General features: G+C 36.7%; 5 protein-coding genes and 1 long non-coding RNA gene across 6 annotated transcripts; 4 read left to right on the forward strand and 2 right to left on the reverse strand.

Moving 5' to 3' along the window:
- Nucleotides 1-646: 646 nt before the first annotated feature.
- On the forward strand, nucleotides 647-5,783 carry LOC137733769 (uncharacterized). The gene is made up of 5 exons (XM_068472950.2): nucleotides 647-1,394; nucleotides 1,971-4,266; nucleotides 4,523-4,583; nucleotides 4,670-4,893; nucleotides 5,364-5,783. Exons 1-5 carry the CDS (start codon nucleotides 1,277-1,279, stop codon nucleotides 5,416-5,418), a joined length of 2,754 nt encoding a protein of 917 aa, XP_068329051.2. The 5' UTR covers nucleotides 647-1,276; the 3' UTR covers nucleotides 5,419-5,783.
- A 6,934-nt stretch (nucleotides 5,784-12,717) lies between these two features.
- Nucleotides 12,718-16,301, forward strand: LOC137734618 (protein trichome birefringence-like 25). Its single transcript, XM_068473861.2, has 3 exons — nucleotides 12,718-13,184; nucleotides 13,613-13,890; nucleotides 15,316-16,301. Exons 1-3 carry the CDS (start codon nucleotides 12,872-12,874, stop codon nucleotides 16,099-16,101), a joined length of 1,377 nt encoding a protein of 458 aa, XP_068329962.2. The 5' UTR covers nucleotides 12,718-12,871; the 3' UTR covers nucleotides 16,102-16,301.
- Nucleotides 16,302-44,967: 28,666 nt separating this feature from the next.
- Nucleotides 44,968-46,848, forward strand: LOC137733809 (hydroquinone glucosyltransferase-like). The gene has a single exon (XM_068472999.2). The coding sequence runs from the start codon at nucleotides 45,271-45,273 to the stop codon at nucleotides 46,690-46,692; it is 1,422 nt and encodes a 473-aa protein (XP_068329100.2). The 5' UTR covers nucleotides 44,968-45,270; the 3' UTR covers nucleotides 46,693-46,848.
- A 12,137-nt stretch (nucleotides 46,849-58,985) lies between these two features.
- Nucleotides 58,986-70,864, forward strand: LOC137735465 (NADPH HC-toxin reductase 1). Its single transcript, XM_068474892.2, has 5 exons — nucleotides 58,986-59,186; nucleotides 59,278-59,447; nucleotides 67,165-67,377; nucleotides 67,613-67,983; nucleotides 68,204-70,864. Exons 1-5 carry the CDS (start codon nucleotides 59,075-59,077, stop codon nucleotides 68,361-68,363), a joined length of 1,026 nt encoding a protein of 341 aa, XP_068330993.2. The 5' UTR covers nucleotides 58,986-59,074; the 3' UTR covers nucleotides 68,364-70,864.
- LOC148695861 (uncharacterized) lies at nucleotides 63,204-64,732 on the reverse strand. Its single transcript, XR_015963999.1, has 2 exons — nucleotides 64,260-64,732; nucleotides 63,204-64,075 (listed from the first exon to the last, which is right to left on the reverse strand). It is a non-coding gene; the product is annotated as an uncharacterized LOC148695861 (long non-coding RNA).
- Nucleotides 68,419-70,652, reverse strand: LOC137735464 (putative WRKY transcription factor 46). The gene is made up of 3 exons (XM_068474891.2): nucleotides 70,327-70,652; nucleotides 70,083-70,211; nucleotides 68,419-69,299 (listed from the first exon to the last, which is right to left on the reverse strand). The coding sequence occupies exons 1-3, from the start codon at nucleotides 70,650-70,652 to the stop codon at nucleotides 68,684-68,686; spliced, it is 1,071 nt and encodes a 356-aa protein (XP_068330992.2). The 3' UTR covers nucleotides 68,419-68,683.
- Nucleotides 70,865-72,089: the final 1,225 nt, after the last annotated feature.

Below are 72,089 nucleotides of genomic sequence, written 5' to 3' on the forward strand. Positions count from 1 at the left end.
CTGTAGTAAAGATCCATTTACTATCTATTAATTTATTAGAATTGAATATGTGATACCCACATTATTCAATGGTGCACCTTTTTGTTAAAGGGAACTGATTTTCATACCATTTTAACCTTTCACTTATTTTTATTTATTTTTTACCATCAAATTAAATAAATCAACTATGAATAAAGAATATAATTAAATGAGAGTGTGCTTATTTATTTTTTGTTAAATCCAAGATCTCAATTAACATTTTTTTCTCTCTTCAAAAGACCAATTATAAGGTAGGCTACTTGGATCATTAGTCCGGTAGTGTTAGGATAGTTGTAAGATAGCATTTGTAGTCAAAAAATTAGGATTCAAACTCCTGTGGTGAAATCTTTTAAAATTTAGGTCAAAAATTAAAAATTTCATTAATTTCAGTTAATTATTAGCACATGAACCATACATATGAGGTTAAAACATAACTTTATGTTAGTTGTTAGTACGTGAAATTTACATTTGAGGCTAACTCCACCACTCGGACTTAATTCATAAGGGAGATTATTAATCCAATTAAGTCTTATAAGGTAATTATAATGTTTTTTTTTTTTTTCTTTTTTGGTTTCACGGAAGTAAAGTTAGGGTGCATAAAGTTAAAAACCGGGAAGCGTCAAATGTTGAACGGGCACCAGACAAACGGCGGTTCCAACGAAGTTAACTCCACCCTCCTGAAACGGCGTCGTTCCGGAGGCGACCTCATTGGAAGTCGCGTTTTGCTTAAACGTTGGAAAGCGGTCCTGACGTCTCCAACTCCGCGTCCTGCGTCCGAAAGCAATTTTGGAGAAAAAAACACAAAAAAAAACGCGAAGCATAAATGCAGAGATTTTCTCAGAACACAAACAGTCACTGGAATCGAATTTCTCAAACCACTTCCATAAATTCTGAGCGTTTGTATTTTCCTTTCCAGCTCATAGTTTTCCGGGAAATTATCTGGCCCCACCACCAAAAACCTCACTCCCGTCCACTTCTCCAGCTCCACCATTCCTTCTCCCCTGTTTGGTTCCTGAGAAAATCTGCAAAAGAAAAAAGAAAACCCACAAAAGAAAAAGAGGCTTCCTGTCTTTCTCCTTAAACGAAAACCCATTTCACCATTGCAGCAGAACAACCCAAAGCTTTCTCATTTCTCTGAGCTGCTTTTTCTCTCTGGTTTTGTCGGCTGCCAAACATTGACTGGAAACAGTGTTTGACTTGTCGTTTGTTGTTTGTTTTTTTGTTTCTGGGTTTGTTTGGTGAGGTGGGTTATGAGCAAATGGGGGACTCGGGTGCAACAGTGAGGCTGGTTCGGTGCCCAAAGTGTGAGAATCTTCTTCCGGAGCTTGATGATTACTCTGTTTACCAGTGTGGTGGTTGTGGTGCTGTTCTTCGAGGTTTGCTTCTTCTTCTTTGATTCCTTTTTTATTTTTTATTTGTGGAGCTTATTGGTTAATGAAATTATTTGGTGGGGTTGGTGAGAAAACTGGGAAAAAGATAGAAACTTTACGTTTTGTGTCACATGATTCGTGTTGGGTTTCTGACCAAACGGCTACCTTGTTCTTTGTTTTATATGATGGTTGTGTTTTATTTTATTTTATAAAAGTTTGCGTTTTGGTTTATGTTATCGGAAATTTAGGAAAGGGAATGAGACCAGGGTTTACAATTTTTGGAATTTGGTGTGGAATTGGACCCCAAAAAAAAAAAAAAAAAAAAATTCCACACCGAGGTTAATAATATTCAGTCTGTCAATCATTTGGATTTGTGGATTGAGATTATTAAACCCGACAAACCAGATATGGAACTCAGTAGCCGCATTACTAGAATCAAAATTCATAATCTAGGATCCCAATCTGAATAGCATTATGTTTCCCGAGTTTTTTCTGCATTCAAGATACAGGAAATCTTTTTAGTTTTGAGGTTATTTTCCTCTCACTAATATTGGGGATCGGATTGTTTATATCGTTTTATAGCAAACAAGAAAAGGCAAGAGGGGGATACTTTGTTCGAGAAGTCGGAGGAAGAAAGGGTTGGAGGAGTTTGTGCCAAATCAGATGATTCAGACAATAAAGGAATAGTTGTGTTAAGTGATGCTTCTGATATTGATGTTAAGTCAAGTGATGGTTCTTTGAGGTGTGATCAAAGGAATTTAGAGAAGGAAAATGTTAAAAATCCTGAGATTGTTAGGAAGCAAGTGAAAGATGCAACTGAGAACTGGGTTGTCAAGGATGGCGTTGATATGAGCATGAAAAGAGATGAATTGGAGAATGCTGTGGGAAGAGAACATGGGGATTTGAATGCCCAATTTGGTCCCACAAATGCAAGCCGAAGATCGGAATGGATGGAAGATTGGCGAGCTCGGAAGAATGGTGAAAAAGAGGGGGTTCGAAGACATCAAAGAACTGATGTTGGAGGTATGAGGTCCTCAACTTCAAATTATCCAGACGAGGGTCCTTCAAATTATTCCTTGGGTTCTTCTCATAGGGGTGGGGAACCATTGAGAAAAACTATTGACCCAGATGAGGCAAACAGAGTTCTGTACCTTGAACAAGATCGAGCCGAGCTTCTGAAGAAGCTGGATGAGCTGCGGGATCAACTTAGCCGGTCTGGTGATTTAGTTGATAAGCCGAAAGAGAAAGCTCCTCTCAATGGGGGTGTGGTTCCTCCAGATCCTTATGGTAGTTCTAACACTTCGTATGCAGGTGCTTCTTCTGGGGCAAATAGGGCTTCGATGGAGTACTTTGGACCTGGTAAACCTGTTGCAGCACGGGCTCATTTCAATCACTTTCCGGAGCCATTTCCCTACACCAATGGCCATGAAATACCTATGCCTAGCTTTTCTTCTTCCATGCATAATTCAAGCCATTTACCCAGATATGGCGATCCTTTTGGATCCCACATGCACAGTGGAGCTCCTCATCCCTTTCCCAGGCAATACCAGCAACCGTCGCTTCCATACTTTTCTGGACAGTATGCTGAAAACAATCCTGATCCGTATGAGCTTTACCCACATAATGCGTCGTTTCACCGTCCTACTTGCCCTTGCTTCTATTGCTATGACAACCACCGGCGAGGCTCAGTGCCAGTTCCACCTGCTGCTTTCCACAATAAAAGGTTCCCTGATTTCCCTAGCAATCCCACGCTCCATCCTGAAAACCCTGGGATGGTTGGCCCATATGATCACAACAAACCTCGGACTTCGATTCCTCCACCCATTCATGTCTCACAAACCCGTACCAGATGGCCAAGTGACCTTAACCCCCAAATGGGAAGCTTTGTTCATTTCCGTCCAGATAGGGTGGTACTAACCAGTGGTGGTCGGCGATGTCTTCCATTTTCTGGTGGTGCTCCATTGGTGACATGTAGTAACTGCTTTGAAATTCTACAGCTGCCCAAAAAAGTACTGCTTGCGGAAAAGAATAAACAGAAAGTGCGATGTGGCGCATGCTCTACTGTGATCGATTTTGTGGTTTCAAATAAGAAACTACTTCTTTCTCATGCAGAAGCAAAGAACAATCCGTCGGAAGTTAATAACTTGAATGAGGAGGTCAAAGACAGTATTTTACATTCCCATGGTCCTGTTACCCGGATCTATGCTCATTTCTCCTCTGATGATTATGATAATTCTGGTTATGATTTTCAGTCAATAGATAGAGAACCTGCTTTACCGTCCACAGGCCCAAGTTCAACGGGTAGCAAGCCTCACGAGATGCAAAGCTTTCATTCTTCATCTCCCAGTACCTCTGAGGATGACGGCATCCCAGAAGCTCCAGTTGCTCCAAAAAAATTCATAGATTCTATTCAGCAGCCAATCAAAGGCTCTTTTTCTCCTCCTTCTCCTGGTTCACCTCTACAGGAACACTTTGAATTCTCCTCGAACAATAACGTGATAAACCGACTTGGGAAGGGCAACTGCAGTAGTCGCTCAGATCAAGAGAAGGTAAAGCCAAATAAGGTGACCTCGCGACAAAACTCTTTAAAGGAGACAACACTAGCAACTGAGATGGATGTATCATTTAATGAGTACTCCAATACTGGGGCTTCCCAAGATTCCTGGGATGCAAACAAAGAGGAGGATCAGCCAAGAACCAACAAAGGGAGTGAATCATTTATTACAAACTTTATTAAGAAGAGCTTCAGGGATTTTTCCAAATCAAATCAGACAAACAATGGGAGAAGTAATGTTTCAGTTAATGGGCATTTAATACCAGATCGTGAGCTCAAGAAGGCTGAAAAGATGGCTGGAACAGTCCATCCTGGACAATATTGGTAAGTGTACTCACTAAACACACAGTGGGTTTCTATGCTTGATTACCTTGAATTGTGCTTACAATTTGTTATTGCTCATATATCCGTGCTTTGTTAGAGTTATATATAAATAGCTGGCCTACATTATAATAGCTTTTGGAAGAAGTGATAAAACCAATAAGACTAATCATCACAAATGGCTTTATGTTGCAACTGTAATCTCTCTCGCCTCCTCCATTGTACTCATGTCTTTGCATTCGTCAATTTGGAAGTGTAGGTATGATTTCCGAGCTGGATTCTGGGGTGTCATGGGTGGCCCTGGTCTTGGCATCATTCCTGTAAGTCAATTAATTCAACGCTAATATCAAATCTATAAGAATATAATTATTTGCTAATGTTAATGGAGAATTCTTTTCTTGTGCAGCCATTTATTGAAGAATTCAACTATCCCATGCCTCAGAACTGTGCAGCTGGAGATACCGGTATTTTTGTGAATGGAAGGGAGCTTCACCGTAATGATTTGGATTTGCTGTCCAGTAGAGGACTTCCCACAACCAGAGATAGATCTTACATCATCGAGATCTCAGGGAGAGTCCTGGATGAAGACACCGGTGAAGAGCTTGATAGCCTTGGCAAGCTTGCCCCAACGTAAGCACTAATTATCCAATGGTTGTCTCTTTTAGTTCTTTCTACTTGTTGGATCTTTAATTCTTATGTCATGGAACTTGAAATGAAAAACATGTTGAATATGTATATATTAGACATAGATAATCTAGGAGATACCTTTAGCAGAAAATGTTTTGAACATCTGTTCATGTGTTTATCTCCTACGCTGCATGTTTTACATACTATAGGATACCCTTGGCATGATCTACATATAAGCATGGTTTGTTGTGCGGGAGTTTACATCTCTTTACAGTTTAACTAATGCTATTGTATGTTTTTTAGCTATACCATTATTTCCTGTCACCTTTGGCAACCAATGTAGCGATATTTTGACTTTGTACTTCGGTTTTGTCATTGTAGATTTCATTCGTACAGTATTACCTGTCTGATATAAACACGGTATGAGGGTCTTTGGGATGTTCTAATGTTTCTTACTTTGGCCCTTTGAACAGGGTTGAGAAGGTAAAACGTGGATTTGGCATGAAGCTTCCAAGAGCAGCTGCATAATCAACATATAGAAATTAATAACTTCATCTCTCGCATGGAGATTCTCAAGTCATCCGCCCCGAGTTGGAAAGTAAAATTATTAGGGGAAAAACGAAAAGAAACCCGGTCTAGGAAAAATTCTTTGAAATGTTCTGCATCCGCACAATATTGCAGATAACTGAAAATGAATGATAAGCTGTTAGGATGGTCAGCAGGGTGGTTGTATCCAAAATCTAGAACAACTATTTTCTGGTTTGATTTGTTAGTGTATGTAGATCATGCTAGTTTTCTTTGATCCGCGACTTTCCATGTGTTAATTTGTGTATATGGTTTGGTTTTCTGCTGTCCTGTTATATATTATTAGATTACGGTTTATCTTGATCAAATATAACTTTTGCAGTTAGCATTTCTAAACTACATATTAGAGCTTTTAAGTCTCAGTATTTTGTGTGACGTGTTTTGTTTCCTTTTTTAATTGGGGCTCGTCTCAAAGATTCTAAGCAAGGAGCTTGCAGCTTAAATGGATAAGAGCGTTTACCCATGCACTCTAGATTCTGAGCTCGAGTCGCCGTTCTCCTAGTTTTGTAAAGGAAAATAAAGCCTATGATTCAAGCAACTACCATCCTAAATCATTTGTTAGCTTCTCAACCTGGGAAATGAAGGGCTGGAGGCAATCTTTGGGAATCCAGGAGAAAGCTGAAACAGGCTAATCCAATCATTGGTCTGTCCTGTGCAAATGTACAAAGACATGCAATTTCTACGGCAGCCTCGGGACACTCTGCAAATCCCATATGCAGTTTTGGTTGGCCATTAAGTGGGCTTTACCCCCATAGCAGCCATTCGGAACTCATATATCGGAATGAGAAATAATTTTGCACTTTATTTTTTTCTTTTAACATGTTCATCACTGTTTAGCTGTTAGATTGAGTAAATCAAGACACAATGAGAAGTGGTAGAAAGAGAAAATGAAAGTGAGTAAATCGTTTCACTATAGAAAAATGTTAAAATCAGTCGTCAGTTGCGTTCACGTGCATGAACATTGTGAATCAATCTGTGCCACCTAATATGAGCACGCTTTGGCATAATAATGAGATAAATATTGGTAGTCTTCATCAGACGAAATGAAACTTTCTTATATTGGTGACAATTATCTATCGAATGAATCGTCCAATGTTTAAATACACGACGACCATTTATGGCACTAGTGATATCACTAGGGCAATTATCTATCGAATGAAATTGTTTGAACACATGACGATCATCAATGACACCGGTGGTATTACAAAGACAATTATCTATCAAATAAATTGTATAGTGTACGAATACATGACGATCATCTATGGTACTGGTGATATCACTAGAGAATTATCTATCGAATGAAATCGTTTAAACACATGAAGATCATCTATGGCACCAGTGATATTACTACACAATTATCTATCGAATGAATTGTATAGTGATTGAATATATGGCACCGGTGATATCACTAAGACAATTATCTATTGAATTTAGGGTTTGAATACATGATGGTCATTTATGACACCGGTAATACCACTAAGAAAATCTTCTATCAAATGAATCGTATAGTGTCTCTCCTTCGGGCTTGGAAAAGGAGGATACTGGAAAAGGAGGATACTGGAAGGAAGGTTGAATGCAATGCACTCGTAGTTGGTAATAAAGCCAGTTCATGGAAATTGACCGATGTGATTGATAAGAAAGGCTCTTAAAAGCTTTCGCTTTCCCTATTACTAACGTTTACCGCCAATCCCCATTTCACCCCCCTCCCCCCACCCCCACCCCCACCCCCACGCCCACCCCCCAACGGTCCCACACCACCCCCAACAACTTATATAAAACCCTCTAAAATATCAGTGATAAATTAGATAAGTTCATGAATTGTAATGTACTAAAAAAGAAAACCACACAAATTGTCTTTCTGAAAATAGAAGCAGTGAAATACACAAATCTTGTTTCTAATTATTTTAAATACATGCTTCCCGTTCTACACAAAAAGGTTGTATTTGTATGGAAAAAAGTAGAAGAATGTTTGGATTTGAAAATACATACTTTCCATACTATAGACCTGACATTCGTGTCGTGTTTCTCATATTCATGTCATACCCAATAGCTTAAAGGGTCGTGTCGTGTAACATCCGTTAAAGTAAATAGGTAATATGACCTGACCTGAGATCGACCTGTTAATATTATCAGGTAATATGACCCGATCCGTTACCCGTTAAGAAAAATATATTTTAAATCAATAAATTGTGCAAATGAAAAACATAATGTGACCCAAAAGATGTAAAACATAATACTAAATTAGTATATACATACTAAATTTCTGAGTTGACCTGTTCACGAAAGTTATAAAACTTGTCATTACGAGTGATTGTATATATTTTTTTACATGTTTCACACTTCTACAATTATTAATTTTATTAATTTTGCACTCAAATAAAAATACTATTCATGATATTTGAAGGGTTTTGAAAATCTAAACAACCATATAACCATCATCTAAGCGTAGAAGATGTAATTACGATTGTTTATATATGCTTTCACATTTTTCAGACTTACATATTAATGATTATAAATTTTATTTATTTTGAACTCCCTTAAAATACTATTCATGAGGGGTTGTATGGTTTTAAAAATTCAAACGATAATGTACCTATCTTCAAAGCGTAGAGGATGCAATTATGAGCATTTGCTTATATTTTCACATTTTTTTACACTTGTAAATTAATTATTATAATTTTTTAATGTGTTTGGTATTTTTAAATTACTTAATATTTTTATTTTTAATGTGCTTTATAATTCTTTAATCTCACTCTTAGCCTATAATATACTATAAAGTAGAAGTATGAAAAATTTTCAGGTTTACCATACTGCACAAAAAGATTGTAAAGTTATTGTGTTGATCTAAAATCCTTTATTTTCGTGTCGTGTTAATAGATTATGTAAGAAATTGCCAGGTTTACCATAATGCACAAAAAGGTTGTATTTGTATTTGTATGGAAAAAAGTAGAAGAATGTATGGATTTAAACAACTCATTGCGTAACATTACTTTATAATATAAAAATGTTCAGTGTGATAGTCGTAGGCAGCCAAATAATATAATTCATTCATGCATATATTACTTTTAAAAAAATGATTAAAAAGAAAAATAGGTGGATTAATTTACAAGTAATCATCCAGCAAAGAAAATAAAAGGAGCCGGACGGAATGATTGCATGGTAGCTAATCACCAAATGGGGTATAATCAATGTCGGCAACATGGAAAGAAAAGAAAAAAAAAAAAAAAAAAATTCCAATATGATTCAGAAAAGTGCTCCACTCTTGATGTAAACAATAATAAGGATTCTTAAAATATGTTCGTTAATCGTATATCGTACAGTTAAAAATTATTTAAAATATTTTTATTTAAAATTAAATATGAAAAGTATCTGAAGAAAATTGTCTGCAAGATGCATGATAAAAGAACATAATTTAAGAATCTCTGAGATTCTCACAAAAAGAATCCAAAAAAAATCGTTGTTCGCAAAACAATTCAGGGTTTAAAGCTGCTGCACAAGTTTCAGCTAGCTATAATGGAATGATTTTTAGGTGGTACTATTCACACACCAATTTTTAGCTATTGAATCAATGAATTGAAAAAAATAAATAGACAAAAATTAATTAAGATATGCGGAGATAAAACAAGATGTATAAATAGCAGTGCTCTAATTTAATAATCTACCCACTACTGTTTTACTGATCAAAATTCAGATCAAGATGTGAGGTGGGCAGTGCATGTCATGTCATGAGCATTGCGATTTGCAAACAAAAAATAAGACAAAAAACATATTTAACTCAATATTTTTTTTTAAATAAATGATTATATCTACATTAAAAGAATAGAGGAATGAGTTAAGTCTTACAATAAGTTTACCATAATAATATGGTTTAACTTCGTCTTTAACGAAAATCAAATTTAAAACCTCTCACTTACAGGTAAAAAAAAAAATATTCTTATGACATACATTCTTTGCTCATGTTACTACCAACCTTCTTTTTATTCTTCTTTTTCTATTGGCTAAGCACATTTAAATTGATTCCTGCCACCTCTAGATAAAGGAAAAGAAATTAAAACCACATAAAAAAAGAAGAAGTTATTTTTATTAATCACCGTTAGTCTACAGCATAATTGGTCCTATTTGTCAAGACATTTTTTGTCAAGCAAATTACTCCCCAGAGTCCAAACCTCACATTAACAGATATAAATACAAAAAGGAATGATTTGTCCTGATAAATAATTATTTCCCTCTCTGTGAATTTAAATAGTTAATCAATTTGATTCCTAAGTATATGGTAAGTGAAGCAAAAATACATCGTAGTGTTGAAGGAAAAATATGTATGTGAATTGCGTGCCCTTTGTTGTGGCCTTATGCCTTTATTTATACTATTTAGATAGAATTTACTTGCCTTACAGGTAGTACAAGTCATAAAGAGATTATATATCCTGAATTCAATTGAAATTCTACTTCTAAATTTACACAATCACACTCCAAAATAATAAATGTAACTAACACACCTCGACCGAAATAAAGGCGCGTTGGCCGTCACGCCTTGATTTCGATCAGGGTGTGTCAGTTTGGTATTAGAGCATAAGTAGCCTAAGTGTAGTCCAGTAGGACGAATATTAATTATACAACATCAAAGGTAATCCTACAATGATGATAATCTATCAGAGCTGCCGTCTGAAACTCGAATTTTCGTCGGTTTTTGGAAAAACTTTAAAACTTCATATCTTTCTCATTTCTCTAACCAAAATCCATGAAATTTGTACAAAATGAAGCTTATAACAAGTAGAACAAAACCTTACCACTTTTAGGACTTAAATCCAACGGGATCTCCCCGGAAAAACCCACGATAATCCGGCCACCATTGCGCCTTGATTTCGGTCGGAATGTGTCAGTAACACATATGATGATTTATATAATTGCATTGTTTTGTCAACTCAAAAAATATTGTTATGCAAAGTGTTGAAAACTTAAAAGTGTCGGAATATATTACATTATTGAATTAAACCCTTGCATAATAAGTTTAAATAATTTGTTTTCTACTTAATTTTGAATTGAATTCCCACATTCTAACATGGTAACAAAACATACAATTTATATGTTGAGTTTTAACTCTCACATGTGTTTTCAGATCACTATTATATGTTAAGAATGAATCGTACGTCGGAAAATTAAACTACAAGACTCACAATTTCTGCTTGATGCTCACATCTTAACACTATAAAATTTAAAAAAAAAATGATTAAAAAGTTGAATGCATCTGAACCAAACATAGCCTTTTATTGTATTTCAAAAAAGCTCAGAATTTTGTCTCAAAAAAAAAAAAACCTCAGAATAGAACGCTCATTTCTACTCAGGCACGCGGCGCCAGTAGCAGTCTACAAACAACACGTCTCTCTCTATTAAGAAGACACATGATCATCTTCACAGAGAGATGTTAAATCTTAGGATAAAATTACATTTTACCTCCTTAGATTTGGAATTGATTTCAATTTCTTACAATATTTTTAAAACATTTCAATTTCATATATTGACTTATAATTTTATTTTAATTTCATACATCTGTTAAAAAATCCGTGATAAAGTAGTGTAGACGTGGCTATCACAATTTGCCATGTCTCAAAATTTTTATTATTTATTATTTTTATGCATTAAAAATATTATAATAATTTATCTTATTTAAAAAAATAATAATAATAAAAGCCATCGTCTTCTCCGAGCCATCCCCCTTTCCCTCCAACCCAAACACCCCACCCCCACCTTCCCGGAGACCGCCGCCACGTCCAAATATCTCACCCGAACCCAGAAACCATCCCTCCACCCCCCCCGGCGGCGCGACCTACTCCCTCATCTCCGCCCCACCCCATCCCACCCCACCCCACCCCTACCTCACCTCCCCCACTCCCCATTTCTCATTTTTCCAATCTTCGCAAATCTCCCAATTTGTAGAGAGAGAAAGAGAGAGGAGAGAGAGAGAGAGAGAAATGCCAAGCGTTCCTCTTGAAGCACCGTTTGCAGAACAGGATCCAAACCCAACCCAACGAGTTCAACAGATTTGGCGTCACCTCCCATACCCGAAGAAACAATTGCTGCCCCCAACCCGATATTCGACGACGGCATTGCCACCAAGGACATCCACATCGACCCCAATACTTCTCTCTCGATCCGAATCTTCCTCCTCAACTTGACCTTGTACTCCTTGGAGGCCTTGGCGGCCGCGGTGGGCACAATGGCGACTGAGCATTGGACGGAGAAGGGGAAAGGGGATGTGGGGTGGGGTGGGATGAGATGGGAGGGTTTGGGTTGCGGGGAAGGGGTTGGTTGCAGGTGGGTTTTTCAGTTAGTTATTTATTTATTTTTAATAGGATAAATTATTATAATATTTTAAATGTATAAAAAATATAATTTTTTTGCTACGTGGTACAAATGTGGCAGCTACATCAACACCACATCAAATCTTAACGGTTTACTTAACGGATTTTCTAACAGATATATGAAATTGAAATAAAATGATAAGTCAATGTATGAAATTGAAATGTTTTAAAGATGTAAGAAATTGAAATCGATCCCAAATCTAAGGGGATAAAATGTAATTAACCCTAATTCTTAAACATAAAGATTAAATTTGACAACGAGAAAATACTAGAGGTATAGAAGTTGAATTAGTACCTAAGGTATCGTTTGATATGCAGACGGGACGAAACGGAATGGGACGGGACGGGACAGGATGGAACGGAACGGAGCGGGAGCAAAGATGCCCTCGGATGGAAACAAGGAGGAAGAAGAAGGAGACGGAGATGTTATAATTTTGTGTTCCACAGATGTGGAACGAGTCGTTCCAGGGGGTGAGGTGGAACGAAAATTCACCCAAAACTCGTTCCGTGGAACAGCTTGTTCCACCCGTTTTAGGCGCACCAAACGTGGGACAGAACTCCTTGTCCCACTCTGTTTCGTCCCGTCTCACGTACCAAACGGTACCTAAATGTACATTCGTATTTTAGTTGAAAAACATTATTGCTGTTTTTTTTGTTTAATGTTAGTACTAATTTATATATTTTAGCATTTCATTTTGAGGAGTTTTAACGAAAAACCCACTTATTTTAACGAAAAACTATATTTTTACAATAAAAAATCAATCCTGATACTATTCACTTTACTCTTTATTTTGTTCTTATCATTAAAACTCAAAGTTTTCAAACCATTTTCATTAGTTTTCATTTTAATTTAAGATACTCTAATGCACCTAAATCACAATTATCAAAACAAAACAACATATTTTCTACCTGAAACTAAATCAAAACTAAAACCTCGTTTGGGTTGTTTTGTTGCAAAATCAAAAACCAGCTCATTTCATCACTTCTGTTTTTCTTTTAAATATTCTTAAAATTCTTCTCTCTCTCTGACCCTTGAGATGGTGAAGGAACTGAGGGTTGAATCGAACCCAATATTGTCATTCCACAAAAACAACCATGTGTTTGTGAAGCTTGCAGTCTCTTTTCTCTTAGTTGGTCTCGCTTTTCGACTCTTGTTTTCCGATTCTGTGCTTCCTATCGGATTAAATTTACCAGTAGAGCCACCTCCTCTTGCATTTGCAGACCAACAACAAACAGGCTCCTCCTCCTCCTCCTCCTCCGCTGTTTCCGATTCTTCTTTATTTCCTGGTCAAATTCAAAACTCTACAATTGTTGATTTTCCTGGAAACACCTCCCAAACACATGACAATGGTAAGTAATTCTATTTTATTTCTGTCTCTGTTTTGGTGTTTTTAGGATCAACTTTCTCCACTTGCTTTTGTAGTTTTAACTCACATTGTTAATTTAATCAATGTGGAGTTGTTTTTCATTAATTTAGTTTTCTAGGATAATCAGTTCTTAGATATATTTATTTGGTAAATTTCTAGCTGTGAAATCCCAAATCATTAGAAAGAACTGCATTTATAATTCTAATTTCTTTTGCAAATTTTGGCACTGAAAAGTTTGCAGTATGTAGAATTTTTTTTTCATCGGGTCGTAGAGTCCAAAGGTTATGAACGACCAATCCGGCACAACAACTCAAAAGATAAAGAAGTATCGTTAAATTTTTAGCTTCTGCTCTTCTTTTAATGCAAGTACGCAACTGATTTACTTACTTTTACTAAATAACGTACTTGCAGTAAAGTGTGACCTTTTTACTGGAGATTGGGTACCAGATCCGTCAGGTCCAAGATACACTAATGAAAGCTGCCATGTGGTGGAACCTCATCAGAATTGTATGAAGAACGGTCGCCCCGATTCCGACTACTTTTACTGGAGGTGGAACCCAAGAGACTGTGAGCTACCCAAGTTCAATCCGCAGAGTTTTCTTGGTATAATGAGGAACAAATCATGGGCCTTCATTGGTGATTCGATTTCGCGTAACCATGTGCAGTCATTGCTTTGCATTCTCTCTCAGGTACACATCGAAAGCAATTTACTACTAACTTTTCAGGACTTTGAACCACCGTTGAAATCTAGCTTATGTTTACTGAATCTGTATGTTTTAGAACCACTAAACTCTGTTAATTTTGCATTTCCAGTTAACCACAATAGTTTCTGTGAGTCTATGACAATTTGGTCTACGTCACACTGAGTTTTCACTTTGTTGGAGGACGTCCTGAGCTCAAATCTCATGGACGACAATTGTTGCATTAAAACGACGTTTTAAAAAATAAAAACCGGCGAAAACAAAGTATAATTTACTTTCAAAAGTTGAAACCTTAGCAACCTTTTCTCTTTGGAAATTGTATGGAAGTCTAGATCTAGTTTAGATCAAATTATGTTGTGGGACAAGCGGTTGATGTGTATTAGGCCTGGTTTGGTACTAAGGTGATTCTGAAAAAAGCTGGTATAAAAAAAAGCTGAGAGTTGTTTTTGTGTTTGGTAAACATTCAGCTTTAGTTTTTTTTCACAATTTTGGGTGAAAAAAAGCCAAAAACAAGAAACTGCAAAATCCAGCTTTGAAAAACTGGTTTTTTTCACATCTGTTTTACATAAAAGTTTACTAAACACTATAATACTGCCTTTTTTTTTTCAAAAAAGTTTACCAAACACTCTGCTGCTTTATTTCACAGCTGCTTATTCTCATAGCACAGCAGAAATAGTTTTTTTTCAAAGCACAGTAATACCAAACTAGCCCTTAATCATGGGGGGCATTGGTCCTACTTTCTTTGATTCCTCCATATAATTCTCTTATCTTGGCTAAAAAGCATTCAAACTTTTTCTTGGCTTCACTGGCACGTCTTTGTCATAATTTTCGGTCTGTGGTTAGCAATCCTACTTCAAGCCATAAATTTTTATACAAAATTGTGGATTACAGCTGAAATTCTATGGTGACCACTGCTTTTTAATTGGTTGTAGAATCTTTTTCATAGCTGGTTTGCCTACTATCTATCTGGGATCATAATTGTTTCAATTCCAACGTCGTTTTGGGAACGTTAATAATTACTGATGTATGATTACCTCCTACAAGTTTTTACATGCAATTATCAGCGTGGAAAAGTTCTTCCCTACCCCGGTTTCCCTATCTCACTCATCCTCTCGCTTCTCACGTGAGCTCGTAAAAAAGAAATTGGAAGAGGGGATAGGGAAACCGGGTCAAGGAAGTCTCTCTCGTATGTACCGACCCCATAGTGGTCGATATGGCCTGTATATGTATAAATTTGGACCCTATAATTCCGGTGTAGATACAGGACCTACCATGACCTGACATTCTTATAGATTATACTTACTGTCTGCACTAGTTATCTGTTGTGTAGCGTTGTGCATATTCTTTGCTGGCTCTCCATTTTCTGGTGCCAAATGATAATATTGGTCACAATTCAGTGTCTATGTCCCGCAGGTGGAGCAAGCTGTTGAGGTATACCATGACAAAGAATACAGGTCTAAAAGATGGCTTTTCCCTTCTTACAATTTCACTGTTTCCGTAATTTGGACTCCGTTTCTCGTCAAAGCGGCCATTTTTGAAGACATGAACGGAGTTTCTACTTCCGAAATTCAGCTTTATCTTGACGAACTCGACAAGACATGGACCGATCAGTATAACAGCTTGGATTACGTGGTGATTGCCGGAGGAAAATGGTTCCTTAAAACCGCAATTTACCATGAGAACAACACGGTCAGAGGCTGCCATTACTGCCCTGGAAAGAACTTAACGGAGTTTAGGTTTGACTACGCCTATCGCAGTGCCCTCCGTCTGGTTTTCAATTTCATCACTCGTTCGGATCATAAAGCGCTTGTATTATTTAGAACCACCACGCCCGACCATTTTGAGAAAGGAGAGTGGTTCAGTGGGGGGTATTGCAATAGATCAGCGCCATTCAGAGAGGGTGAGGTTGATATAAAAGATGTAGATGCTGCAATGCAAAACATCGAGCTGGAAGAATTTGAGAAGGCTGCGGCCGAAGGATCGGAGAAGGGGGTGAACTTTAAACTCCTGGACACAACCCACCTTTCGCTATTGAGACCCGATGGGCACCCAGGTCCGTACAGGCAGTTCCAGCCATTTGCAAAGGATATGAATGCCAAAGTCCAGAATGATTGCCTACATTGGTGCTTGCCTGGGCCAATAGACTCTTGGAATGATTTGGTTATGGAATTGTTGGTCAATGGCGAAAAATATCGATGATCAAACTCTTGGCTTATCAAGCTCACAAGCATTTGCAATCCTGTGAACAAATCTGTGCCTAAAACATTCGTGACGCTGACCCGAAATACATCAGAGCTTATAAATGAAACTACAAATCTCACAAAAAAAATCCCATTTCTGTAAACTTATGTATCTACCATTACCATTGCTGAAAAGAAGAGTGCCAAAATTCCACACAAGTTCATCGTTAAGAAGCAATTTATGACTTACAGGTCTCCCTGCTTCACAACTACTAGCATCATATAAAGCAATACTGTTGCACCTTACCCCTCTGAAGTTCTCCGAGTTCTTGGCCAGCATCACGCGGCCGTAGGACAGTGCAGATTTGCAGTTCGCCAAAGCGTTTCTACTTTATACAAGAACCAAACCTAGAATCTGCCATTCAATCATACAAACACCACCCGAGCTAAAACCTCACGGGTATTTGCAGGGCCTAAATGTCTATATGCGTCATATACGTAATACTGAAATAAAATGAAACTACTAAACAATAATCGAGATGATCGTGACAACAGAAGCAATGGAATTAGATTAATTCTTCTCAGCTTGAAAAGCAAGAAATGTCAAGACAACAGAGAGAACATATCCCACGAAATTTAACCACACAACCTTAAATCAGAACTCACATTTGAATTCTGGATTATTAAACCGACAAGGCATGTCTGAAGGTGCAGCATCACCACAATTTTGCAGAACAACAAATAAAGACAGAAAGCTAAAAGCTTGAATTACATTGAAAATGCAGCTGTTTCACCTTCCTCCTCTTATTTGCTTGAAGTGGATGCATCCGCCTTCCTTGCCTCCGGCTTCAGAAATCGATCCTGCGTAATTCAGCAAAATGTAAATTACAATGCTCGTGTCTGCAAACAAGTTAAGCAAATATACAACATAACCCACCAATTATTTAAATGTTTTCATGATACACACACACACACACACACACACACACACACACACACGTATATGATGATGATTTTTGATCAGACAGCAACTGGGCACATTGAACCACAGCAAGCTCCAATTGGGAAAGCTAAAATCCTGATTTAAGTCTCATTTGGCAGGAATTTAGGCATATTAAACACACCCAGATGCTCAAATCGATGTAAATTAGCAGAAACCTAAAATTCCTAAAACTTGACTTAAGAAAATGAAGCACTGAAACCCTAGATTGTTTTCCCACTCGAAGAAGCAGGATCTAGATACATAAATCATAACCCAAAAGGCTCATTTGATGAATCGATAGTTTAACACAATTCGTGGATTTGAAAGAAAGAAATATTCCAGTTGATGAATCCGAAATTCTATAAAATAAAAATATGAAGAGATAAATGAATAAAAATGGAAATTACGTTATCATTGAAGACGAAGTTGGCGACGACAACAGTGCCTACTATGCCCCCCAAGATCGTGATGGGTCCCGTTAACAGACTCCATTTCCTGTATATCATCTTCTTCTTCCTCTTCTTCTCTTCTCTTGCTGTGTCTGGTTCGTTTAGGTTTTTGATTAATTTGGAATTGTAACGCAAAGAGAACCCAGTTTATTTGGGCTCGGCTTGGACTACCCAAAGTCTAAAAGGGACCATATTCTTGGGCTTTATGTACACAAAAGCTTGATTTTGGAATGGATTGAATCAGAAAGAGTTTCTAATTGCAATTAAAAAATGTTTCGAATGTTGTAGTCTTATTAGATTAGGAACGTGATCATGTATTTTATAATATCTTGGTATATTTTTATGAGATTTTATCATATCCTTTAGATTAGATATTATCATATTAGAATTGTAATCTTATGGGGTAAGGAATTTATCTTCCTTACTACTATAAATAAAGACATAATGAGTGACATAACACAACTCCTCAGAATCACACATCTCTTTCCTCTACTTCTTGTCATGCCACACCCCTCTCTCTGTATTGTTCAGTTAAATTAGGCCTACAACACCAAATAAAAATTTTGGATCATTTTTTGAAAATTTAATATTTATCGTAATTCAAAAATTTAACATACATTCTCATTTTGATCCTAATTTTTTTCGGATGTCTGTCCATTTATTGTACCACTTTATGTGTAAGTGTTTGAGAGAGAGAATTTGCAAGTGGAACATATGCAAAAGGGTAATGCTATGTAGATCAAGTTTGTAGACCAAATTTGCAAACCAAATAATGTATCACTAATAAGGAATAAACACTTTAATCAACACTAAGTAATATTCAATCATCAACTTCCATATCATATGGTTTACAAAATTTGGTCTATAAATTTGGTTTCCTAGCATTACCCTATGAAAAATTCTAAAATATTTTTCGACACATGATCAATTTTCGAGGGAGGAGCGGCGTCCTCGATGGGTGCAAGTGAGGGAGATTTCTGACTTTTGCTATGTTTATAAAGAAAAAAAAAAAACTATGTTAGACCAACTTCAACAAAACCCAAATACTTAGGTTCACTAAAAGATAGAATTTGGGTCTATAACTCAATCCTTAAGGTCTAAGTTTCAAGACCTAAAATGTATTAATTTTTGGTGGAATGGTTTTAACCCTAATTTTTTGTGGTAAAGATTTTTTTTTTTTTGTAACTTTGAGTTATGTAATCTTAATTTAATTTTATGAATGTCTTAACCTATAAAAAAAAAAAAAAAAAAAAAAAGGAAATTTGAACAAAATTTTCAAAACCGAACTAATCATAATATAAATGAATGAGTATTTACAAAGTTTGTAATAATTTTGTAAATTGAATATGTTTTAAAATATTTATTTTATTATCTTGACAGTTCAATTTAAATTTCAGTTGTTGGATTTGAAAAAAAAAAAAAAAAAAAAAAAAAATCTAATCTAGGTTGTTAGATCAAGATTCAAAAGATCGGAAAAAAGGCATTTTATGTGGACCATTGTCGAACGGCTGTTTTTGAACGCAATTTGACCGTTGGACAGCCGAGGTTTCCTGCCATGGGAGGCCTAGCCGTATGCCGCAATCCTCACCCTTCCGGCTATTGTGTTTATTTTTTTTTTTTTCAAATGTGGGGCCTCCAAAAATTTGGATCAGCCAAGTAGAAACCCAAATTTAAATTTAGTTTGGGTCCAAAGTCGAATTTTTTGTGTTTATGTCTCCCCATTGGATGCATTTTTCGGATTTAAACCAAATATTTGGATTTGCGTCTGCCCTTTGGAGTTGGTCTTACATGGGCAAATTGTTATTTAACATGTCAAAAACAAATTAAACAATGTAGGGTCTCAAAAGCTAAGTAAGTAATCTAAATAAGTTCAACTATCAACCGTCAGATTATATGGTCTAACAACATGGTCTTACTAGCATTTCCTGTTATTTAACTTGAGAACATGTAAATATAGAAAAATGAAGAATATAAAAGATGATTTTGAGATACAACTTGAGTTGCTTTTTTAAAGTGTTATTGTCTCACTCGAATGAGTTTGCTAAAAGGTTCTTGGCAAATCATTTTTATAATACAACTAAGTATGAAATATTCGATAAGTAAAACCAAATTCTTCCCATAAAAGTAACTAGAAGGAAATTGTATGACTGTGAGGAGAGAAGAAAAAACAAGGAAAAGGAAAATTGTGTTGAAAACATATTTCCTGAATAAATTCTTCTTTGCCAACGTTGAGTATATATAGAGAGAGTTGCACCTTTTCAAATTAATTAGAAGTATATGACTATTCAACTGATATTGGTTTGAAATAGTCATGTATGTTGAAATATATTGTGCACTAGTATTTTCAACTGATATTGGTTTCGCCAGAGGTGAGGTGGATCAAACCTCCCTCGGGTTGTCTGAAGATCAATGTCAATGGCGCATTGTGTGAAGATAGTATACTGGGGGGCGTAGGTATTATTGTCCGGGATGAATTGGGTTCGTTTGTGGCTGCTCGTGCCAAACAGTTTTGTTTTGTGTTCTCTCCCCTTCAATCGGAAGCATTGGCTGCTAGGGAACCAAATTGTCACACCCTGGTCCGGACCTCCACCAAATTCCGGACTCAACTCCACAGTAGCACAATATTGCTCGATTTGGGCCTCGACTACGCCCTCACGGTTTTGTTTTTGGAAACTCACACGAGAACTTCCCATTGGGTCACCCATCATGGGAGTGCTCTTGCGTGCTACTCACTTAACTTTGGAGTTCCCATGGAATCCGAATCCAATGAGCTACCAAAATGCTTCGTGCTAGGTAGAGATGAGAATATACATATAAGGCTTACAAGATCCACTCCCCTGGACGATGTGGGATGTTACAATTGATGCTAGGATGCCAAGTGGCATCACTTGGCTAGCCCTGCTATCTCAATTGTTGTTGAAGACCTTTAGCCTGCAACCAGTGATATAAGCTAAGATATGTGCAGATGTAAAGGGTGAATGAATATTTGATTGTATTAGTATTCTGGTTAGTATATCTTGCATTTGAGTAAAAGTGAGGTTCTAACAGTTGATCATGTCTTCTAGCCAAAATGGAAAAGTTGCAATTTCCATTTTTCTTAAAAAGTAAAATTTCAAAAAAGTAAAATTTCATCACGAAGATGATTGTTGCCCTTGCACCACGACATGCGTTCGAATTCTATCGGTTCTCTAATCTAACATCTAATTTAACAAATCTATTGTTTGACAAAAAAAAAAAAAAAAAAAATCTTAGAATATAGTGTTTGTCAATTTCTTTGAACTCAGACTAAATTTGTCAAACATTTATGAATTGGCTAATATTTTCCAAGGGTGATTTATAAAGTGCAACTTGACAAATATGCGGTTCGAATCGTTAAAGTTTGAAGTGGAGTTGGCCGGACAACTAGTCCTCATTTTTACCAAAACATGGAGATATCTTAAACAAAGGGGGAAAGGAGTAGATCCGTAGTACTATATTTTTTACACAAAATTTGACACAAATTTACACCATTAGATTATCAAACTATCAATAGTTGAAATTTAGCCTAATATGACAATTTATTTATAAATAAAAACATACATTCAAAATAAAATTATGAAACATTTTTTAATTATGACTTTGTTTCTCTCTCCTAATCCCATTAACTTTCCTTTTGTTTTGCTTTCCCATGAGAATCCAGCAATTTTGGTCAATTGAAATTTGATTGCCTGACCAATTAGTCATATTAGGTGGCCTCTTTGAAAATATGTTCTTGTTTGTGTTTTTTAGCTTCCTGTTTTGTTTGTTTGTGTCTTTTTTTTAATATCTCCAAAATTTCTTCAATCCAGCACTTCTATCTAGGAATCCAATTTCTTCACCAAGGAAAATCGTATGGAATTTGTATTCCTTTGAGGTGTTTCTGGGGTAGTGAATTCAACATTTGATAGGAATGCCAGTTAATAGATATTAGTTGACTACCTCGGTTACGAACTTTTCCGTACTAAGGTGAATTTTATACATCAACCTTGTTTTTAAGAAGGCATCAAGATTGGTGCTTTGATGCTTAATCGTGTGATTAAAATGGCATCACTCAAATAACCTTACTAGACTCATCTAGATATTATAGTGTTTGTTCTTTATGGTTCTGGACTTATCTAGCAACCTTACTGGAACCGAAACACACCACAACTATTTGAACCTAATAACCTTAGTGGAAAAGATCTTCCAAACTCATCTACTGCAAAAGAAATCCCATAGTTGTTCCTTTCTTCCACTTACCAAGATATAGAACAACTTTGAAAATCCAATATGAAAGAGTGCAGTGTGGAGGGAGCATTCTCTGCCTTGGCTAGCAATGGTGAACAAAAACTGGAGAGAGCCATTGAGAGTTTTCTTACTTGATTAACCTTTGAAATTTGCGCCATACGAGGCTTGCAAGGAACCCTTAGGTTTTCATGGCAATAGATTCTCACCGATATTTACAATACTCAAGCCGACATTCAGGATCGATCTTGAGATTTTGGAGGCCTTATGTGAGACTCCAAGGGAGGCCCTCAAAATGTATAGAATTTTGGTTGTGAAATTGGGTACTAGGCGAAATATCATGGAAAAAAAAAAAAAAAAAACTTTGCACAGTAGACTAGTCAAATGAGCTAGTCAACTAGTTACAAGTTAGTCAGTGATAAAAAGTGCAGCTGCAAAAACAAAGCCTAACTGACCAATATGTTCAACTAATCAAAGTCTGCCCAGATTAGTTTCACAACAATGATTCCTAAACTTGAACACATTTACATATAAGTTTATTACGCAAACAGCAATTACAAAGCAATTACGAATTAAATTATGCTGGATTGACTAGTCAAGCTTACCAGTCAACTAAGTACAGATTCGTCAGTTAATCAAACACAAGTCTACGAATCAAACTTAGTTCACTACAAGTTATCCTAGTTAACAACAATTCAGTTTATTGCTCATAATATGCAGTGTAAACTTAGTTTCTAACTCATATCAAATAATAATTCCTAGGATGCGTGAAGCATATGCAAGTAAATAAAATATGTGGGCAAGTTTAAGAGGCAAAGAAAACAAGAAGTTTTGGGTTGGAAAACCCCACCTCTGGGTTAAAAAATCGAAGACTCTCTACTGAGTCCAATCCACTAGTGTAAACAAAATTCTTACAAAGTACCACGCAAAGCTCAATTCATAGATCCCTATCTATGAAGCAACTTTACCTTTGTGCAACTTTTCCTTACACGAGATGAACTCCTTCGGTCTTCACGTAGTGGCAGCTCCTCGTGAGCTCTTCACTTGGCACCGAAATCAAATCAACTTATGCAAATGATGTTATGATGAAGTTGATGCAAATCTGGATTCAATGTCTAGTTAGTTTCACCAATTAAACACTTGAAAGATGAAACTGACACGAATCCAAAAAGAGATCAATTTAAAGATTTGAAACTTGACCACAAAATCAAAACAAAACCATGAAGAAAATGCTACCCTAGTATGCAATGATTGGGTGTTTGATGCATGGACATGGTTTTATGGCTAGGGTTAATGAAGAACACAAGAGGCAGGTCAAAGATAAAATAAACTCTTTTATGAAAATGTAAAACTCCTAGCCAAATGAAATGAGCATATACAACAAATTTAAGCAAGCAATTTCAAAGATAGATTTATAAATAATCGATGAAGAACTTTACCCATAGAATATGCTTGATGCTCATAAGAGATCTGAGATGGAGATGAAAAATAAAGCTTTAAAAAATTTCCAATCTTAAACCCCAAAAATCATAAGAACCCTAGGTTTAGCTTTTATAGAGGGTTTAATGTTCATATAGAAAGGGGACCAGGAAAGCCACATGTCAAGTGCAAAATCAATCTAGAAAGATCTAGGGTTGAAAATTCATTTTCGGGAAAAAGCTGTCAGATGACCCATGTGTTGTCTTAAAGTGTTTGCCCAACTCGTATGAAAGTAGCGAGAAGTTTTGACTAGACAGAATCAACTGGAAATAATGACATGAAATGCATATGGATGAACAAACCTTTGATGCAAGAAGTTAAGCTCTTGAAATGATATTTCCAACAACAAGATCCCAAAGTAGCATTTTAAACCGTAAATCTAACTAAAGCAAGTGTGGTACAATTTGCAACATTTGACAAGGGAAGCCAAATAATAAAACTAGACTTCACAATCTCCCTCTTTGACTTTCCTTGACAAAATAACCCAAACTCTATAACTAAATTCACCCAACCTCACTCAAGAGAACACAAAAGGATGAATCTTGCAACAAAGAACAAGTGAAAAGTTATCATGGTTAAAACAATTGCAAGGAAGTAAATTGTTTAGCATTGTACATGATTGCAACACAACACAAATTTTCAAATTTTAATTTTCTCCACCATTTTGTCATGGCAAAGGCAAAGGATTTAAAATGAATGATATGCCAGTCTCATTAAACAAAAGAAATGGATAGGTCAATTAAGCTCAACAAAGAAATAACCAACCACAAACGAAGTATATAAGAGCTAACAACAAAGACATAACAACAATGAAGTTTAAGCACAAGGTACAATTCTCGGTACCAAAATAATAAAAACATAAGAGCATGTCAATGTAATCAGTTCAAATCACCCATTTGTTCAGGAAAATCAACAACAACGAAATCAAGAGTAGCACAACAAAGTACATCAAAAGGAGAGGTTCAAAATAAATAAAACACAACTTTTCAAAAAGTAACGTAATAAACATTGAACTCCCCAAAGATTAGTGCTCCGCTACGATGCTCTCTCAACTTCTCACTCCCCCATAAATAATACTCCAACGACTTTAAGTTTAAGCACAAGGTTAAATATAATCAAATTATTAATGATGGGACGAAACCAAGAAATAATCCCTCACATGTGAAATTATAGAAGATCCTCTATAAGATCAACCAATTTCATCAAATTGATTATGACTGTATCTATTATACCAGGAATATCAATGAACCCTATTATCCATCAAAGTTTTATTTATTCAATGACCAGAATTAAACAATGGTATATAGCTCGAAGACATAGAACAAAATGTTCGGGAGCTCCTCTGTTCAGTAGTTTTCCTTCTTCTTGTTGTTAGATATCTCGTTCGTACACACCTTCTCTTTTTCTTGAGCCTATAGTGAGTTACATACATAGTTCAATTTTTGATGATTCCATCATACATGATTGAGTTGCGAAACTTCTGGATAGATATCTTACGTCTGAACTAAATTCTTTATGGTTAAAGAATCTCTTTCTAGTTGCTCGGGAACAATTAGGAGATTCTCTAGAAAAAATATGGGCTTCTGGCAGCAACATGCTATGGGGTGGTGGTCCCGTTTATGGGGTCAAATCAATACGTTGTAAGAAATAATAATTTCTTATGAGGGAAATAAATAATAATTAGCTTTTATTTTTTTTTGTTTTTTTATTTTTACACCGTATAATTAATTAGCTATTAGATTAAATCTTAATCATTGATAGTGAAATAATCTAATGATTTAAAATATGATGCCACGAATCTCATATATATTCTCTAAAATTTGTATAAAAAATATTTGTCGAAAGTGGGCTTGTGGAAAAACAGAGGAGCATAGTAGACTTTCGATGGTTGGAAAAATTGGGATGAGTTGTAGACCCAAACAGTGTTCACATTTTCCACACACCAATATCAATATCTTCCCCCACACATTTTTTTTTTTTTTTTTTTTTGCGCTAAACTAAGGAATAATTTATACGAAACTCATTGAAACTACAGGGAGGGGATTTTGAAACAAATTTTCACGCTGAATGAGTTAACTAAGCCTTCTTATATGAATACTTGGATTTTGAAGTAAGAACAGCTGAGGGGGAGCTAAGAAAAACATAAACGAACTTTGTATAAGAAATTTAGAACGGTAGATAGTCATTTCGCATGGGAGTTTATTTATTTCAATAATTTTTTTTTTTTCTGGGATTAGTTAGATTGGCACTTGAAAGTTGTAAAGCCATCAGAATGCCAATTTCCCAAGATAAATCACCTCTCTGTTTAAAAGCAAGTTACTGGACCAAGTCATGTATACAAAATGAAATATGTTGTAGAACAATGGATGTCCACTCAAAGAATTAAATAATGGGCCCTTCCATTGTCTACTGAAGCTTGCTGCACACTAATCCTATTTTCTATATAAATACAACACCTCACAGAACACAAAAGATATAGACATAAGACAGAAGGCTCACGGAAGAGGAAGAGAGAAAAGAGAGGAAGAGGAGAGAAGATAATAGAGAGAATTATTTTTGTACTCCTATTATTCTAAATTAATGAAAACACCACTACTGCCCTGAGGATGTACTTCAGTCACATTAACCGTAGAGGAAACTCGTAAATTGTGTCTTGTTTTATTTATTCCATTGCACACACCGTTGATTTTACAACAAGTTATTAGCACGAGAAGCTCTTATGTCAGTAGAAAGCACAACGCCATAAATCCGATGAAGCATTTCCTACCTCTCACATCTGCTAGCCAAAATCTCACGGAATAAAAGGTATGTCTATTTTCTGTCTCTCCCACCACACCAGAAGCGTCCCACCGAATTCTGGTGAGAATTGAAATTTACGACGACTTGTAGTTATCACAAGATGACAAAACTCGTACTTGACAACTGATTTCCAGAGATCCAGAAGAATCTCATCAAACTTGGAAATTCATATCGTGTTGTTTTCGATAGATCTTGAGAACTCCCATGAATACTTGGTTATTGTAGGACTGACTCCACATAGGCCTCCCTCTCTTGTACCTCCGTCAACCCCACTGTCATCTATGTCTCTGTAGGGAGGTTCTTACTTCGCGATGCCATATTCTCTGGGCCATGCAAGAACAACACCAATCTCTGGTAGCCTTTTTGGATTGAATTGGTTTTGTGTGACCTCCACAACAACCCAGCTAGCCCTGGGTTTGAGACTGGTAAAGACAGACAAAGAAGAAAAAGGAAGGAGGGATTATAGAATGGTGTTTCAGGCACCATGTGAAAAAGGATTGGAAAGGTGGAATTTTGGTGTATGATGTTGACACAAAAGGAGAAAAGGACAAAGGTTTTTGATGATGCATCCACACCATATAGAAAAAAAAACATGAATAAATAAATAAATAAATAATGGAAAAGGCATAATGATGCATTTGCACCATTTGAATGAAAAATAATAAGTAAAAAATGGAAAAAGGTGGAATCTTGCTGTGTCAACAGAACATGTGAAAAAGGAAAAAAAAAAAGAGAAAAAAAAAGAGAAAAAGTAAAGGTTTTTGGATGATGTTGCACCATCTGAAAAGAAAGAACAAAAAGTAAAGGTTTTTGGATGATGTTACAAAAATGTAAAGCCTTGTCACAAGCTTTATTTACATAAATGCAATTTATTTATTATGGTTGGAATTACCGTCTATTGCTTTAATTTATCTTTTGTTATGATGAGTATATATAGGACCTGAAGTTCTTTGATCATATCAAAACCTGTAGTTTCTTGATCCTCATCATATAAAAATGATTGGACCCAAAGTTCCATCATACAAAAAGATCGGGCATGAAGTCCCTTGATCCTCAAGATCAGGACATAATGTTCCTTGATGAGTATCGTAAGTTTGAAATGTCGTAGTTTCTCAACTTAATTGTAATAAATGCCATAAGAGTCTCAATCTATATACTATTAAATAAGGACTAGAAGTTCCTTATGTCCATACTCAAAATGGTTCAGCAGAAGCATTTATTAAGCGTATGAAATTGATTACACACGTTCTGCTCATGAAAATGAAATTGCCAGTTTTCTACATGGGCACATGTTATTTTACATGATGCATTATTAATTCGGTTTAGACATGTTACCAACCATCAATACTTCTCAGTACAACTCGTGTTTGGAAACCAGCCAAACATTATACATTTATGAGTTTTTGGTTGTATTATCTATGTGCCTATTGCACTGCCACAATGAACTGAAATGAGGCATCATCGCCGATTGGGCATTGATGTTGAACACCATCTATCATTCAATATTTAGAACCCTTGATTGGGGATATGTTTACCGCGTGGTTTGCAGATTGTCATTTTGATAAGACAATTTTCCTGCCATTAGAGGGAGAAAATAACATCGTTCCAGAAGAACGATGAGAAAATATCATTCCAGAAGAATGATGAGAAAATACCGTTCTAGAAGAACGAAGATAATTTGTCTTATTTTGATTCACGAAGCAATCAACATGAAAATGAAGTAAGAATAATTGAATGATGCAATGATGTATCAATCAAATGCCAGATGCATTTAATGATGCAACGAAAGTGATGAAATCACATATATTTGTTGCAAATGTGCCTACAAGAATTGATGTCCTCATTTGGACAATATAGTGAGGCATCAAATGATTTATCCGTTGCACGCCTGAAGTGTGGCAGACCTTCAGACTCAAAAGGTTTTGGTCATCTAAAAGAAGAAGAATATGACACTACTGAACTATTGCATTCCTGAAGCATAACTGTTGCATGCCAGAAGCATGACAGTTGCCGCATGGATATATTTCCCAAAAAAGATAATCCGCAGACATGAGAATGTTGATTCTCATGCATGAAGCATGATAGACGTATAGGTTCCAATGACTCAACTCCCAGAAGTGGAGATTAAAATCCAAGCTCTATAACACTCAAGAAGAGGTTATGATCCGCATTCTCTAAATTATGACTATCCTGGAAGAGATCGTGTAATGCCCTTAAAGAGGCAATAGATATCTAAAAGAAATAAAAAGCTTTTATGCATGCGTATGCACAAGAGAATATAGAATCTTGAATTGATGATAACCAATGATAATTTTGATTTTTATAAGTAGCTACTAAATTCATCAATGAGCTGTGTTGATATTGAGTCCCGTTCTTTTCCGTTAACAAAAATTATTGGCTAAAAATGGAGAAAGGCAATTCCATTACAATTTTGTAAGAACGTGAAAAAATGGACCTATATATTTGAATATAATACAAATAGTCAAAAGATGTTGAACCAAAGAGGTTACATATGGGCATTTGTAATATAGTGAAATACACTCACATGATATGATACAAGGTTGCAAAACGAGTTCATATGAATGAAGAATTATATACAAAGGGTTGTGAGTCGCCCACATCATATCTCCATAAGTAAATCCCTCACGTATACATGGGAACAAATTGCTCTATATAAATTCCAAAGGAAAATCCCTGAAGGATTTAAAGTGCTGGAAGTAAGCCCTCAAATGGTAAATCATAAAATATGTACTTAATACCAATGAATGGTATAAATTGCCTTAGTGAGTACTATCATTATGATATTATTGCAACATACTAAAATCTCTTGTAAGAATCGATGACATTAAATTGAAACTCCTGAAGAGTCTAGAAAAATTATAAAGTGTTAAGAGAAAAATTGTCTCGAACTGCAGATCGAACAATTTACCAACATGAATCTTATCCATGATGTTTATGATATTAAAGAATCATATGGATTGAAGATTATGAGTTGAATACTCAAATGATGTAGACACTAAGAATGATCATTTATCTTCGTGAGAGTAAAGATAAATTGATATTTAGTCTAGAAGTACCACATCTTAGTGAAGTATATGCTTTATTGTATTTAGCACAATACACTGAATGAAATAAAGCTTATCTATTAATATCTCTGAGAAATTACAGATATGTGCATACACATAAGTTAAAACAAACAAACAGGATGGAGCCTTCACAAAGGTTGCTCATGTGAAGCCTTAATACTAGGCAGTACTCCAGAAGGAGGAGGCACTGGAGATTGATCATGCGGCGCCCCAGTACTTGGCAAACCACTAGAAGGGGAAGACATCAGTTGCCTTCGGAATCTAGGAAAGAACCTCTAGTAATCACTGATAAGCTCATATTTATATATAATTTATATCAAATTCACTTGTCTTTTCTTAGTTAGCTCCTTATATTTTTGAGTTATTTACTTTGTTTTTGTGTTTTGTAGGATTTGTCAAGCAAAGAAAAGAAAAATAGCACAAGTGGGATTTTAAGTAACAAATTCATCAAAACTGCCTGTGCAGGTCAGCTGACTTTGGAAGCAAGTTGCAGACAACTCAGAATGAATTAGAGAATGAGCCTTATATGCTTGGAAACTACAGATGTCTATTTTCTGGAACATTTCGCGGATTGTTAATATCATTTTTCTAGAAGAAGTTATGGTCGTTTTAACACTGAAAGGTTCCAAAGAGGCCGAGCAGTTTGTAACTGATAAGAAAGCATTGAAAGTAATAAATCCAATAAATCTAGTAGCCAAAATTGATGCAGCCAAAAACAAGCCAGCTGACACCTATTCAAATATAGGAGGAAATGCAATTAAAGATGAGGATTAATAGGGAGTAATTGGCATAAAGGCTACCCAAGGAGTTACAATTGTTTGACCATTTCCTCTCACTTATTGTCATCACTAAATGGCTATTAGTGGGTGAGTTAAGGAGAAGAAAATGATGCAGCAAGAATTGGTTTAAAAGTAGTGTTGGGGAAGGAAGGAATGAAGAAGCCTCAGTTGATTTCTTTCGGTTCTATTTTCTCAAACTCATGTCTATCTTTTGTTTTAACTTAAGGATTGTGTAACTAAATTTTTAGTAGCTAGGGGCTGTTTGAAGCCCCGAATATGATTGCAAGTTTGTTATGACATTTCGTTTGAATTACTTTTATGAATGGATGAAAATTGGTTCACTATTTGTCTCATTGATGAATTCTTTATGTGTTTTCTACGGATGCATACTTAGTAAGCATATCTAGAATTCTAATGCTATGAATATGTGTGTGCCTACCCTTGTCGAATAAGGACCCACATATGTTCTAGAGTAGTACTTGTTAATTGCGATTAACATGTGAATCAATTTCTAGGATAAGTAAGACAACGCCAGTACTTACGATGCCTTGTGATGACTCAAACTCTTTTCGTTCTTAATGATTTCTACTTGTTAAATCTATGAACATGCCATTCTAGATTGCATGCTAGAGACTAAGTTAAGTTGAAAACACCTTTCTCTTAACATACTACATAAGAAAGAGTAATAGGTTGAGTTCTAACATTGAGCCAACTTGAGCATCTTCATCCGGAAATAAAAGGAATTTGAATGAAACATAACATGTTTGCATGATTATTTGGTGGTGGATAACAGTTCCCCTAACTCTTTTTCTTAATTTGCGAACTACTTAAAATCTGTTTTTGTCCTGTTTTTGTTCGATTTAATTTAAATAGCAAATCAACTCCAAAAATCCCAAATATTTGTGTGAGTGAAGCTCTGTGTGTCTAGTGTTTGCATATAAAATTTCATAGACTTTAGATAAGTGTAAGTCAGTCTAATAATTAATTTTTGGTGGCTGGCCAGTAGGGACAGCAGCCCAGTTTTTGTGACATTTTAAGTAGTTAGATAAAACAATCTTATGCGGGAAAGACCCTTATTTTCATATGCTACAATTGACAAATCGTAGTGTTAATAAGAAAAATCAATAGGACATTTGTGTGCTACTTTGTGGTGTGCTTTTAATCCTATCAAATTTTTGGCACCGTGTTGCTTGGGATTGTTATTTCTAATTACTTATTTTTCTATTGTTTTCTTTTCTTGTCTAATTAGTGTTTTTGTTTTTTATTTTATTTTAGGTACTCTTTGTAGTATATGCATACTCAAAGGTCCAAGAGCATTGACCTAACTTCCTACGAATACCGGAAACGTGTTAGTGAATGGGCATAGACTGAAGCCATATTACTAGTCTTTTGCGGAGTATGATGTCGAGGAACATTTGGTTATGTCCACCCTTGGAGTTTATTGCAGAATTGAAGATTGGGGGTCATCGTTTGCTTTTACTGCAAATTAGGGAAGTTTTCAGTCCAAATGCTTTATTTTGTTTCTTATTATTTTATTTTATTTTTATTTTATGTATTATTGTATTTTTTGACATTGGGGACAATGTCCAGCTTAAGTTTGGGGGTAAGGATTGAAAAAATGACCAAATTGAAAATTTTCATCCCTTTGACTAAGAATTGATTTCATTTGTTTCCATGTTGTTGTTTTTTGTTTTCTTAATTAGTTTTGTTAACTCTAAAAAAAAACCCAAAACAAAAGAGAAAATTCTGAAAATTTGAAAATCCAAAAATATAGTCTTATATTCTTTATTGTTTTGAATTAGATTTTTGTCAGCCTCCCGACCCAATGATATAATTGGATTGAATTTGAACCACAGTGATCAAGAACTTAGTAAGCATGTGTTGTGTGAAATTCCTTATTCTCTTGTTAGCCTTGTACATGTTTAATCATCTTTGAAAAACCAAATGCACATAGCCTTGTTGATATGAAACTAAAGCATGACTTAAAGCTTCGTATGTGAACATAGTGACCATATACATCCTATGTGAGTTTTTGAGCCTATTGAAAGTGTGTGCATTTTTCACACACTCATATTCTTTCATGTGTGATGAACTTATGTGAATTACATCTCTAGAACTTGCGTAACGATCTTTCGAAATGTTTGTCATTGATTGCATGAACTTGAAAAGGATAAAGGCATTAGGTTTATCACCATGGCCCAAATAATCATGTTTCCTAAAGAAAAATGATATCATTAGATTGCCAATTTTTGATGTATATGTTGAGCCCTTTATTTCTTATCACCAGATATGTCTACCCTTATACCTTAAACATTTTCCCTTACCATTTCCAAGCTAGCTAGTGAGCAATGTGAGATTGTCTTATGAGAAATGTTTGTGAAGTACTTTGAAGGAGTTTGGCAAAAGAATAAGCGTGGGGGTATTTCATGTTTGTATTTAGTTATGTGAAAATTGGTTCACACAAAAAAAAAAAAAAAAAAAAAAAAAAAAAATGAGGAACAAGAAAAAGAAAAACTGTATACAAAGCAAATAAAAAGTTTAGGGGTGTGGTTGGAGGTATTAGTAGAGTGGTTGGAGAGCTTGAGTTCTTAAAATCTCAATAAGAGAATTGCTTGCAATGTAGCTTGGAACTTGTGTTTACCTATCCTTTCATTTCTATAACCCTTTCCCTAAGCCTCATTACAACCAATAAAAGTCCTCTTGATTTAAGTTTTGCAATTATGATTGTGGAGATGAGATCTTTATGCAAGCTTATGGTAGATCTTTCACATTTGATTCTTTGAGCGAAACACGTTAACTAAACATATGTATGATTGAGTGTATGTCCCATGAGAAGGTCACTATTTTGCATGTGGTGTTTGCAAAAAAAAAAAAAAAAATAAATTGAAATTGCATTAGCATGGCTATTACACATACTGCACTTCAAGGATGATTAAAAGGTCGCAGTTAACATTTGAATAAGGAAGATGAGCTTAGATTAGCTTGTTTGGTGCTAGCTAAGGTTCTTATTGATTTGTTTTCTTGAATGAAATTCTATTAGGGTCACATAGGGGGAAGCTAATGTTTGTCAATCACTTTGAATTCGACTTTCAGATTCCTACAGCTGGTCGAGCTTTCTTTTCATGCTCGTTGAGTAATTATTTGCAAGCACGTATAACATTCTATTCTCGTGCTTGAGCCTTCTGATCTCTTGTTTAAGATTTGCCACCTCAGCCATCAATGATTCAACTTGGCGAGTTTGAGTAAGTAGGCGTTGACCCATATCGAAAACAGAGTCAGCACACTGAACACTGAAAGCCAAGGATTCTTGAATGGCCGGCTCATTAGACCATTTTGAAAGGATTCTGTTATCGTTTGGAGTGAGAAGATTCCTAGCTACCACTGTAGTGGTTATGTTATTCTTCATCATAGAGTACTCAACCGTAAGAGGACCATTAGAAGATAAGAAGGACGAGCGTCATATATTATCCTGACGCTCCTCATTCGTATCACTCCTGAGACTTAAATCTAAGAAAATGTTAGATGGGTAAGTCATTTTCAGAAGTGATGAAGGAAAAAGGAGGTCAAATAAAATCTCAGAAGTACAAGAAGGGGAAAATTTTCTACAGGCAGTACCTTTCTGATCATACTCTCGAACACAATTGATGTTTCTATAAAAGAAGAGGTAACATGGCCACTTGTTCAAAAATCGAAGAGACACTGCTCCTCCAAATTTCAAATGCCAGATGTTCCTGAATAAAGTTCGTTGGCATTTTTCAGACGCAATCTCAGCTTTCCGAATATCACGTGCAACTTTGTTAAAGATAGCTAACAAAATTGAAAACGCGTGAATCTTATTGTTCTAATTGCACCATAATTGCTGACAAGAGTAAAGGCACATCACCACTACTCATTATTGTGAAATCCCTATATATGTCTACCTTCGTTCTCCATGGCAAGGCATATCTACAATGCCTAACTCTCCTTCCTCACCAAGAATGCATCTGCAACCAAACTTCTCAATATATTCAGTTTTCTTCCTCTCTGAGAATAACTTTTCAACCAAGTCCCTAAAAATGCCAAACTCATTTCCTTAGCTAGAAACCCCTTTCAATCGAAAAGCTTTACACCAACATCAAAATCTTATACTCCTTCCTTTAAGAGAAAAAGTATCTCATATCATGCAATCTCCCTGTCTTTTCTTTTGCCCTTACTTTTACTTGCAAGACAAGGTGAAAGAAAGCAATTAGTCAGAACCTGAAATGAAACTTCCAGTCAGGAACCGACTACCTAGAAACTTTCCTGATTGCTTACCAAGCATTGCTATTGAGTAGCCATATTCTTTTACGGTATTTTATCACCAAGAAGTGATGGACCATCCAAATGCAAAGGTTGCACACCACTTCTACTGTGCAAGAGAAGATGTCACACCTGCATGGGGGAAAACTAGGGAAAATACCACTTCTACAAGGGGAACAGATAAGGCAAGTGAAAATGATACATTGAAGCATGTGGAGACAAGCACAACAAAACACATGTCGATTCATCCCTGATGGAACCAAAGATCACTTATCACGTGGAGCTGCTCGTGGTCCCATTTCATTCAAGAACAAGTCCCAAGACCCTTGAAGAAATCACAAGTCCGATTCAAGATCAAGTGTCCACCACCCTTGAGAAAAGAGAGAAAAGAGAGAAAATAGAGGAAGAGGAGAGGAGGTAATAGAGAGTTATTTTTCTACTCCTATTATTCTAAATTAATGAAAGCACCATTGCTGCCCCGAGGACGTACTCCAGTCACATTGACTGTAGAGGAACCTTGTAAATTGTGTCTTGTTTTATTTATTCATTTTACAACAAAATATATGTTATGTATAATTCATTAGATTAATTTCGCCAATCAGTTCCAAAGAATGTTGACATATATTAAGAAATACGTGTCCATACCATCATCACAAAAACAAACTCCACATTAATTCCAAAGTAATTCAAGTTTGATTCCAAAGTAAAGACGCACTCCATTCAAAATTGGCATCTTAATCATGTGCTTGATAAAAAAAAGGACACACATCATCCGGGTCCTACTTTTCTCATAAATATCTAAGCTTATTTAAGAGAAATGCTACAGTGGTTGGGATTTTTTTTTAAAGTATCCAACCATTTATATTTTGATACTTGATGTATCGAGTCGTATTTTCTGCCATTTCATAATTTAACATCAATTCATGTATCAACATTAAAAAATATTATGCAAAAAATATGAAGTGACATAAAATTTGTGAAGAGTCTCATTTTCAAAAAAAATCTCCTTAGCATTTCTTTTGAACAAGTATGTAGAGAAGGAAGGAGAGTGTTGTAACTACATATGATCCAAATTAAAAATTATGTGCGAAATCCATATTTGGCTCTTTAATAATAGAGTGCTATAAAAATTTAGTGATAAAACACTACTAGAATTTTTAGGTTTAGGCACAAGTTCATTAATTTGGCTCTTTGATGTAAGTTGGCACATATAACTGCTGTCAACGGCGCGCCTTAAGTACCCGTTTCCATTGATTAGAGAGAATGGAAGAATTGTAAATTTCTTAGGGGAAGAGTGGTAACATAAAAGGAATATGATTTATTTTCCATAAAAACACCATAAACTGGGTTATGTTGACAGAAAAGAAAAGAAGATATTGATTTGGCAGGACAAACATGACCAGTAATTAGCATGCCTGCATGTGGTCCTTAAATGATGTCTCAATCATCAGTTTCCCTAAGAGCACATTTTCGACCATCTTGGTTGGGTCCTTTGATAATTGATATATGATAATTCCATTGTATTTATGTGTATGTTTCTTTTAAATGTAACGGGTGGATTGTCTTAGTAGATAAAATATTTCTCTTCATCTCACTATATCTCTAATTTAACTATTTTAGAAATAAATAAAAATAATTTACTTTGTACATAAACAGTTGTCAATCATTGATCATTTACATATAGATAAATTGTAGGGCGAGAGATTGACACACCCGTGGAGCCAAAAATAATCAAGGAGAATCAAGAGGCGACACATGAATTTTTGGGTTAAAAAGACAAAATTACCGTCGAGGCACATTGGAATTCCTACACGCGAGTAGTGGACAATCATCCTTCAATCAAGTCAAAAGTGCCCAAATAGGTATTTATTTATAACCTATTTCATCCATTGCTCATCATATCTTCTCCACAAGGTAACCCCTATGTCATTCTTTTTTTATTATATTAATTAACTAATTAATTGATTAATTATTCAATTAATTTGATAATTAAACACAAATCATGAACTTCACCCACAAAACCATCCAAGTGGCCTGTCCATCTCCTCCCAACGTGGCCGGCCACACCCCTATAAATACCACCTTATTTTGTCCAAAACTCAATTCCAATTCTCTTGCTAAACTCTCTAAATTCTCCAAACAATTTTCCCTCAAAATTCTAACTTTGGCATCGGAGGTTTTTTGGCCAAAGGCCCCCCCCCCCCCCCCCAAATTCATCGTGGGTGCGTGAGGCTTTTGGTCTTGACCTAAGGTGTTATTTATTTTGTATGTGCAATTTTGTCCAAGAATAAGGAGGAAGAAATTTGTAGCCTCAAATTGGTGCTTTCATTGAGAGTTTGATTCACAGGCTCGAAGAAGATTCTCGCATTCAACGTTTCTCGTTTCTCGTTCGTTCGTAAATTTTTCATACTTTCTTATACCTAGATTTTTTTTAATTCTTTGAATAGAGGTGAGGAAAAAAATTCAATGACGGGAAATTTGGAAACGATGACGAATGAAACTTCCTACATTCCAAAGATTTGGATCAAATGGAGGACGAGATATAGCCCCACCACGACGATCTATGACGCTCAAAGCGATGTCAAGTTGATCAACTTTGCCACCATGGAGCACCACCACCATGGTAGCCATGTGGACCATTGTGGTAGTGGGGAGTAGGCCAGCCCCATGGCAGCAAGTCCACGATGAGCAGCAAGCAGTGAGGTAGTCAAAAGCTTAGGCCCAGGCCATTTTGCAGCAGCAAGCCCAGGAGCTAGAAGCAGCCCAAGTTGCCGCCCCAACAACGTTGGCCTAACCCTCATCCACTTGGCGCATGACCTAATTTGCAGTCTATGCTGCAAGGTAGCCGAGCCAGGCTCATCGTGAGCTGGCCCGAGCCACTACCTCTGTAGTGCAAGCCCAAGTAGCTGCGGTAAAAGAAGCAGCCCAACACGAGCCCATAACACTTTTTAGCTGAGCCCAGGCCTAAATGTACACGCGCCGCAGCCCACTCCTGTGGTGTCTTAAGCAGCCCAAGTTGGTCCAAGACCGGTTCAACCAACTCAGCTCCAAATTTCTGGGCCAACGATTGAACCGAAGGTATTTTCACCCTATTTTTCCGCAGATTTGACATTTCCCAACTCAAATGTCGCACCCAGAGTCAACTACATTTCCGCTACTCAATAAGATGCATTCCGTCCAAACTCTTCCAACCTATATAGAGAACAACACTTGTCCCGACAAGTTATAGAGTTAACGAGCGTCTTCACACAGCAGACGACTTTGGTGAATTAGCTCTTGCATCGCAACGTGCCCCTGACGAGGTGTCTCGAAGTATAACAAGGGCAGATGAAGAACCACTCTAGCAGTGTCTTGTCTCGCGCGGAGGAGCATACTCTCTCGGTTAAGCCTACGGACGAGCATACATACACGGTTGGGGTCATATTCTGATAATCAACATGAGCAATCATCTAGGTGAAGTGTTCATTCGAGGCAATGCCCGCAAGGAGCATCCTCCGCCTCACATCGGAGTAGGCAGCACAGTGGACGGAAAGAAACAGTCACTCAATTCGGCTCAAGTTCAACCAGCAGCTTATGAATTACCTGCTCGCTTGCTAGGAAAATACCACATACACCGCAACCGCGACATAGACGAGCTGAACACATAGAAGAGTGGCCTAGACCAGCAGGTCATGACTGGGGGCAGCCGAGAACTCCGCTACCCAACAAAGATAAATTCAGGAATAAGTTGAGAAGCTCTTGTCCGAACAGTTGTGCGATTTCTAGGGTAATGAAGCTACTAACGAGACGTTCTGACGAGACATGACCAACATAAGCGAGTCATCTTTCAATAACAAGATCAAGCAGACGGGACTATCCCATATAGATTGTCGAATACAAAGATTATTTCTGTTCGGACAAAGGTAACAACTCAACCTAATGGCGTGCCGGGGGTAAACGAGTACTAGAATGACATACCAGCCCAACTACCAAGAATTGGGGGCAGACTTTGTTCTCAACATTCTAGACGATTTAATACTGAAGCATTACATCACCAATAGCCGAGAATTACGAAACTAGTGGTCCAATTCCCCATACTGTACATAACCTGGCCCAAGCTAGCCCCAGCTCTGCTTTCACAGCCTTGCCTACTTGCTCCACGGCTCTCGGTAACCATTGATCTATCATCTTGTACCATGGCTCATAACCATGCCAATCTTGTACCATGGCTCCCAATCGTGCCGATCTTACCCTGTGGCTCACGCCAACCAAGTCTCAAAGGGGCACACGATGAAACACCTAATGATGACACTATAATTCTGGGAGCAGCTCACTGCGCTTACACCTTTGAGTGGGTTCCACAAGTAGTTTGAAGTCTCAAGCAAATCGCCAAACAAGACCTCGCAGGCTGATGATTATTTCAATTATCCAGTAGTCTAACTTTCCTCAACTGTTCTCATGACAACGACTTCCAAGCTCTCCATTGTGAGAGGGTAAACTAATTGCTCTCCAGTGCGAGAGGTTAAACTAATTGCTCTCCAGTGCGAGAACGTAAACTAATTGCTCTCCAATGCAAGAGGGTAAACTAATAGCTCTCTAGTGCGAGAGGGTAAACTAATTTCCATCGAGTACGAGAAGGTAAACTAATAGCTCTCTAGTGCGAGAGGCTAAATTAATAACTCTTCAAGGTGAGAGGGTAAACTAATAGCTCTTCAGTGCGAGAGGGTAAACTAATTGCTTTCCAGTGCGATAGGGTAAACTAATTCCCTGACACCTATATGGGTAAGCTCTCCAATGCAAGAAGGCCATATAGCTCAAAAGATCGAATGATTGAAGACCAACTAAGTAGCGAATGGTCAGGGGTCAACAACCATTTTGCACTCAATAGTTCGCTCATCCGACACTTCATCTTCAATAGCTTCGATCTTGGTAGCTCTATCCTTGACTGCTCTATTTGCGGTAGCTGAGAAATCAAACTCAAGCAGTTTCCTCATTTTTGGCAAGCAGCCCAAATGAGGAAGCTTAAACCATGGCCCATGCCAAGCTAATCCTTGGCTTTAGTCAAGCCAAGCAGCACAAGCAATGACCCTTGCCACACCACTTCCTTGGCCCATGACAAGCCAACTCTTGGCCTTTGCCAACCAACGTGCCGCACCACCTCAATAGTTGCCCCATGGCAGCACCACCCAAGAAGAAGACGAGGAGAATTAAGTTTTTCTTACATCGGTGCGGCATGGAGAAGACAAGGAAATCAATGGAAGACGGTTCTTTGCACGGGCAAGCAAAGAAGAATGCTAGGGATGAATAATTGCCCTCCAGAGTTGATTTAATCCCCTACTTAAGGTAGGCTTAAATAGGCTTTGGAGGTGCTTTATTTCCCTTTCCTAGAAGAATCTAATTCCAAGTCCACCTGAGAATTTGCATTAAATCTGGAGATCTTTACACCTGTTGCCCTTACCTGCGAGTAGCCCAACAGGTATGAGGGCATTTGTGGAGCAAAAAATAATCAAGAAGAATCAAGATGCGACACGTGGATTTTTGGGTAAAAAGAACAAAATTACCCTCGAGGCACACCAAAATTCCTACTGTGAGCAGTGGACAATCATCCGTCAATCAAGTCAAAAGTGCCCAAATAGGTATTTATTTATAACCTATTTTATCTATTCCTCATCATATCTTCTCCAGAAGGTAACCCCTAAATCATTCTTTTTTTATTATATTAATAAGCTAATTAATTGATTAATTATTCAATTAATTTGCCAATTAAACACATATCATGAACTTCACCCACAAAACCATCCAAGTGGCTGGTCCATCTCCTCCCAATGTGGTCGGCCACACCCTATAAATATCACCTTGTCTTCTCCAAAACTTAATTCCAATTCTCATGCTAAACTCTCTAAATTCTCCAAATAGTTTTCCCTCAAAATTCTAACTCACCCCCCCCCACCCCACCAAATTCATCGTGGACGCATAGGCTCTTGGCCTTGACCTAAGGTGTTATTTTTTTTTTTTTTTGTAGGTGCAATTTTGTCCAAGAACAAGGAGGAAGAAATTTGTATCTACAAATTGGTGCTTTCATCGAGAGTTTGATTCACATGCTCGAAGAAGATTCTTGCATTCAAAGTTTCTCGTTTCTCGTTCGTTCGTAAATTTTTCATGCTTTCTTATTCCTAGATTTTTTTTAACTCTTTGAATAGTGGGGATGAAAAAAATACAATGACGGGAAATTCGAAAACCACGATGAACGAAACTTCCTACATTCCAAAGATCCGGATCAAATGGAGGACGAGATGTAGCCCCACCACGACGATCCACGATGCTCAAAGCGATGACAAGATGATCAACTTTCCAACGACACTCAAAGCAAGGTTCTTGCCTTGACCTAAGGTGTTATTTGTTTTGTAGGTGCAATTTTGTCCAAGAACAAAGAGTAAGAAATTTGCATCCACAACACCTTCGTGGGAAATGGAGTATTACTGGTACTTGTGCTCTTCGAGTTAAATTGTTCTTATTTTGCTTAACAATATGTATACAAAGTAGTACGTATAGACTGACTTCATTTTCACAATATTATAGTCTGTATTGTGAAGACTTATTACAAATACCGTCTGACTCATCAGACCAGTAAAATTATGTTCGTCAAATAGGTTAGACAAGGTCAGTATGTATGTCATAAGCATATACCCGAATAATGTTGGGGAGATTAAATTTTGTAAACATTAAATGCCATGAAAACTGAATATTGAATTATTATTTTAGTGTTGATTACCATGTATAGTTCTTATTTATGACACATTATTTAGTTTGTAAATTTAGTCTACAAGTTTAGTTTCTTAGCAGTACCATGTAAAGTTTGATTTGATAACGTAAGCCTTATGTTTGAGTTGACATCACTCATACATGTGTTCATTGCATGGCTGGCCATTCCCAACAAAAATTCTCTCTGGAAGGTGCCGTCCCCCCCCCCTCCTCTCTCTCTCTCTCTCTCTCTCTCTCTCTCTCTCTCTCTCTCTCTCATATTACATCCTCATATAATATTCCCACAACCACAACCACAACCAAACAACACAAACCCTACATTAAGTACCTTTCTAATCCCATTTAACTATTAATCTCTCTCTTTCTCTCTCCCTCTCCCTCTCTCTCTTCCCAAAACACCCATCTATAAAAAGCGGCAGCTCACCTGACTCTTTCTCATTACATTCCCAGCTAACTCCTTTCCTCTCTCTTCACCAAATTAAAAACACTTACCCAAAAAGCACATGCTAACCACCTTGGAAAAATCACAAACACCTCACATAGCAATTCTCCCGAGTCCAGGCATGGGCCACCTCATCCCACTCGCCGAGTTTGCCAAACGACTCGTCCACCGCCACAACTTCACCGTAACATTCGTAGTCCCCTGCGACGGCCCTCCAACAAAAGCCCAAAAGTCCGTCCTAGCCGCCTTGCCAACATCTGAACTGAATTCCATCATACATGATTGAGTTGCGAAAACTTCTGGATAGATATCTTACATTTGAACTGAATTCTTTCTCGTTAAAGAATCTCTTTCTAGTTCCCCGAGAACAATTAAGAGATTCTCTAGAAGAAATACGGGCTACTGGTAGCAACATGCTATGAGGGTGGTGTCCCGCTTAGAGGGTCAAATCAATATGTTATAAGAAATAATAATTTCTTATGAGGGAAATGAATAATAATTAACTAGCTTTCTTTTTTTTTTTTCCGTATAATTAATTAGTTATTAGTTCAAATCTTAATCATTGATAGTGAAATAATCTAATGATTTAAAATTTGTGTTAAAAAATATGATCCCACCAATCTCATACACACACACACACATATATTCTCTAAATATTCTGTTGAACATATAATACTGAAAATCCAAGAAAGTTGTGTACCTGCAAACACACACACACACACACATATTCTCTAAATATTCTGTTGAACATATAATACTGAATATCTAAGAAAGTTGTGTACCTGCAAACACACACACACACACACACACATTCTCTAAATATTCTGTTGAACATATAATACTGAAAATCTAAGAAAGTTGTGTACCTGCAAACACACACACACACACATTCTCTAAATATTCTGTTGAACATATAATACTGAAAATCTAAGAAAATCGTGTACCTGCAAACTTTTAAGATTACAGAGCCAATTTAAAATTTAATTGACACATAGATAATGACCCCACGTATAACAAAAGATTCTAACACGACAATCTTAATTATTAATGATTTATTGGCGAGTAATCAACCTCATTATCTCCGACTCAATAATGGATCCAAGGGCCGCTGGCTGGTGCGAAAGAGTCAAACATCAAATTTAGAACTTCTTCCAGCGTCATGTTTTCATCATCGTAATTGAGTGCATGCATGGATTATATATGGATATGAATACGTACCAATACACACACACACACACACACATTGGAAAATAATTGTTTACCAGCTAGTCCAGTATTTCTCAACTAACAGTATCCTTTATCGACTTCAAATTTCAATTCTTTTTAAAAAAATTGACCATTTCATTTTTCGTTTTTCTTCCCCACCCTTTTAGGCTTTTAGGTAAAATAGAAGTTTACCTAACACACGTTTTTCACATTTTATGCTTCATAGCATGGAAAGGGTATAGAGGCTTGATTGTCAAAAATTGGCCTGTGGAAAAACAGAGGACATTGGATGGTTGGAAAAATTGGGATGAGTTGTAGACCCAAACATCCACTATTTGGAGTGTTCACGTTTTCCACACGCCAATATCAACATCTTCCTTCTTTTTTTTTTTTTTTTTTTTTTTCTATTTTATTTATTTTACTAAACGAAGGAATAATTTATACAAAATTCATTGAAACTATACGGAGGGGATTTTGAAACAAATTTTCATGCTGAATGAGTTAACAAAGCCTTCTTACACAAAGGCTTGGATTTTGAAGTAAGAACAGCTGAGGGGGACGTAAGAAAAACATAAATGAACTTTGTACAAGAAATTTAGAACGGTAGACAATCATTTCGCGTGGGAGTTTATTTATTTCTATAATTTTTTTTTTCCTGGGATTAGTTAGATTGGCACTTGAAAGTTGTAAAGTCATCATAATGCCAATTTCCCAAGATAAATCACCTCTCTGTTTAAAAGCAAGTTACTGGACCAAGTCATGTATACAATATGAAATATATGTTATATATAATTCATTAGATTAATTTTGCCAATTAGTTCCAAAGAATGTTGACATATATTAAGAAATGCGTTTCCATACCATCATCACAAAAACAAACTCCATATTAATTCCAAAGTAATTCAAGTTTGATTCCAAAGTGAAGACGCACTCCATTCAAAATTGACATCTTAATCATGTGCTTGATAAAAAAAAAGACCCATCAACCGGGTCCAACTTTTTCTCATAAATATCTAAGCTTATTTAAGAGAAATGCTACACAAGTGGTTGAGATTTTTTTTTAAAACTATCCAACCACTTGTATTATGATACTTGGTATACCGGATTGTATTCTCTACCATCTCATAATTTAACATCAATTCATGTATCAACATTAAAAAATATTGTACAAAAAATATGAGATGACAAAAAATCCGTGAAGAGTCTAACTTTTAAAAAAGTCTCCTTAGCATTTCTCTTAAATAAATATTTAGAGGAGAAAAGAGAATGTTGTAACTACTTATGATCCAAATTAAAAATTGTGTGCGTAAATCGATATTTGGCTCTTTAATAATAGAGTGCTATAACAATTTAGTGATAAAACACCACTAGAATAATTAGGTTTAGGCACAAGTTCATTAATTTGGCTCTTTGATGTAAGTTGACACATATAACTGCTTTGTGTCAACGGCGCGCCTTAAGTACCCGTTTCCATTGATTAGAGAGAATGGAAGAATTGTAAATTTCTTAGGGGAAGAGTGGTAACGTAACATGATGGGTACAAGATGATTTTTTTTTTTTTTTTCCCATAAAAATACCATAAACTGGGTTATGTTGACAGAAAAGAAAAGAAGATACTGATTTGGCAGGACAAACATGACCAGTAATTAGGATGCATGCATGTGGTCCTTAAATGATGGCTCAATTATCAGTTTCCCTAAGAGCACATTTTCGACCATCTTGGTTGGGTCCTTTGATAATTAATATATGATAATTCCATTGTATTTATGTGGATGTTTCTTTTAAATGTAATGAGTGGATTGTCTTAGTAGATAAAATATTTCTCTCCATCTTACTATATCTCTAATTTAACTATTTCAGAAATAAATAAAAATAATTTACTTTGTAGATAAACGGTTGTCAGTCATTGATCATTTACATGTAGATAAATTGTGGGGTGAGTGATTGACACACCTTTGTGGGAAATGGAGTATTAGTGGTACTTGTGTTCTTCGAGAACATAAATTGTCCATATTTTGCTTAACAATATGTATACAAAGTAGTATGTATAGACTGACTTCATGTTCAAAATAATATAGTCCGTATTGTGAAGATTTATGACTGATATTGTCTGATTTATCAGACCGATAAAATTATGTTCGTCAAATAGGTTAGACAAGGTCAGTATGTATGTCATAAGCATATACACGAATAATATTAGGATGATTAAATTTTGTAAATATTAAATGCTATGAAAACTAAAGATTGAATTATTATTTAAATATTGATTACCATGTATGGTTCTTATTTGTGACATATTATTTAGTTTATAAATTTAGTCTATAAATTTACTTTCCTAGCAGTACCATGTAAAGTTTGATCTGATAACGTAAGCCTTACGTTTGAGTTGACATCACTTATACATGTGTTCATTGCATGGCTGGCCATTCCCCAAAAAACTCTCTACAAGGTGCCGTCCCCCCTCCACCTCTCTCTCTCAACCACAACCAAACAACACAAACCCTACATTAAGTACCTCTCTAATCCCATTTAACCATTAATCTCTCTCTTTCTCTCTCTCCCTCTCTCTCTCTCTTCCCAAAACACCTCACATCTATAAAAAGCAGCAGCTCACCCGATTCTTTCTCATAACATTCCCAGCTAACTCCTCTTCTCTCTCTTCACCAAATTAAAAGCACTTACCCAAAAAGCACAAGCTAACCACCATGGAAAAATCACAAACACCTCACATAGCAATTCTCCCGAGTCCAGGCATGGGCCACCTCATCCCACTTGCCGAGTTCGCCAAACGACTCGTCCACCGCCACAACTTCACCGTAACATTCGTAGTCCCCTGCGACGGCCCTCCAACAAAAGCCCAAAAGTCCGTCCTAGACGCCCTGCCAACCGCCATTGACCATGTCTTCCTCCCGCCAGTCTGCTTTGACGACCTCCCGCAAGGCTCCAAAATTGAAACAATAATTTCCCTCACCGTCGCCCGATCCCTTGCCTCCCTCCGCGACGCTCTCAGCTCCTTGGCCTCCCGCGCCAAGCTCGTTGGGCTTGTCGTCGATCTCTTCGGCACAGACGCCTTCGACGTCGCCAAAGAATTCAACCTCTTCAACTACATTTTCTTCCCGTCCACGGCCATGCTCCTTTCTCTCGTCCTCTATGCGCCGGAGCTCCACGAAACGGTGTCGTGCGAGTATCGAGACCTCTCCGATCCCGTCACGATTCCCGGGTGCATCCCAATTCCCGGCAGCGAGTTGCTCGAGCCGGTTCAGGACCGTAGAGATGAGGCCTACACATGGTTTATTCATCATGCGAAACGGTACCGTTTGGCCGATGGGATTATGGTAAATAGCTTCACGGAGTTGGAGCGAGGTGCTTTGAAAGCGTTACAGGAGAAAGAACCGGGTAAGCCGCCGGTTTACCCGGTTGGACCGCTAGTAAAAATGGAGTTCAGTAGCGTTTTGGATGACCAGTCATCCAAGTGTCTGAAGTGGCTGGATGAGCAGCCACGTAGCTCTGTGTTATATGTTTCTTTTGGAAGTGGTGGGACCCTCTCTTTTGATCAGATCAATGAGTTGGCTCTAGGGTTGGAAATGAGCAAGCAAAGGTTTCTATGGGTGGTGAGGAGTCCCAGTGACAAAGCTGCCAATGCCACTTATTTTACTGCTCACAGCCAAAATGACCCTTTGAAGTTTCTTCCCCAAGGGTTTATGGATAGGACCCAGGGGCGGGGTCTGGTTGTGCCCAATTGGGCACCGCAGGCTCAGATTCTAAGTCACGAGTCAACAGGAGGGTTCTTAACCCATTGCGGTTGGAATTCCTCCTTGGAGAGTATTGTAAATGGTGTACCTCTTGTTGCTTGGCCACTATATGCTGAACAAAAAATGAATGCTTATTTGTTTACAAAAGACGTAAGGGTGGCACTGAGACCCAAGCCCGATGAATATGGTTTGGTTGGAAGGGAGGAGACTGCGATGGTGGTTCAAGCTCTCATGGAAGGCGAGGAAGGTAAGCGACTCAGAAGCCGAATGAAGGACCTGAAGGATGCTGGTGCTACAGCTCTTAGTGATGATGGGGCTTCTACAAGGGCACTATCTGATGTGGTCACAAAGTTGAAAACCCAAATTTCAAATTAAAATGTTGTTTTAGTATCTTCATGCGTCTCACCCACTTCACTTTCGTATTTTTACCCTTCCAGTTATGTTGTCCAAAAGGGTGAAATGATAATATTGTTCTTGGTTGACTGTAAGATATTATGGTGCATGTATAACAGCCACTTTTTTAGGGGTTTATTCTTGCATTGGTAGGCCTCATAGGCAGAGGCACCATATGTAATGGGTGGGGACCCAACTGGGAAGAATTTTCTTACATCACGATAAAGTCGTGGGCACTCAGTTGAGATGAGAGATGGATGGAGGATTGGAGGTGGCTGCCATTGGACGCGGGGCAAGTATGGCAATTAATACCAGAGAAAGTGACATTTGAGAGGAAAAGTATGTACCCCCACATCACATCTGACTGTCATGGTGTATGACTTGAGCATGAAACTAAGGGTGGAAAAAATTCTCAAAAATCCCGAACCGAACCGAAAAATTTCCGATTCCAAACCAAAAATTTCCCAAATCGAAATTCTCAAAATTTATGGGATGCTATCCCGAACTGATCCCAAAATTTCGGTATGGGATTCGGGATTGACTTCTCGATATTTCGGAAATCCCATACCAAACCAAAAATATATAATATTAATTATTACATATATATTATTCTTTTATAATTGATGCTAGTAGTTTCTAATTCATACTCTACAACCTGGAATGCCCTACACCTTGCATTTGCCAATCACACGTATTGCTCCTGTCAACTAGGTTAGGTTTCCACTATGACTTCTCTAATTGTGGGCTTTTAATCTATTCCCCTCGATGATACAACTAACTCTCTAGTGAAGTACATTCCCCCCCCCCCTTCCTTTTTTCCCCCAAAATTAATGTATTTGTAGGAATGTCTCTAACCTTTCAATACCTTAAATTTACTCTTTACATGAATTATTTAAAACCGTCAAGTTGAACTAATCAACTATATTTTTATTATCTCCTTTAAGAAGCAAATTACTTTTTTTCGTGCTTATTAAGTAGAGAAAATTGTAGCAATTACCATTGGTCTCTCAACTTGTCAAAATATGTAGCTATGGTCCTTTTCCTTAACACCGTTAAATTCAATCATGTGCCTAGCACATGACACTGACTGTAGGGGCAATTAAGGAAACATATTATTTCCCAGGTTGAAGTTGATACCCAAGCTCTCCTCCACGCCCAATTCTCAAATTCCCACCATGTACATTCACCATCCATTCAAATGCTTAATCATGATCATGAAAATAACATTCTAATCAAACACGTCTTGTCATCAAATACATTAAACAAACCCTTCCGGTCATGAATTTAAGTCATCAAAATACAATTCATAAGGCCTCAATGGTCTACGACTATGTACTGCTAAAAAAAAGATTACATCATCTAATCCAGTTCTCCATGGTCTATCCACATCAAAAAACAAGCATCAACATCATCTATTTCAAAACCACCATGGTCTTCACATCTTCCATCAGAAAACAACTGGTAACATCAACTAATCAAGGTCCATGAACATAAAAAAAAAACAAGCAGCAATATTATATATTTCAAAGCCTCCATGGTCTTCCCATCTTTCCTGAAGCTTGTGCCCCAGAACTTTGACCCACAAATCGATGTAAATCTGGTCTTGCTTGGTTCCCCATCCCATTGTATCTACCCCTTCTCACCTAAATCAAAGAATTGATTCAATGAATCAAATCAAATTGGCATATAATGTATGAGAAAATAATCAAAGATAAACTTACAGGTTATTTTCCCTTTCCTTGTTGCCTTGCTTGAGAACATACATGTTGCTTTTTCTTTCCTTAAGAGTTAATTGGAACTCGTGTTTCAGTGTTCACTTGAGAAATTTGTGTCCCTGAAGTTTGAGAGTTTGTTTGGCATTTTGAGTTGTTGCTCGAGTGTTTACTTGTTGAGTCTCCTGCATTAACCCAAGAATGAATTAAACTACAATTCAACTTACAACACTTGCTAGTTTGGGTTTTTAGGATTTACTAAAGCAGAAATATGTACCTGACTTTTATTTGTTGCATCCGCATGTTGTGATTTTCCACATCCTACTTTATTGTGCCCTAACTTTCCGCATTTACTACAAGCTATCTCTACAAACCATTTTCTAAGTCTCTACGGTTGTGGTGTGTCATTATGCTCACCCAATAGATTAGTTAATGGTGGGGGATAATGTGCTTGTGGCTCAACCTCACCTACAAATGCAATTCTCTTTCATTTTGGCCTGCCAGTTGCTTCTTGCATATTGGAGGTTTCAATGGAGTTAAATCCGTCTTATCTCACAAATCCATTCCAGGAATGGGGTGGATCATAGGATCATAAGAGTTCAAGTAAGCTTCCTTCTTGTTGCAGTTATAGACATAGGCGTAAACACTCTCATCTTTGGCGAATATACAAGTAATTGCATGTGAGCATGGGATCCCAGATAAATCCCATCTCCTGCATGAGCAAGTAGACTCTTTCAAGTTCACTACAAATTGTCTACCACTTAAGTGTTGTACTAGGTACTCCTTCTCACTAGCCATCTTAGGAATACAATAAGTACTTTCCACTTTGCTTTTCTCAATTATCTTGAAAATCCTTGGACCAACGGGATGCTTCCAATTCCTCCCAGCAGCTCTCCTATTGGCCATCCTAAGCATGATATACTTGTTGATGTTATCTAGAAGTCCCAAGATAGGTCTCTTCCTTGTAACAAGAATAGCAGAATTAAAACTCTCACATAAGTTGTTAAGTAGAACATCACACTTATAGTGAGTATTAAAGTGAGATCTACTCCAATTATTAGCAAGCCTATCATTAAGCCATTCCCATGCTTTTTCATATAGATTTTTCATCTTTTGCCATCTTTTCCTTCCACCATAGTACTGTTGTTGCCTTTGCTGCTACCCATAAAATATTTTTCATTTCCAATACTTGAAAACCAGAAGCTTTGAAGTTTTGATGTAAGTGCCTAACACACATCCTGTGCTTAGTAGTTGGGAGCAATTTTTTATTGCTGATTCCAAACCCTTTTGCTTGTTACTTACAAAAGCCTATGCTAGGCCAGTCTTAATTTTCAAATTAGCAATCAAAAGCTCCAAAAACCAAACCCAAGTGCTTTTGTTTTCTATTTCAACAATTGCATAAGCTATTGGGAATAAACCATTATTTAAGTCAATCCCAATAGTTGTCAAAATCTGTCCAGAATGAGGGCCTTTAATAAAATAACCGTCAACTCCTATGACAGGCCTATAGTTTTCCAAAAGTCCTTGTTTGCACCTTGCCAAACACACATAAATCCTTTGAAAAAGAATATCATCACCGTCCATTTGAGTCTTCACCTTGATTGTGCTACCTACGTTGGCCTTCTTAAGCTTTTCCACATAGTCCCATAATCGTGCATATTGCTTCACATAACTACCTTCAATCACTTCTCTGGTAAGCCTTTTAGCTCTGAAAACTTGGTTTCTAGTAACCACCAAGTTGAACTCTCTTCTAACCTCGGCCATGATGTCATTGACATCCCAATTTGGATTTGTTCTAAGTATGTCTATATAGTGCTCTGAAAGCCATCTTGAATTTGCACATAAAAGTTTGTCAACCCTCCCACATTGGTGCTCTAACTGCAGGGTTTTTATAACAAAGGTATCCAACCTTGGATTCTTCTTCACGACTAAAATCACAAATGGGCAAGTTTCTAACCCTTCACATACAACCCTCAATCTCGTCTTGTAATTTTTTTTTTAATCTAATAGCTCTACTAGTCCTTATAGAATGATGCTTCATAGCCTTCTTAGCTTCTTTCTTGTTGGAAACATCATGCCAATTCTAAATTGAGGATTTTTAAGGTCCGTTTGCCTCTTCCATGTTTTAAACTTTAGCTTTCATTTCTTCCTCTTCTTATTTGATTCAATGTCTTCAATATTATCTTCACCCTTATCAAGGCTGTCAAAATCCTCAAAGTTTGCTTCATCCGATGATATATTTCCAGTATGTTCAAAAGGTGGCTCTGCCTCAAAATTCTCTAGCCCTTCTTCAACATTTATCTCATACAATTTATCATCATCTTCACTCTACTCGTACTCACTAACAACAAAGTCGTCATCATTTTCTTCATTTTGCTCGCCTTTGTCAGTGTCAGTTACTTGATTAATACCAATCTCGCCAAAACCATCCAAGTTAAACTCATCATCATCCAAAGTAGGCCACTCCAAAAAGAATTGACTACTAAACTCCTTGCTTGCATCAGGACCCATATAGAAGATCTCAACAAATACCCTGTATGTAATGAGTCGCGGTTTAAAATGACCTCTCAGAATAAAACAACCAAGATTCCACTAAAAGTAATGTGTATTTCCCATTAAAGCCCAGGTTGCAATGTAAAAATAATTGCATTTTATTCTACAAAAAAAAATAAAGCATTGGATAAATACCCTGTATGTAATGAGTCGCGGTTTAAAATGACCTCTCAAAATAAAACAACGAAGATTCCACAAAAAGTAATGTGTTATCTCCCATTAAAGCTCAGGTTGCAGCGATTGTATATGTCGATGCACATTGCAAGCGACATGAGGTGGCATAAGGACATACGAGTGGATGACGATGTTATGAGATATCCTGCAGATGGAGATGCCTGGAAAGAGTTTGATTGACTATACCTTAATTTTTCACGTAAGCCCCGGAACGTTAGATTAGGACTTGCAACAGACGTGTTTAATCTGTTCGGGATTCTAAACCAAAATCATAGCACCTGGCTAATCTTTGTAATTCTGTATAATTTGTCACCTTGGAAGTGCATGAAAAAAGAATATATGATGATGACATTGTTGATAACGGAAGTTCCGGGCACGTCTATTGATATTTATTTACAATTGTTGGTCGATGAACTAAAAGAATTAAGGCAAATCGTGTTCCCACGTACAATAAATCTACCGAGAAGATGTTCACTTTGAGAGCAGTAATGATGTGGATCATAAATGATTTTCCTGCATATGTTATGATGTCTAGGTAGAGCACTAAGGGTTATTACGAATGCCCAGTTTGCAAAGAGAACACTTAGTAAAAGTTTGTTACCTAAGGCATCGTAGATGGTTGCCGTGGGACCACAAGTTGCGTCAGAATGAGACAACATTCTTCAATGGCATAGAGCTTCGACCAAGACCCAGAGAATGGTCCAAAGGCACATCTGAACTGGACAGACAAGACGACGTTGTTCAAGCTCCTGTACTGGTCCAAATTAAAATTAAGACACAACATCGATGTAATGCATGTTGAGTAAAATGTGATACATTTGTAGGAACTATACTAGACATCGGGGGAAAAATAAAGGACACAATAAAAGCTCGGATCGATTTGGAAAAAATGGGCATTAGGCTAGGTTTATGGATGACGAGGGATGAAGATATAGCCAGAAAGAAGCTTGCATCATTTTCAGTGAAGTTGGATAAGAGGAAAAAGTTTTTGGAGTTTCTATCTTCAGTACAGTTTCCGGAAGGGTATGCTTCAAACTTCGACCGTTGCGCAAATGTGGATGGACTAAAAGTTTTTGGAGTTACTATCTTCTGTCATGCGATACAAATGAACATTATAAACACAATTTCTAATCAAAACACATATTTAAGACAATGGAAATAATACATGCACATGAGTAACCAATATTAAATGAACATGACATGTTGATTAAAAAAATTTGGAAATACGGTCAAGGCAAATGTTGGATACTTTGTCCTTAAGACAAGTTTACACCCAACTATGGTGCTCATGGTTGATCAACGCTTATCTCCCAAGATACAACAACCAAGTCCTTGTAATAGTAGCTCTCCAAATCACAAGGCTCCATGAACCACGATTTTGTTGAAAACTCTCTCATGATATGGACTCAATGAGACTCTCTAATACTTAGTGCACTCTATGTATGATTATGTAAACAATGAAAAGTTATTAAGTGATTATAGGGGGCTTCCCTATTTATAGAAGTTGAAATACCTCATTGGAAAACATGTGACTATTCATGAAGAGTTAAAAGTTGCAACTCTTCATTTGAATAGACACATCTTTCTATCAAAGCTCCACTTCTAATTTTCATTCAATTAATAAATTAAATATTATAATAATAATTTAAATTTTCTAACACAATTTTAATATTGTTCATATGGTTAATATACACACCTTAATATAAGGTGATCTTGCATACAATAAAATGACTTATTTCTATTAGAAACTGTCAACAATGTTATCAATTTTGTGTGTTGCACAATAGTTTTAGTGAGTGTCATATTATATAGGAATCAGGTAATCCGAGTTTGATACTTATAACAATACTGCTACACTAGTGTGAATAGAATAACTATGAGAGTCATAATTTAAAGCCTACTAGTTTATAAGCATCACACTCATGAGTTTAATATATACTCATGAGTTCAATATATTAGTACCACACTCAAATTTTTCAGCTTACGATCAAAATATGATTCTTATATGAGCTCAATATATTAATATCATACTCACTTTCTTTAGCCTAATATAACATTATTAATTTATCTTTAGTGAAAGCGATACGGAAAGCGATAAAACACGGGCTCAAAGTAGTAAATGCTTAGTAGATTTACACTCAAATTCTAAAGTGAATAAGAGGCTAGTACCTATTTGCATTCGCTTTTAGTAATAGCTTTATTAAATCCAATCGTTCACGTACGTGATCGTAATCGATACAGTGATCTAGTAGGTTCTAAAATATGAAGCCTATTCCATGAGTGATTGTCGATCACATAATTGTAAACACATGTAGATGATTAGTTGTTAGAAGAGGAACTTATGATAATTTGTTGTTTGGTTGTGAAAGATGGGAATAATTGAAAACATGTAAAGTAGCAAAGTTAGGATAAAGACTTATAGGTTTCTTAATCTTTAAAGATGCCCATCAAAGTAGAGTCTAGCAAATGAGTTGAGAAGCCGCAAAAGAGAGAAATCATGATTCAAGCCAAGACTCATATCATGTTTTTATCTAGAAGATATCTACGCAACACCTTAGACCGAATTAAAGATAGGCATCATGATGAAGAATTTTTTAGGTTTAAAAGTTGAAAATAATGTTTGCCATTTGGCTATTTTGATTGGAGTATGCCTTTTCTTAACTTTAAAATGCTCTTCTGCCCGTGCAGTTCTTTAATTGGGTAATACATTATCTTTCTTCTCCAGACCTCCAAGTCGACTGCAATGTTCAATTCATTTGATGGTAGATGCTGGCTAACTTACATTCCATTCTGGCCAATTAGCCAAACTTCGATCCGAGTTCCATCTTTTTTCTTTTTTTTTTTTTCCTGAGGTTAAGAGTAGCTTAAATTTTTTTTATTTTTTATTTTTTATTTTTACAAAAACGATAGAATTTTATTACCATAAACAACCACTTACAAAGATGACAGACGAATACATACGTTGCAGTGATCAATTTCTTAATCTGGAGGTAATAAGCACAAAACTTAAATAATTTTAAACCCCTATATGACCATCAGACAATTCACACCACTAGAACAAGGAATCCCGAGATTGATATGCCCTATAAACAAGACGCGACATACCAAGCACCGAAAACCCCACTAAATCCATCGGAAGACAGCAAGGCTACAAAATTGCCGAAGACACAAACCACTTGCCGAAGCAACACAGACCAATCATATAAAAATAAAAAAATTTAAAAATAAACTAAAACAACAAAGAACAAGGTTATGTGTCCAAAATGGAGATGCGGTTGCAAAATTGGCAGGAGGCATGAGTAGCAGTCTAGCAGAGGCAGAGGCACATGCAGAAATGTCAAGAGGTGTGGGATGCCAGTTGTAGCCGGGACAAACTCAAAGGGGCTGGTGGGGTGGAAGGGGATCCAACCAGAGCCACCAAAGTCCTCGGAACGCCACCACAACCTAAGAACCTGCATAAAACATGTTAGCACCAAGAGTCGGTAGAAGTTTCCTCCAACCGGTGTGGGTCGCAATTATGGTAAGAAATAGCGGCAACAACATGGATGATAGAGAGGCCAAGCCAAGACCACACACGTCGCTGCACCGCCATCCCCATCACCACCCAGAACCCAGAAAGGACAGAACAATAGTTCCAAGGGCAGAGCCCCGGGAAAGTCCAAACAACCGAGAGAAAATTTTGATGGCAAATTTGCACACCAATCATTGTAGGCACCCAGGAAGCCGCCGCTGGGAACACTCCATGTGCAACCCCACCCAGGAAACAGAAGGTACACGAATATGAAAAAACGAAACCTTTGGTAAGCCACACCAAATAGGCAAAAGATCCAAAAAAAAACCAGAAAAAGCAAGCCAAACAAGGAGGATCCGACACACAAAACAACCTAAAGACCAATCCAAACTCGTAGATCTAAGCCCCAAATAAGGGAGGAAGCCCTGTATGGCAACAAAATCTGGGAAATAGGCCAGTGGCCGCAACTAGTTGCCCACAAAAGAGTTTTTTTTTGGGGGGGGGGGGGGGGGTGAGAAGGTGTTGGGGCAACACAAAGGAACAAAGAAAAAACAGAAAACGACCGGGGGGTGAAAGGGAGCGGAGAGAAAGAGAAAGTGTGCGGGTCACGGATGAGAAGACCGTGGGAGGCTAGGAGGAGGGGGATGCTAAAAGAAGGTGGGAGGGACTGCAGTAGGCCCAAGCCTAAGCAAGGGACCGGCGGCGGAATATTTGCAAAGTTAGGTTTTGTGGTTTGAGGGAGAGATTGGAAAGGAAGATCCAACCACCCTTGATATTGAGTGTGATGGAAAACACTCTCTCTTGAAATTATGAAATTAAAATCCAATGGTGTTGTTTCAAACAAAGTATACTCTTGCACATAAACAGACTGTATTGAAGAAAGCGAATTGATTGTATAGTTTAAAACTATTGTTTCCTATCTATTTTGTTCTTTTTTGAAATTTAAAACTCTATTTTGTTATGAAATCTACTTGTACTTAAAATTAAAGTCGTAAATGTATTGCAAGTGGCAGATTGCTATAGTGAATAGGACGTTAACCTTCAACTTAATGGGTTTCAGGTTTACACTATTTTATTAGTATAGATTAGAATAGTTTTATTGCTTATAATAAAAAATATTATAAATATTGTAATAAATATTATAAATATAATTTTTCGTCACTCTCTTTTATTTCTTTGAAAAGTGATAAAATATTTATAAAAGTACTTTTACAATTGGTTGTTAAACTCACCTATAATAAACAATGTTGAATTTAGAACCTAGACAAATAATACCATGTACAATTTACACTCCTTGAATTAATCATGTACAATGTTTACAATAAGCATTGTTCTAAAAATCCCCACCTAAGCGCTAGGCGGTTTGCCGCCATCCCAATTAATGCCTGGGCTTTTGAAAATTTAGAACATGACGCCTATACCTGCTAAGGCGCACGCCTAGACCGACTAGGCACCCGCCTAACCCGCCCAGACCTACCTAGACATCTGCCTAGGTTGCGACTCACTTAGATAAAAAATATGTAACATCCCACATCGCCCAGGGTAGTGGATCCTGTTACCTAGCACGAGGCTTTTTGTAAACTCATTGGCTTCGGAGTTCATCAGAACTCCGAAGTTAAGCGAGTTCGGACGAGAGCAATCCCATGATGGGTGACCTACTGGGAAGTTCTCGTGTGAGTTCCCATAAACAAAACCGTGAGGGTGTGGTAGGGGCCCAAAATGGACAATATCATGCTACGGTGGAGTCGAACCTGGGATGTGGTGGGGGCCCGGGCCGAGATGTGTCAAAATAGATAACTTTCATTTTACATTATTTTTTTTAATAAATTACAAGAGACTTGTTGAATACTTAAATGAACACACATTATATTCATGTTCCCTATATTTTCATTATGTTTCAATACTCCATAATATATATGTCATTCTATTTTGTAATTTATGATGTAATTATATATATATATATTTAAGTATAAACAAACATTTATTTACACAAAATATAACAGATTTACTTAAATCCGTCTAGGCGTTAGGCCTCAGCCAGCCGCCCGACTAGTGCCTAGCATCTTTTAGAACCTTGACAATAAGATTTGAGAAAATTAACCATATGTTGTAGAAATCCTAAATTGTTTACAATTTATAGTACATTTTTTTTTTTAAACAAACGATATTTTACACTAGGGGAAATGGGTGGGCTTAGCCTCATAATGGACTAGCAATAATATGGTTTCAATTCGTCTTTGGCGAGAATCGAACCTAAGACCTCTCACTTACAAGTCAAGAGAAATATCACTAGACCGTAGTTTAAGTGACAATTTATATTACATTCTGTTAATTATGGAGAGGATTCTCTGGATTAATTAATTCTATTATAACAAGCAATAATATCACAACTTTGTGTGAACTCGTTACAAACATATCATCCTCGCATCAGTATGAATCAACTTTGAACCAATTGTTTATACATAGCAGGATACACAGCTGGGAATAAAAACCGAAAATTCCACTTTTGTTTCTTCGATCACTTCATCTGAGAGTTGCTTCCATTTTTCCCCAAAGTCCTCACCTTTGCCGGCAAGCAAAAGCCCTTCGAGTCCCCAATCATGGGCTACGACGTCGCAATAAAATCACAAATATTCTTCTACAAAAAAATTGGTTATACATAGCAAATGTTCATAAATTTGAAGAAAAAGTGCTTTGAACCCCTAAAGTTCTTGGAAGATGTTTCAGTACTAAATTGCTCATTCATTCATTCCTTTTCTCATCAGTTCTTCACTAGGAGTGAGGATCCTTGCCGGATTCTCTTTGTGAGGATCCCGGAAATCCTCAAATCACATCCGTTCATTGTATATTGTGCGGTCATAAATCATTGTAAATTTTTTTATTTAAAAAGTCGTCTCTGATATTTTGGGAGCCCTGTGCAAATTTAATAAAAAGGCCCTCATTTAAAAATAAAAAATAAAAATTGGACAATATATTCTTACATTAAAGCTCAACATTCAATATTTAAACTTAATTGAAATTAGCATTTTACTCTTACTAATTGAATAATCTCGAACATAAAGTCATGATTTAGAGTTCATCTATTAAAAAAAAAAATTGGAGCACAACTGATAGAGAGATATGGAAACACGTTTGTATTTATGGAAAAAAAGTAATACGCAAGTTAGTTTTTTATTGCTTAATAGAAAAGTGGAAGAAGTAATACACAAATTTTTTTATTGCTAGATAAAAGTAGAAAATTTATATAATAAGTATAAGCTCCCCTTAATCAATTGTAATATAGATAAAATTATATGATTGATGATGTTCTTTTCAGTTAAAACTTTTTTTTTATTAGAAATTTATACTGATATGTAATATATAGGATTATAAAACCTAAAAAATTCAAGGCCATGTGCCATTGCACCTTTTGCACACCCCCAACGCACCTTCTACCCTGAACACAAATCATATGTAAGATATGTGACTTACTTTCAATGGAAAAATTAATCGGGATATAGTGAGATGCCAAATTAATGATTTAAAAAAATTGACGTGACAAATCACTTTAAATTTTTTAATTCATATGACAAATTCAAAGAATTACTCATTTTCTTTCAGCCAAGAAATTATTGTACCCAAATAATGAACATGCCAAATAAATTATTTTCCTATGATCAGTCGATTGTGGCAGTTCAAAACTCTTATTTAGTCAAATTTGATCAAGACTGCAATGTTATTTCTTAAAACCAGCTAGCATTAGTCCACTTGGATCAAAAAATTTACAAATCAATGAGACTAGAAGTCAGAAAAAGAAGGTAATGACACACATAGAGATAGTATCTTACACATTACTCAGTGAGACCAGACTCTAAATTCTGCGCAACATAAAACATGTTATCCCTCTTGTATTCAATGCATGATTTCCACTTGGTACATCAACTTCTTGATGGCATGACTTCGTTCTGTGTGCGGATACTCAATCCGACAACACACTCTAGAGCGTTTGGACCAGCCTCTTTGTGACTCTGCTTCCGCATAGATCAGCCGCAATCAGAAATTTTCGCTTGCTAGATGCATTGTGGCTTCATTGTGATTAGTTTATGTAAAACTGATACAAAAGGCGCTCAATTTCTCACCTAATCCTCTACTGCGTTCTTACGCGAGATTTAAAATATCGCTCTATTTTCTTAAGACAATATTCATCAGTTCAGTTCACTGATTGGCCTAAAGTCTTATTCCAAAAATCGTGCATCCAGCAGGACTCTTTTGGCATTATATTATGAGTGCCAGATTCACCAATTTAAAAGCCAATCTTTTACAATAAAGCTCATTTTAAATTTATAGGTACCTCAAAAGAGACAAAACAAAGTAAATTTTGTAAAGTTCAAATTTAATTAAATCCTCGGATTGCCTAAGTTGCTCTGATTTGCAAATGGAGTGCTGCAGGGTTTGTGTTACAGGAGCCTCGAGCTACCTTGGTTCTTCACTTGTCAAAAGGCTCTTGGAGAAAGGATACACAGTCCATGCAACACTGAGAAATCTTGGTTCTCTTCCTCTCTCTCATGCTCTCTAATTTTCATAGATTAATTAAACACGAAATTAGTTAATTAATATGGTGAATATGTATTTGTGTAGGTGATCCATTTAAAGTGGGACTTGTCCAAAGTCTTCCTAATGCAGACAACAGACTGAAATTGTTTGAAGCAGATATATATAGTCCTTATGACTTTGAACAAGCAATTCAAGGCTGCAACTATATTTTTCACTTGGCCACCCCTTTGCAGAATGAGCCCAAGGATTATCAGGTTTTGTTCTAAAACTTCCTCAACCTCTTATCTCTTGTCCCCCACCCCACCGACCCGACGGTTACATAAAAGATAACTCAGAGCTATTCCGATCCTAATTCATTTCTTAGTCATCTTATCTGTTCACTGAAAAATAAAGAAATCTAGAAAATCTGGAAAGGGTGTGAAACGATCTCAATTTTTCTTCTTCTGGGTGACACTTCCAAATATTTTCATCAAAGGTGGCTCTCATATTAGTCATCAATATTTGGTTAATTATATTGATAATTAGTTAGGATAGGAGGATTGATCAAACAACCCACTTCAAGCATGACTTTAGTTGATTATAATTCACTAAGGGCATGACTTTAGTTGACAAATAAGATGAGAGAATTTGAATCAATCAAATCCCTTGATGGTAGGAATTAGCAAAGTCAGTCAGTTTTCACGTAAAATTAGCCTAGCCTATTTAAAGCCTTGCATACCATCTGTGAAAAGATACTCGAGTGGCAATAGACTACAAGGTCACTTAAAAGAAGAGAGTGTTGAGGCTTAATGTTGTCGTAAATGATGGATAGCAGAATGGAGACTGTCATTGCAGTCAAGGAAGATCAATGGAAGCTGGATTGCAGTGGAGTTTCAGTTTTGTTCTTTGTACATCTTTGTAACTAAACAATTGTCATTGACGGCTGAGATTAGAACTAGCTTATAGGCTAGGATTATGCCATCTGTCATAACATACGTTGTTCTAAGTTGAACCCGTGCAATGCATGTAAGCTTTGCTTATAGGTTAGGATTATGGCATCTGTCATAACGGCTAAGGTTGCTTGGGACACCTTCAAGCAGAAATATAGAGGTGATTCTCAAGTTTGAACTATGAAATTATATGGTAATAGAAGAGATTTTGAATATGCTCGAATGAGAAATGATGAAATGATATCTGCTTATTTGACTAGATTGTTTGATTTTGTTAACCAAATGAAGATGTATGGTGAGGAGTTGTAAAACATGAGAATAATTGAGAAACTGTTAATTAGTCTTACTCCTACCTATGATAATATTGTCTCTGTGATTGAGGGGACTAAGAAGCTAGATGAGATTTTCTACTGAGGTTGTAGCCACTCTAAAAAGATTTGAGCATAAATTCTAGATATTGTTCACAAGGTAATAGTTCTAAGGGAAAGAAATTGTGGAGGAATAAGAAGAAGAATGAGGTTTTAAGACTGGTAACATACCAAGTGCATTTGTGAAGCATGGTGGAAATAAGGAAAATCCTAAGGAGGTGTGCAAATAATGTGATAAATTAGACTATGGCACTTGTTGGTTCAAAAGCAAGCTTAAGTATAATAGATATGACAAATTTGGTCATATAGCCAAGGACTGCAACAACAAGGTGAATCAACTTATTCATCATGCTAAACATGAAGAAGAAGAAGAAGAAGCCTCTATGTTCTATGTTTGCAATTCTTTGCGAAGAACAAAGATAGTGTTTGGTACATTAATAATGGATGTAGAAATCATATAACATCACAGGAATCCTTGTTGATTAATGTTGACAAATCTATGACATTCAAGGTGAAAATGGAAAATGGTGATCTTGTGCAAGCTACAGGAAAAGCTACCTTGGTGATTTAAAACAAGAATGAGACTAGATATATCAAGGAAGTGTGGTTAGTACCCGGTCTAGATGAGAACTTGTTGAGTGTTAGGTAGATGGTATAAAGTGGTTATTTATTGTTATTTGGTGATGATATAGTTGGTATTTTTTTAAGACAAAAAATTGGAGTACTTGGTGGCAACAGTTCAACTCATTGGTAGTAGATGTTTTCCATTGCTCATGAAAAATGTTAATCATATTGTAAGAAAGGCTAAAATTCAAGATGATGTCTGGAATTGGCGCAAAAGGCTTGGACATTTAAAGTTCACAAGTTTGAAATTGTTGAAGCAAAAGGAGATGGTCTAGGGACTTCTTGAATTGACAAAAGAAAATGGAGTATGCTCAGGGTGTGCTATTGGAAAGCAACATAAAGAAGCTTTATGTAGAGAATCAACTTGGAGGCAGAATATCCTCTAGAATTGGAACACTCTGATGTTTGTTACCAAATGCAGGTTACTATAATTCCAGCGGCACTCTACCGCCCAGCGCCTAGGCGTTACCTAGGTCGATTTTTAGAACACTGCATTGAATCAAGTGGAATGGTAGAAATCCAAGATCTTGCTCAATTAGAAGGAGAGTCAATTATCCTCAAGTATTTTAGGACTCTTAAACTAAATTGGGATAATCTAGCTCAGGTGGTTCAACACATGTGAAAATGAGAAGTTTGAGTAAAGTTTATGTAAGATGCAATCTATGCATAGTAGAACCTGAAAGATTTGAAAAAGTAGTCAAGGATGAAGCCTGGTCCAAAGCTATGGATGTTGAATTGGAAATGATTGGGAAAAACTAGAATTAGAAACTTGTTAACAGACTGACTGAGAAATTTGTGATTGATGCCAAAGTGGCTTTCAAGACTAAATTGAATCTTGATGGAAAAATCCAGAAACACAAGGCTAAGATTGGTGGCCAAAGGTTATTCACAAAAGCCAGGAGTTGACTTCAATGAAAACTTTGCGCCAGTTGCAAGGCTTGATACAATAAGGACTCTAATTACTCTTGCTGCACAGAGAAACTGAAAGTTAAATCAGTTTGATGTGAAACTAGCATTTCTGAATGCAGTGTTACAAGAAGAGGTATATATGGATCAACCTAAGGGCTATGTGAAACCAGGAGCAGAAGACAAGGTCTACAAACTCATGGATTGAAACAAGCACCAAGGGCTTGGTATGATGAGATAAAATCATTGTACACATTGAAATTTCAGTGAAACAAATGTTGACCAATGTATTAAAATTACAACCTTTATTCATTTCACCTACTTCACACACTCATTTCACCTACAACTTCCACTTACTTCACCAACCTCACACACTTACTTCACCTACATCACACACTCATTTCACTTACAACACACACTCATTTCACCTACAACTTCCACTTACTTCACCAACGTCACACACTTACTTCACCAACATCACACACTTATCTCACCTACAACATCCACTCACTTCACCAAAAAAAATGGATGGTGGTGATTCATTCTCTTGGCCTATAAATAGCCTTCTCCATCAAAGGAAAAAAAAAAGGAGGAATTTACATCACACCAAAACCTTGAAGCTTTGAAACTCTAAAGCTCTCAAGCAAATCCCGAAGGATCAAGAAAGCACTCTTTGTTCTTCGTCAAATCCTCCTTCAAGATCAAGCCCCAACGGCCCTTGAAGAACTTCCACCAACTCAAGATCAAGCCCCGACGGCCCTTGAAGAAAGTGTTCATCGTTCATCATCCGTTCATCCTAAGATCAAGCCCCAATGGCCTTTTGGATCAACAATCTTAACAAATCCACACATCCAATCAGTTTTCAAGATTAAGACAAAAGCCCTTGAAGATCCGCTCATCCATCAACCTTCAAGATCAAGCCCAAAAGCCCCCTTGAAGACCCGTTCATTAACCTTCAAAGATCAAGCCCTAAAGGCCCCTTGAAGAAACTTCAAACCGTTTATCCAAGATCAAGCCTCGACGGCCCTTGGATCAATCGCACATTCACAAATCAACACCTTATAGAGATCGTATCAGAGGATCAAATTACAAAGAGATTGTAACCCAAAAATCATTAATTAATATAAACATATTATTTTGTACACATATTCTTGTTTCAGGAAAATTCGTGTTTACAATCATATCTAGTAAGTTGTGGTTTTCATAGATATTCTAGTGAGGCTAAACTCTTAATCAAACTCATAAATGATGGATCACTAATTGTGTCCATATATGTGGATGATATTTATACACTGAAAAATTGTGCAGAATTGATTAGATAAATCAAGGAGAATGTGATGGACAAATGTGAGATGACTAATCTTGGCTTACTTTATCATTTTTTGGGATGGGAATAATTCAAACTGAGGATAACATCTTCATTAACTAAAGGAAATATGCTCTTGCACTCTTGGATAAGTTTGGTTTAAAGGATTGCAAACTTGTCAGCATACCACTTGCAGTGAATGAGAAGTCGAAAAGAAAATGTGGTAGTGAACTTGCAGATGAGGCTCTCTGTAGATAGATGAGGCTCAAGTTTGTATTGAAAGATTTTGGTGAATTACAAAATGACGCTACAACTTTATGCTGTGATAATACCTCTGCCATAGTCATGACAAAGAATTCAGTGTTTCATTAGAGATCAAAACACATAAATAAAAGATATCACTTCATCAAAGATCCATCGCAGAACAATATCATCAATCTGGTGTAGGGGTGGGCACGGGCCGGGCCAGGCCTAAAATTGAAGGAACCGGACTGGACCTGTTTGTAAATAAAACAGGATGGGTGGGGTGGGTTTTGGATTTTTCAAAATAAGATTTGGACCTAACCCGGCCTTTTTGAAACGGGTCGGTTCCCACGGGTCCACACGGGTTCAAATCTTCGCTCACGCCTTTACTCATCCTTGCCACTCCGCCACTGCCACAACTCTTCCGGCACTCCATCCACAGCAAAAATGATCAAATTACGACCACCACGCTCCTTGCGATTATCTTAATCAGTTTTTCATAACTGCTTCACAAGGGATTAACCAATATAATTCAGAGACTAAAAGTGGAAGGTTCAAATTTCATAATTGCTTCACAAGAGATCATATAATTCTGTGAGGCCCACATCATATATACTGAACCTCAATCCTCCATCCATCAGACTGCAACTATGATCTATATATGAAACCAGATGGTAAAAAGTAACTTACTGATCGACGATGGAAACCAGATTGTCTGGTGGGACTGATCGACAGTGGAATGGGACCGGTGAACTTGTTTCTTGCAAGTACATGACGTAGAGGTGGTGGAGCCCGAGTGGTGACATTGGGATTTTGCCGGAGATTTTGTTTCCAGCAATGACGGCGACTTTGAGGTAGTGGAGGTCGAATATGGAAGTTGTTGTCATTTAGGAAAAGGGATTTGAGGCTGAAGACGCTGACGTTGAGGGATTTGAGGTTGAAGACGCCAACGTTGAGGGATTTGAGGTTGAAGATGCCGATGTTAAAGGGATTGAGGGTTCATGGGATTTGACGGATTTGGGGAAAATAACGACATTGGGGAAAACGCCGGAGAAGTTGTTGTCATTTAGGAAGAGAGATATGAGGTTAATGAGGCCGGGCTCGGAGCTAAGCATGGAAACGGTTCAGGCCGGGCCCCTGTTTCTCTAGATTTTAGAACCTGCCCCGCCCCGCTAATTTCATAGAACCGCCCCGCTCCGCCCATTTGGTGTTTATAATTTTTGGACCGGCCCCGACCCACGAATCCAGGACCCGTTTGCCCACCCCTAATCTGGTGTATTATAAATCAGAATAGTTAGTAGATATTTTCACAAAAAGCATTGCCTAAGGATCGATTATGCTACTTGAGAAATTTGCTTGATGTTAAAGCTCTAGCAACCTTAGAAGGTAGTGTTGAGGCTTAAGGGTTGTTGCAGAAAATAGATAGTAGAATGGAGACTATCATTGCAGTCAAGGAAGACCAATGGAAGCCGGGTTGCAATGAAGAGTTTTAGTTTTGTTCATTGTTCATCTTTGCAACTAAACATTTGTAATAGACGACTGAGATTAGAACTAGCTTATAGGTTAAGATTGTGCCATATGTCATAACATATTGTATTTTAAATTGAACCCATGTAATGCATGCGAGGTTCCTTACATGAGCTAAGCGTGTATATATATATATATAATGGTAATTTTGCCATATTTCCGTCAACACATGCTTGTGTGAAGGAATAAGGGTGTAATCGAATTCAAGAAACCAAATAGCATCGTCATCTCTGGCTTGCTTACACAAGCTAAGCGTGTGTATGTGTAACAGTAACTTTGACCTATTTCCTTCAACACATGCTTGTGTGAAGGAATGAGGTTGTAATCAAATCCAAGAAATCAAAGAGCAACACACTCTCCATCACTCACCTTACTTCGTCTTCTTCTCTTCCAAAATTTTCAGAATCCAATTTTTCAAAACCTATGGAAACTATAGAATTCAACAAAGAGTTAAATGAGCTTTTGGTTTTGCAGTGCTGCTAAAAAACTTAAGTTGAACGATCAAGGTTGGAGGTTAGTTTGAGATTTCATACATTTTGCATTGAATTAAGTAGTGCTTGTGGGTAGGCCTTCCTTTCTATCAAAGTTTATTGTAGTTGACGGTACCACTATGTTTTCTTACTATTACAAGGGGACGGATTGATACTTATAAAATGCAGTCACCTAACTTTAACTAGATTTAAAAGACCTTTTATCCAAAATGATCATTGAGATTAGTATAACTCCTCATGTTGGTCCCTAGGATTTGAAATTGATACAAGTGTTCTCAGAGTTTGTCCATATCAATCATTTCAAGCATTCCGTGAAAAATCTCTATTAAATAAGGATCAAAATGATAAAAATACACTCAATTTAATAAACAATGAACCAAATGATATGACAAAATTGAGGGTATTTTTTATTTTATTTTATCCTTATTTAACGGAAATTTTTCACGAAATGACCAAAATAATTGATGGTGGTCACACTCAGGGACTGGTTCTATTCATTTTAAATCTTAGGTACCAAAGTGAAGAGTTATGACAATTTCAAGGACAATTTTGGCTAAAAAGACAATTTTAAATTACCTTAAACTGGTCTTTTTTTTTGTGGGGTGGGGGAGGGTGGTAGTGTCACATCCTTTTTGGGTAAGGTTAACTACATTTCTAGAGTACAGTCAAGTTTATTAACGATATAGACAACCATATTGACACAGTAAGGGAGACAGGGCCGTGTTAGACATTTTGGAGGTTCTATGCGAATTTAATAAAAAGGTCATTTTTATTTAGAAAGAAATGTTGACACTATATTATAAAGAATTCAACAATCAACATTCAAACTTAATTGAAATTAGCATTTTTTCTTAATAATTGAATAATATCAAATTGCCATGAAATTATGACTGAAGGTTAATCAATGAAAAAAAGAAGCACAACTGAAAGAAAGATATAGAAATACGCTTGTGTTTGTGGAAGTAAATAATACACAAGTTGGTTTTTTATAACTATAAAAAAGTGGAAGAAAGTAATACACAAGTTTTTAATACCAGAGAAAAGTGGAAAATTAATTTATTTATAGGCTCCACTTAATCAATTGTAATGTAGATAATCACATGATGATGATTTTTCTTCTTAGTCAAAAACTTTTTTATAAAAAAAATTTATACTCATAATATAGGGAGGAGGACAAATTTTAGGAGCCCTCAGAAACTCAAGACCCAATGCCACTACACCTTTTGCGCACCCCCAACGCTGTCTTTGAAGACAGAATTATTGACAAATACAACTTAAGATAAGTATAAGAAAAAAAAAAATTGAGTTTCATTAATTGATTTTGGGATTAGAAGTAGAACTAGGTCAACTGTACAGATCTATTGTCACGTTTAATTTACTGTAAGTTTTAACAATGAATTGATGAAACTTCTTAAGCAATTCGATGCAGGATATTCCTTCTGTAGTTATCACTTACCATAGAAGAAAGAGAGTTAAAAAAATGTACACTTACATTTAGCATATTTGATATATGTATTCGATATACTATGTTTACTATGTTAACTTAGACAGTTCCTTATGTTTACTGTTGAACATAGTTCAAGGACATATCTGAAGCTGCAGTTTCTGGGCTTAACAGCATAGTGAAGTCTTCCATCAAATCAGGCACCATAAAGCGATTCATTTACACAGCCTCCGTGGTAGCTGCATCACCAGTCAAAGATTCTGGAAACGGCTTCAAACAATTCATGGATGAGTCCTGTTGGACTCCCCTTAATCTTTCAATTCCTTTTGCCACACAACCAATGATGGTAAGCATCAAATTTATGACAACCAATAAAATTGTGAAATCCCTTAAGAAAGTAGTGCTATTGTCAAGTAGCGGGTAAGAAGAAATCACCACCATTGATGGATCAGATTTCTACATGCATGACTGATGCTAGCATGTTGCGTTCTAATTAAGAATGCCATCATCAATCATTTGTTAGCACTTTAATTATTTTCGGGGAAAAAAACCACGAATAAGTGGGTAACATGTATTTGTAGGAGTATACACACTCAAAGATCCTTTCAGAGAAAGAAGCGCTGAAGGTCATTAGCGATGAGCTTGAAGTAGTTAGCATTGTCTGTGGCCTTGTGGGAGGGGATACATTTCTCCCTACTATGCCTAACAGCATGGAAGTGCTCATTTCTCAGATCACAAAAAATGAGAGGAGGTACAAAACCCTGAGATTTTTGGAGGAATTGTTGGGTAAACTTCCATTTGTTCACATTGAAGATGTCTGTAAGGCACACATATTATGCATGGAGCAGCCTTCCATCAGTGGCAGATTTCTATGTGCCGGTGCGTATTTGTCATCAGCAGAAATAGCATCTCACTGGGAGAAAAATTATCCAGATATCAGAATTGCTAAAGAGTAAGTTACTACACAAGTTAGTATGAAAACTCTAGGGAGTTGCTACATTGGCATTCTAAAAAAGTAATATTGCACTTCTCAAAGCGCAATTTCTCATGTATGTTTTTGGAAGAAAAAAGTGTTTGATGACCATTTTAGTGTGCTAGTAATAGCTTCTGTATTCTATACTGGTTCCAAACATTATGCATCCAGAAGTTCATTGAGTGCTGTTTTGTTTTAGGTTTGTTGAAGATATAGAGAGAGAAATTTATTGGGGTTCTTCAAAGCTGAAGAAAATTGGATTCAAGTACAAATTTGGTGCCAAGGAGATATTGGATGGAACTCTAAAGTGGGCACAAAAGATGGGTGAGTATGCTTCCAGCCAAGACCAAAGCATCTGATCACTGATCAGTCAATTGTGGTAGTTGTTAAGATTTTGATCTTATTAACTCAAAATTTGATCAAGACTGCATTTTATTTCTTAAAATCAGCACTAACCTCTGGGACCAAAGAATTTACAATTCAATGAGGCTAAAAGTGGAAAGAAGAAAAACAAAGGTAAAGACACACAGAAATGCTATCTAACACACTACTTCTAATAACTGCCTATACAGAGGAACCTCTCTTCCCAAGCCTCATTTATCTCTCTGCATTTTTTTTTTTTTTTTTTTTTTTTTTGTTGGGGGCGGGGGTTTTCTTTCCAAGGTGGAGAAGGAAAAGGTTAACATTTTAAGCCAAAATAATCTGGGCGAAATTCCAAATCATCAATTGAGAAATCAAAATCCCCAATTGGTGAGTTGGTGACTGAAGTTGGAGCTGAGATTATCTCCGTGAGACCAGATTCTGAAGTCTGCACATCATGCACTAGTCCGAAACTGCTCACATGGCACGGTGACACTGTCAAGTAGTCCGACTCAAATGTTGCTGCTGGAGATCCAAATACTGGAGCATAGTTATCCATCAAATTGTTCTCCATCATAGTTGCGCAAAAAATATGGTCCCCAATATCTTCGGATTCAATCGGAGTGGAAGGGAAGGAGAATGATGGAAATATATCATTCTCTCTAGTGTCCAAATGGTCTGTTTTAACCCTAAGCCCTGCTCTTCCGAAACTGAATGACATCTCCGGTGAAAATTGATTCGGTTTCTCGACTTCTAGGGTTTTATTTTGGTTGCCTTTGAACTCTTCTTTAACCCTAGCTGACTGAGAGACTTGGCTACAAGTATGGAACCCCCTGTAGGTTAGCACAATGGTTGTTGGGTCTGCATCTGATTTCTGTACTTGCTTGGTCGCTAAGCAACCCTGTGTGCCACGATGTGTGCATCTGTAGTAGCCTCTGCAACGCAAGAAAACAAAAACCCTCTTTAGAAATTAATTTCTTGTCTCACTAAATTTACATGTATTGTAGACCACCATTGAAAGTGAAATATTAGATGGCATTTTCTTGAGTAAATATCAACGGTCCCAAATTGAGCCAAAGCACAAACAGCTGTTTTGTGGTCCATACATGGTTTTGGTGTATACACGGTAGTTTTAGGCCGCCCATAGAACAGGTTTCGGACTTGGATCAGTGACCAGGGCAAGAAATGTTTAATGTTAAAAGGTGCTGCACTGCTATATGCTTAAGAATTGTCAAACCTATAGGCCAAACAAAAAACAAAAAACAGTACTTGTATACAGACGCACTTGCAAAAAAATTGGTGTCACATAAACCAAGCTGTCAGCAACCAGAAGCTTTTAATATCCAGTTACAGTCACATTTGGATAAGTTCTAATTTCTAAGAACTTTTCTCCTTCATGCAATTGTAGAAAAAGAGATCATCATCTTTCTGTAATTTGTGGATATAATTTTTATAGCAAAAAAGAAGAAAAAGAAAAGGTGTTTGTGTTTTTCATTAATTTTCATGTGCTGCATATGTTTTAGGAGCAGCCCGATTAATGAGTCACTGAATAATTGATTAAATCAGACTCGTATGATAAAAAGCAAAAGGTAATTTCCCACTATGAGCAAATAGAGATTTGACTCGTGTGATGCAATATGACCACGCTTCTGCACTTAACTTGGATTCCGTCGTTATAAATTAGATTAAATTAGACTTCAAAAAGTAAAAGTTCTCACCTTGGATGATTAGTTCCAAGGATATCCTTTTGGCCATATTTTCTCCAACTATAGCCATCATCAAGACTCCCATCTAACTCTGCTCCAGGGGAAACCTTCACTTCCTTAGTCCACCTGGGCATTGTTTTCCTGCAACACAAAAAAAAATCCCAACAATTTGATCAATATCCAATTTCAACAACTAAATTTAACTAATAAAAAACTACCCATTTAAAAAAAATTAAACACCAAATAAAAAAATGACCTCTTCTTGAAGAAATTTTTGTCCTTGCAATCTTGGTCAGAGATCCCACTCAGTGGGCTATTATTGCCAAACGAAGTTGGTGGTTCCAACATACTTTCATGAGCTGGGATGTGCTTGGATTCTCCATCAGAGCCATCCCCACTGCCTGTGAGCAGTGAGAGTGCCTTGTCATATGAAAAAAGTATCTTTGAAATCAGAAAGTCTTTTTTTTCTTGTGGGGAAGAATGGTGGAGGTGGCTCAGCAGCTGCTCCGCCAGCTCCTTCCCTTGAGTTAGCTCATTGGTTAGACTCTTCTGCTCCCACTCCATGCTCTTCCTCTTCTCCATTTACAAAAAAAGTGAACTCAAAAAGAAACTAAAAATAATGCTTCAAGCACTATAGTTGTGATAATTATGGAAATTATGGATAAATTTGAGCTAGAAACACCAAAGCTCCCAAATGAAGATTGATAGGTAGTTTGCTTAAGTAGTGAGAGAGAGAGAGAGAGAGAGTTGTGATGTTATGGAGAGAAGGGAAACGTTGTGTGCTTGAATTTGTTAGTGAAAGTGGGAAGAAGAGGGGGTGGATATAAGGGGATGAGAAAAGATGATGGGAAAAGATAAGGAAAAGAGACAGATTTGACTGAAGAAACCTTAACTAATTTGATTTTCTTTTGGCCCTAAGAAAAAGAATAGATTTAAAGAGAAGGCAAAATAGTAGAGAATTAAAGAGAAATGTGTACGAATAGTAGAGATTTAAAGAGAAATGTGTACGAAAAGTCTTGGCGACCAATTCAACCCCGAAAATTATTAGACTCACAAACTCTCTCTCTCTCTCTCTCTCTCTAAAAGAAAACTGTAGTAATGACGGCGAGAAGCAACGCGGAAGAAGGTTTGAAGTTTCTAGGTCTTATCCCTGTAGGGTTCAACAAGTCCCTTTTAAAATATTATTGTTCAACTATTTGAGTATTGTTATTAACATTTTAAAATATCTGACGCTGTTTTGTTATAAAGCATAAAGAAGCAAATTCACTTCAAGAATACATAATAACTTTTTAAAAGTGTTAATGGCAATGAGGAATCACTTTTTTATATATAAAAACATATGTTCACTTTGGTTCTTATTTTTTATATAAGGCTCCAACTATAATGCTTTGGTTTCGTTGATTGATTTGAATAATTACTTATGGCGTCTTTTATCAAAAGAATTTTGTTTATACACATATTTTTCGAGATGCTAACCATGTTGCTAATAAACTAACTTTGTCAATTGAATTTTATTTGCGCTAAAATAACTTTATCATAAAAATAGGAAATAAATAATAAAAAACTGAAAATGACGTACTGTAGTACGCAATGTGAAAAGCTTTTGCTTACGTTGACGTTGATAGACAAAGCCCTGCGAGGCACGAACTTGTAAATACAAATATGAAACGCCCACTTTTTTATTTATTTATTTTTTTTTTCGTATTGGAATATAAAATACTCACTTGAATATTTGCTTGAAACTTTGTTTTTTCTATTACCCCTGGCCTGCATGTTAAATAAATACTATAACACATATAATATGTTTTCATTTTCAACTCTTCAACTGGCTAGTTCCATGCTGGTTATTGTGACATGGATAATACTTGCATCCGCTATGTAGGATGCACATATTCTCTTTTCACGAATATCGTATTTTGATTGAATAAAATCAACGATTAGAATCGTTTAATTTATTAATCTTTATTCGAATTCGAGATCGCTTAATTATTCAAACACATCAAATAAATAGACGATTTA

The sequence above is a fragment of the Pyrus communis genome, chromosome 7, assembly GCF_041283825.1.
Source record: "Pyrus communis isolate YQ-2024b chromosome 7, ASM4128382v1, whole genome shotgun sequence".
Taxonomy (NCBI): Eukaryota; Viridiplantae; Streptophyta; class Magnoliopsida; order Rosales; family Rosaceae; genus Pyrus; species Pyrus communis.

Excerpts from the sequence above, each read along its gene's own strand:
- LOC137734618 (XM_068473861.2), top strand. The coding sequence starts at position 12,872 with ATGGTGAAGGAACTGAGGGTTGAATCGAACCCAATATTGTCATTCCAC. Across the intron at positions 13,185-13,612 it reads CTCCCAAACACATGACAATG|TAAAGTGTGACCTTTTTACT; the intron begins GTAAGTAATTCT and ends ACGTACTTGCAG. Across the intron at positions 13,891-15,315 it reads TGCTTTGCATTCTCTCTCAG|GTGGAGCAAGCTGTTGAGGT; the intron begins GTACACATCGAA and ends TATGTCCCGCAG.
- LOC137735465 (XM_068474892.2), top strand. The coding sequence starts at position 59,075 with ATGGAGTGCTGCAGGGTTTGTGTTACAGGAGCCTCGAGCTACCTTGGT. Across the intron at positions 59,187-59,277 it reads TGCAACACTGAGAAATCTTG|GTGATCCATTTAAAGTGGGA; the intron begins GTTCTCTTCCTC and ends GTATTTGTGTAG. Across the intron at positions 59,448-67,164 it reads ATGAGCCCAAGGATTATCAG|TTCAAGGACATATCTGAAGC; the intron begins GTTTTGTTCTAA and ends TGTTGAACATAG.
- LOC137735464 (XM_068474891.2), bottom strand. The coding sequence starts at position 70,652 with ATGGAGAAGAGGAAGAGCATGGAGTGGGAGCAGAAGAGTCTAACCAAT. Across the intron at positions 70,212-70,326 it reads AAAAATTTCTTCAAGAAGAG|GAAAACAATGCCCAGGTGGA; the intron begins GTCATTTTTTTA and ends TTTGTGTTGCAG. Across the intron at positions 69,300-70,082 it reads CTTGGAACTAATCATCCAAG|AGGCTACTACAGATGCACAC; the intron begins GTGAGAACTTTT and ends CTTGCGTTGCAG.
- LOC137733809 (XM_068472999.2), top strand. The coding sequence starts at position 45,271 with ATGGAAAAATCACAAACACCTCACATAGCAATTCTCCCGAGTCCAGGC.
- LOC137733769 (XM_068472950.2), top strand. The coding sequence starts at position 1,277 with ATGGGGGACTCGGGTGCAACAGTGAGGCTGGTTCGGTGCCCAAAGTGT. Across the intron at positions 4,267-4,522 it reads GTCCATCCTGGACAATATTG|GTATGATTTCCGAGCTGGAT; the intron begins GTAAGTGTACTC and ends TTGGAAGTGTAG. Across the intron at positions 4,584-4,669 it reads CTGGTCTTGGCATCATTCCT|CCATTTATTGAAGAATTCAA; the intron begins GTAAGTCAATTA and ends TTTCTTGTGCAG.